We start from the raw sequence: 71,317 nt of genomic DNA, 5'->3' as shown, positions 1-71,317 counted from the left end.
CCAGTGCCTCAGCACCCTCACAGTAAAGAATTTCTTCCTTATATACAAGCTGAACTTCCCTTGTTTCAGTTTGAATCTGTTACTCCTTCTCCTATCACTACAGTCCCTAATGAGGAGTCCCTCTCCACCATCCTTATAGGCCCCTTCAGATACTGGAAGGCTGCTATGAGCTCTCCACGCAGCCTTCTCTTCTCCAGGCTGAACAGCCCCAACTTTCTCAGCCTGTCTTCATATGAAAGGTGCTCCAGCCCCTGATCATCCTCGTGGCCTCCTCTGGACTTGTTCCAGCAGCTCCATGTCCTTTTTATGTTGAGGACACCAGAACTGCACACAATGCTCCAAGTGAGATCATAGGAAGCAATTTAGAATTAAAGATAAGTAAATGGAAAAAATGGATTAAAAACTGGATAACAAAGTCTGTCTAAAGGGAATGAGTACAGAGGATTTAAAAGAAAAAAAAATTTGAAAATTAAAGTGCCTTTAGAAAACCCAAAGTTAATTCTAGGTTTGATCTCTCCATGGAAATAGATTTGCAATGGTTGCCTTTGTCTCTTCCTTGCAAGGAATTATAACACAAAACTATCTTGCTAAGTGATACTTACTGCAAAATATCCGAAAATGCTGTCAGTAAAGTCTTGCTTTTATACTCAATGCCATGCTTATCACAAATGGCTTTCACCAGAGGAGCTACTTTGCAGTAGTTGTGTCGAGGCATTGTGGGGAAAAGGCTGCAGAATTGAAGGAGAAGGAGTTAGTGTAAGATTTGGTTTGCATCATTCTCTGTTCTCTCTGTCCAAAGTAATTCCCTGCCCTCTCCTAGAAGGAGACCAAAGGGTCTCCTGAGATGGTTGAATGTGAGACTGCGTGGCCTTGCTGTCTTATAAGTGCCCACATCATTCCCACTCTTCTCCCCACAATCATACTCACTGGTGCTCAATTTGGAAGTTGAGGTGCCCAGTGAACCAGTCATTGAACAAAGATTGGTTCACGTTGCATGTTGCATGGAGCTGGGAGGAAAAGACACCAAAGAAATAGATGATTTAGACTTAATTTTTCTGCAAGTCCAATAACTGAACCCCAGCAATCATTACCCACCCCTATCTAACATAAAAAGCCAGTCTGAGCAGGTTATCATAGCCATGATTGCACTGAATAATTATATGAAGTGTAGATTTAGATGGGTTGTTAGCACATAGGTCAATGTAAAGAGCTCTTTGTTCAGAAAGAACAACTTGACTGTCATGCACACAACCCTAACTGTGATTCTTATAAGAGGTTCTCAAATCTTTCACTTGGCTGGAAAGAATGGAAAAAAAAGATGCCCAGCTGAGAAACAAGAACCATTCTTCTGGCCTCCTCCAACTAGTACAAGTGTAGTCAGATGCAAAAGTATGAGGGAAAGGTTTGTGTACTTAGTTTTTTATCTCACCAAATTTAGACACCTTTAATCTGAAATTTGCATCTGAACTCATCGCCTTACAGTCAATGGAGAACACCAGTCACCATTCATCTCATCTGCTTTCAGAGTAAGTTCAATCATGCTCTAGAAACGTCTCTTTCTCTCCAATGAATAGCATTATACTGCTGGAGGCAGCAAAGATGTGAGTAAAGTTATATTAACATACTCACTTTATCAGACCTAAAAAATTATCTTATCTGCACTACAGCAGTAACATGTAGGGTAAAAATTAAAGGAATACAGTCCCATTCTGCTTCTCTCTAGTTGGCCTAAAAAGGAGATTGTCTATTGGATCATCTTTTTTCATAATAGGAAGGGAAAAGCATGGTGAAAAAGATATGAAAACACTTCAGTGAAAAAGCATGATTTTTTAACTCTAGATGTCCTCTGTCAAAACTAAAGTTTTAAGTGTTTTTACTACTACAGAAATGCCTGTTTAACAAAGGGCAAGGACAAACCTCATTAACACAGCATTACAGCTATGAGAGTAACAACATTGCCTTTGTCCAGCAATTCAGAACTGCAGACCCTTCCAGAAAAAAGAGCTTCTCACCTGAGTAGATAACCAGTCTTCGTTCTTATCATAATCAATGTGCATTGGAATGTGATTCATCTGTGTCACCCAAGAAAACCAGACACTCTCCAGGCATCTGCACAGATAAACACAGAAACACCATAGCTCTAATCCCATTCAAATTTACCATTAAAACACCTTCCTGAATCTCATCTCTAGAGAAAGAGCACTTTTATGCAATTCAGGATTTCCTGTATCACCCGTTTGCATCCTACATTTTGGAGTTTCTTTTGATAAATACTCAATTTGTAGCTGCATGTGTCCCTGAGCAGCCACCAGCCCTCCCCTGAATATCACTGTTGCTTCTTAGCTGTCTATCAGAAAATAAATATAAGTTAATTGTAATGAGTACAATTATATTGCATTCATTTCCACTGAAACTCAATGTTGTTTCCAAATACGGGGACACTGGATATGTGGATGTGTTACCTGGACAGCCAGAAGAACATCACAAAAGTTTTAAATCCCATTAAAGGAATATACATGAGACTGATTCGGATGTAGAAAGTGACAGTCAATAGGAGGTCCTGTAAAACAAAACAAAACAAGATGAAAATAAGGCTTTGTTGATGAACCCCCTCTGCTCTCTCCTCTCCCCTTTACTTGAACTCCAGCATTAAAAATGTTCTTAGCTATTGATCTCTCATTTATCAAGGGGAGCCTCAACACCATCATTCTGTCTCAAGCTGACTGTATCCATGAAATATTCCCACATCACTCACTTTACCTTCACAGGTTAAAGACCCGCACACAGCCCTGTTTTGGGACTAGGTCTGATAGTCTTCTGTTAACTTTTATTCAGCTGTTAAAAGGCTGAATAGCTTCTAGAAAATTCTCCCCAGTCCCATTGACTGCATTCCTGCTGCAGCAAGCCTAGAATCAGCCTTTTCTGTGTTACCCCCCCCAATCACTTGAGGTGAAGGTTAATATAGCCACAGAGTGGAGGCAGTTTTTGAATGTTCTCTCTAGACATTGCAAGTAGTGCTTACCAACCAGTTTTTCTTCTTGATTGCAAAGGAGAATACAGACAACTGGAGGAAGGGTATATATGTAAGTGGTGTCAATACTGAAGAAAAGAATGAAAACAGAGTTTTGTCAATTCACAGCATCATAAATCTTACAGAATCATAGAATCATAGAATTGTATAATAGGGTTGGAAAGGACTTCAAGGTCATCCAGTTCCAACCCCCCTGCCATGGGCAGGGACACCTCACACTAAACCATGTCATCTAAGGCTCTGTCCAACCTTTCCTTGAACACCTCCAGGGATGGAGTATTTACAACTTCCATGGGCAACCCATTGCAGTGCCTCAGCACCCTCACAGTAAAGAATTTCTTCCTTATATCCAATCTAAACTTCCCCTGTTGAAGTTTGAACCCATTACCCCTTGTCCTGTCACTACAGTCCCTAATGATGAATCCCTCCCCAGCATCCTTATAGGCCCCCTTCAAATACTGGAAGTCTGCTCTGAGGTCTCCATGCAGCTTTCTCTTCTCCATGCTGAACTGCCCCAATTTAGTCAGCCTTTCTTCAGTACTTTTCTGTAAGAATATTCTTCTGTAAGAAGAAAGATTCTCTTTCTAGTGGAAATAAGAGTGCTATCTTCCATTTACACCAACTTTCACATGTCAGCATATTCTCTTCCTCTTTTCACTTCCCCAGTTCATTTCTTTCCCAGCCCTTTCAGCCATACACTTGATTCACCTGTATACGGTGCCTAGTGCCACATAATCCTAAGAGAGACATAAAGGGCAATAACTCCTCATGTGAAACTTCTTTGGTGTGAAGGAAACTTCTGGGAATTGTGACTTCAATGGCAGTATCATGAAAACCTTTACTTTGGGAAGGAGATGGATATCTTTTGAAGTTCCACAGCACTGCAAAGAAGTAAGGATGAAATACTCACAGATGAAATACATATGCTGATAATTGTAAGGCATTAACTTCTTCTTCTTTTTTCCAAGCTGAAAGATGAAAAGACATTGTGATGGGCCAGTTGGAGACCTGAGAGCCTTCATGAGGTATTTCTCATTCCTGTCTAATGAACAAATTGAGAACGACCTCTTAAATTCTCTAATACAACCCCACTTGAAAAGGAGGTACTGAAGTTCCAAAGCAAGAGATAGAAGCTGATTTCTTTTCAGCCTCTGTATCTAAATACAAATCTAATGTCAATGTTGGAACAGAGGCGTCTTTAATAGGGCTCCAAAACTCATGGCAGAATACAAAAATGCTCAAGAATCAATATTATACCTTACTCTATAGCTTCCTGATGTTAAAGTCTTTGATTCATCAAACATCCTCAGGCTCACCTCCACAGAGAGTGTCTTTCCGAAGCTGAAGGGGAGAGGGTGTATGTTGAGGTCAGGGTCTTTGCGGTAGCAGTTGGGTTTGGCATGGTGCTGGTTGTGTAGGTGATTCCACCAGATGGTTGGAAACCCCTTCACAAAAACATGAAGATCAGGGATTCAGACTAGAGCAGTATCAGCACTTACTGTTTATCCACCTCTTATTCACAGCTGCACTACACTTCCCTGTCAAGCAATATTGCCTAAATATAGGGCACACCCCCATTCATTGCTTAGCCCATGTTAACCCCAGAGAATATTCCCAACATGAAGCAACTACCTTCAGAAAATTTATCACCACAATCTGCAGAAGTTGATTCCATTTAGTCTTCCTAAAGACAGAGCGGTGCCCCAGATCATGTTGGAACCAGCCTATTTGGATCTGGAAGACAAAACAATCTGTAGGGAAGAAGAGCCACAGCAGCATTGCATACATTTGCATTGGAAGTCTCTGTAACTTCAGATTCTGAGCGCATCTTTCTCCTAGTCTGGGGAAGATACCCCACCTGCTCTCTTAGATGCTCAGTGCTGAGAACTTCCATCCAGGCTACTGTCCTAAAGCTGCTCAACATCATAGAATACCAGGTTAGAAGAGACCTCAAAGATCATCTGGTCCAACTTTTCAGATACCAAGTACTGATTTTATTGTAGCAGCTAAGGGAAAAGTAGCAAAATAGCATTACAATCAAGTTGACTGTTACAGCATGGAAGTCTTTTGCTTTTTACATTCAATTTTTCCTATGGAAATACAAGAATGCTCTCTGAGGAGTATCTGCCTTAGCAGATACTGGGCAAATAGAACAGACAGTTTAACAAAGATGAGATACTTCTCACTTTGTCCATAGATGTCTGAACTAACCTAAGGTTTCAGTGCCAATAAGAAAATCCTGCTTTCTTCCTTCCTTCACCCTCCAATGTTTCCCATCTAAGGGTCAGAAAGTCCCTATTCCCTCCTTCTACCCAGGAGAGCCAGTCAGGTCTGTAGCGTTGAATGCCTGCCAGCAGTTTACCTGAGCAGTGGCGAACAACACCATGCCAACCACGAAAGGCACAAAGGATATTCCAAAGTGCCAGACCACGAGCCAGGATGCAACTTCCAGTATCAGGAAGTGAAGTAAAATCAGGAAGAAAAAGGTGTAATTTGGCCTCAGAAGTCCCATCTTCTCAACTGAACAGCGCAGCTCACGGAAATCCTCTAAAAGTGCTTTCTGTGGGAAAAGTGAGCATTAATGCACTGACTACATGGAAAATGAAACATGGCAGACCCAAGAATCCCAAAGCAGACATGGAACTCACAGGAGATATTCTCTCAGAGGGTTCTCTGTATAAAAAAGAGCTTCTGATCAACAGATGTTGGTTTTGCTTTGACACTGGTAAACAAGTTACTGACAAGCTTTGATACTGACACATTGCAGTGGGAAGGACCAAGAAGAATCTGGGGCTCTGGGGCTTGTTCCTCACACCCAGGTGTGGGTTTAGTGATTCTGGGACAGCGCATGTTTCCATGCCTATGGGACTATGTCAGGCACACTGCTAGCTCTTTTGTTTTCCTTCTCCTCCCACACCAAACTCCAAGCCATTCCCACTGCTGGATTGTAGGACACTCACTTTTTGTTAGAGACACTCACTTTCCATTAGAGACACTCACATCTTTATTAGACTCACAGCTGGGTTCATCGGGCGCCAGCTCCCCAATCAGCAGTGATTTCAAGTATCTTTGCACCAGGGACTTATCATTATGAAGTGCTATAAAGACATCCTGAGAAAGATACAAAGGAAAGGGTTAAGAAAGGATATGAGACTAAACACAGATTCTGAGCTCCAGAGGAAGCTAATTCTCACCACATATATACAATTATGAGCTCTAGAGTAGTCAACAGCAGTTGGGAAAAAATCCTGGTTCCTGGCTTTAGGCAAATCCATGCCCCAGACACAGCGTCAACTACCAAACTCTCCACTGGTGTCCCACCATGTCCTCCTACCCTGACATTGGGAAAACCTTCCTCCTCTGCCCTTCCAGACCTTACCGTAGCATCTTGACCAGCATAGTGGCTTATAACTCGTCTGCCTCCAGGATGTCGTTTGGAAAACTCGCTCACATCATACACTTTCCTGTCAATCACCAGCCATTGCTCCTGTCCTTGCCCACGGCCATTGTGCATCTTGATCTCTTCCCAAGTGAAAAGCTGCTGAAAGGCTGAAACGGGTCGTGTCTCCCTTCCGGTGGAGCCAGTCTGTGGAGCCATCTGTGCTGGTGATGTGCAGTTGGTGCTGAGGTGCACTAGTCTAAGTTTTGCAGCACTGTGTCCAGGTTGAGAATGAACCATCTTAGCCTCCCCGTTATAAAGTCCCTCTCCTAGCCACTCCCTGTTCTTGCAGGATTGTTGGCTCCTCTTGCCCAAACGCACCCTTCCATAGCCGCCCTCCTCTTCCATGTTCACACTTGACACTTTGACACATATCTATGTGTGTTTTCAAATGGTACTTGGTACTTCCAAGAAGGTATATAGGTTCTTTCTGGAAGAAAATTGTCTTCAGAACATATGTTACTAGATTCAGTTTAGGAGTCAGTCAAATCATAGAATCCCAGATTGGTCTGGTGGAAAGCGACTTTAAAGCTCATCCAGTTCCAACCCCTGCCACAGGCAGGGACACCTTCCACTGGAGCAGCTGCTCCAAGCCCCTGTGTCCAACCTGGCCTTGAACACTGCCAGGGATGGGGTCAGACACAGCTTCTCTGGGCACCCTGTGCAGCTCCTCACCACCGTCACAGGGAAGAGCTTCTGCTTAAGAGCTCATCTCAATCTCCCCCTTTTTAGCTTGAAGACCTTACCTCTTGCTCTGGTATATAAGAGATGTCCCTACCTAAACACAAACAGTCAAATCATTACTTTCAAAGTTAACACACACTGTGGATACCAGCATCCTCCAAACCACTGCTGTTACTCAGCTGAAATGACTTTAGGAACACGAAGATACTTATCCTCCATATTAGCCTTATACATATGATCTCATGTCTGAATTTATTTACAACCAGGTCTCATCCAGAGGGTCCTGTAATACCCATTACATTAGAATCAAATCACACAAGTCCTTTCCCAGTTTGAAAGCAGAAGCTGTCTCTGTCTGTATTACCCAGGTCTCAAAACAAATGTCAAAGCCACCTTGAAACCCCCAGGTAGATATTGAAAGCCACAGTCTTGCTCATCCACAGAAACTGTTGAGGAATCAGCTGAATTGAATTTACAACATAGGCAATGTTCTGCAACAACTACCTACACACCTACCAAAATCCATGTCACTTGCATCTGGGAGCAAGTACATGTGCACGGAGCTATTCTACATCACCACTTTTGTGACAAAGAGTTTCCTTGCACAGACACTTGACATTGTTTCCCCAGATTTCCAGTATGCCAGTGATGTGACTGCTGAGCTCTAAGTTATTGCAACAATATTTTTATCCCCCATCGTGCAATTGTTTGCAATTTACACTTAAACCACTGGAGACAGACTGTCCCAAACCTGTATTCCAAGAAAATCTACTATTAAAGTACATTTCAGCTGCTTGTTTCTAGGAATAACTCATATTTCAGACAAATCCTTGAAGTTCTGAGTAATTTTGTGAGTCATACATATGCCACCTATGGTTCTTTTAGAATCAGTGAAAGGTTTTGGTTGGAAGGGACCTTAAAGATCATCATCTTTTGACCACCTTTTCTACAGAACCTAAATTTAGCACGAAGCCTGTCACGCATGCTGTGAGAACACCTACCAAGTGAAGCTCCTGGGCAAGACTAGATGAAGAACATTTACTTTACAAGGTGTACAGTCTCACCTAGGAGAACTCAGACATAGAAAGACAGACAGCTATGGGTTGTACTTGTCTCCAGAATTAGATGTCAACAGTGCAGAGAGTTTGTCAAGCATGACCTTGGAGATAAGCATCTACAGTTACAGCTGAAGTTACCTATGTAGGCATACCTGAGTCTCTGCCCTGCTCTGGTAGGTCTGTATCCATGCTGGAAGCACATCTTACCTTTATGGAGGGCATATGGATATTCTACTCTGTGGCGGGGAGATGACTTGCATCTGTCTGCTCCTCCTTCTGTTGGTAGAGCCTGTGTTCCTCCATAGATTTCATGGACCCTCATTCAAAACTCTCTCTTCCGTAACTTTGACCTATCTCTTTCCAAACGCAGCAAGGAAACTGAAATCATTGAGATTATTTTCTCTCTGGCAGAAAACTTTATTGGGAATCCATAATTCAGGAGAAGACAACATTCTGAAACATCCCCTCAATCATTGCAAGGGACAATCCCTTTTGCAGACAGCAAAGCATCATTTTGAAGACATGTTTTGGAAGAAGTGACAATACCCATCAACTACTTGCTTGATGAGAACATTGAAAGTCACCAGGTCAGTCAGGAGGAGAAAAGAACAGGATTTCCTGTTTTTAGGTATTGTGAATTAAAGAGACACTATCCTCTGTCTTAGATGGGGCTGTTCTTCTGGAATCTCATGTACTTTCAAGAAAGAGAAGTAAAACCAAAGGTAAAATCAAGGACAGAGAGACAAATTTGCAGTGGAGGCCCTCTTCTCTCACTACCTTGAGCACTTCAGTTTGCTCAGGTACTCAAAGTCTTGGTTGACTTCATTTCATAACTTAATCCAGCTATCAGTAGTAAGGTAATAGGTGGGGTTTTGTGTCCTCTGTGAAAGCAATCTTTATATCCTTTGCAAAAGAGAAAAAAACACTTGTGAAATGCTATCATTTGGGTGGTGGCAAACTTGGCTTCCACTCCCAGCTTTGGGTTGTTTTTTATGAGGAAACAATAAAAAACCAAGATGGAGTTATTATATATTAATTATAAAGAGGTGTAAAATTAGGTTATTGAATAAACATTGTGAACTGTCACATCTAAAACTCCCCAAGGAACAATAAGCTGCATTAAGCCACTGAATTACATGAATTTATATGTATATAAAGTTTTTGTACTCCTGAGTAAGTTACTAAAACCTCTACACAGAAGATGCTGCACCACTGCACAATGAAGCTTTAAAACTTGCTGTGATTTTCTATCGCAGTACTGATGGGACCTTCTCATATACACACACTATCTGTAATTATACACCCCAGATTCTTTTTAAATAGGGTCAGTATTAATCTCTTCAGGAATCAACATGTACTTTCCTATTTTCTGTATCTCATTTAAGATAATTCCTACGAATTTAAGCAATTCCTATCAAATACACCTGCCACGGAAAGGACTCAGTCAGAGATCAATATGATCAGACAAAAAGCCATTTATTGCAAAGCATTAACTCCTTATATACTGTTGCTTACATACACTTTCAGGGATTTTGCATATTATGATTGGTCTGGAAGTCCCTTAGTGACTACCATATAATTGGTTAAGCACAGGTGTGAGAACTCACCTTGAAAGCTTGCCAACAGTCCACAGTTCTCATAACTCGGTGAATTCCAGCTTCTTCTTGTCTTGATTACTTAAGCTTCCTTGGGCCTCTCATGGCCTTGCTGTATCTTTTGGGGTTATTCAGAGTTCATGTACCAAATATCCATTCTCCTGTGAGAACACTCTCTCCACATATACCCTTCACATTCTCCAACTTCCCGTAAGTGAGAACCCCAGGGGTTCTTCTGTGGCTTAAGATCTGTATTTAATGGATCTAAAATGATAATAACTGTTAAAAAGTCCTTCTCTCAGGCACACAGGTAGCATTATATATTGTTACAAAGAGGAAATAAGACACAGTGTGATTCAAGCTAAATGCCAATATAACAAGGAAAACAAACCCATTTTGGTTGGGGTTCGTTCTTTTTTTCAGAAGAGTCAGCATTATAATAGCATTTTATACATCCAGTGCAGTGCACCCACTGATTCATGAAACATAGAATGGTTTGGGTTGGAAAGGTTCTGAAGGTCATCCAGTTACAACACCTTGCCATGGGCAGGGACACCTCACACTACACCATGTTGCCCAAGGCTGTCCAGCCTGGCCTTGAACACTGCCAGGGATGGAACATTCACCACTTCTTTGGACAACCCTTTCCAGTGTCTCACCACAATCACAGTAAAGAACTTCTTCCTTATATCCAATCTAAACTTCCCCTGTTTCAGTTTGAACCCATCACTCCTTGTTCTGTCACTACAGTCCCTGATGAAGAGTCCCTCACCAGTATCCCTATACGCCCCCTTCAGATACTGGAAAGCTGCTCTGAGGTCTCCACGCAGCCTTCTCTTCTCCAAGCTGAACAGCCCCAACTTTATCAGCCTATCTCCATACGGGAGGTGCTCCAGTTCTCTGATTATACTTGTGGCCTCCTCTGGACTTGTTCCAACAGTTCCATGTCCTTATGTTGAGGACACCAGAACTGCACACAATACTCCAAGTGAGGTCTCACAAGAGCAGAGTACAGGGTCAGGATCACCTCCTTCGACCTGCTGGTCACGTTCCTCTTGATGCAGCCCAGGATATGGTTGGCTTTTTGGGCTGCAAGCACACACTGCCGGCTCACGTTCATTTTCTTGTCAACCAACATAGATACCCTTCTGAATGCTCTTGCTATCTGAAATCATGCATCCGCACAAGAATTCTACAAAAGGTGGCCATGCTTGAAAGGGACATTTTTTAATACAAGGCTTGTGCAACACCAATTAGGAATAATGTGGCGTAAGGAGGATTAAAACACCCACAGAGGTTCTATAGCCTACACACGCAGAGCACCTTCCATCACCTGTTCTTCCTCAGAGTCTTGTGTCATCTCCCAGCTGATGCAACATATGAGGCAGGGATCCTGTATCAACTTGCCTCCTGCACTGTTAAACCATCATTTAGTTCTCTGGCCTTCACCCCTACTTTCTACACAGTCTTTCCTCAGACACATATTGTGTCTTAGCAGGGCAACATATGCATTTTGAGATGTGCATCAACCTTAAACTTCTACATCTTCTCTTCTCCACAAGGTCAGTCATAGTCATAGAATCCCAGACTGGTTTGGATTTGAAAGCACCTTAAAGCTCATCCAGTTCCAACCCCCTGCCACAGGCAGGGGACACTTTCCACTAGAGCAGCTTGTTCCAAGCCCAGTCCAACCTGGCCTTGAGATGAAGCATTCACAACTTCCTTGGGCAGCCTGTGCCAGTGCCTCACAACTGTCACAGTAATGAATTTCTTCCTAATACCTAACCTAAATCTCCTCTGCTTGAGTTTAAACCCATTGCTCCTTGTCCTATTACTAGAGTCCCTGGTGATATTTTTCATTTATATAGCTGAAGACACTTTAGCAGTTCCTACTTGCTCCTCCATGACATTTCTCTATTATTTGCATTCCCAATCTGCCTCACAAATAGTTCCTTACCAATCTATAATGGTGTCCTGCATTTGTTTCTCCCTCCTAACTTAAGTCTCATAAAGTTCTTACAGTCTAAGACTCCTCCAGATCATGTCAGAGCTCCTTACTCTCACTGATTGAAATGATGAGCTTCTTTCATTTGTCAAACCTTGCCCTTAAACAAAAGCAGCAGCTTGATCCCAGTGTAGCTAAGCTGGGACACGTAGCTCTAATTTGCATGCACATACACTCCTGACTGCCAGTTCTTTTATCTCTGGTAGCAGATCATGTCCAATGTCAACCTATTTCCAGTTGCTCCATTCAGGTTTCCCATAAAGTATGCAGTGTCCTGGGGTAGCATGCCATGTTCAGTGAACATCAGTGTCCAGACTTCTTCATCCCTGGAGAAACTAAGGCTTTATTGCTACCTTAAAATCTGAGGTAGAACGGAGCAGATGTGTGGTTTTTTAGATTCTCATACAGTAAGTGTAGATGTGTTTTATGATAAGAAGTTCAGCCATCATCCACTTTAATCAAGAAGGCATCATGCTGGATCCCATTTTAACTCTGAGACTAGAACATCCATCTGTCAGGTAGTCATCTTCCCATGTACAGTTATCTCTACAAATGATCTGAGCTAGCATGAGTCTTATGCTTCAAAAGCCTGAGTAAGAGTTTTACCCAACTCAGATAGCCTTTGAGGACAGGCATACCTCTGGCAACCCTACTTTCCTTCCATATAATCATAGAATCATAGAATAGTTAGGGTTGGAAAGGACCTTAAGATCATCTAGTTCCAACCCCTGCTACAAGAAGTTCCAACTCCTCCTGCTCCTGGGTCAGACATCATTCTGGTTCTCTCAAACAGGTTATTCATTACCAGGTACAACAGGCTGAAGATATCTGGAGATACCTTCCAGTATCTGAAGGAGGCCTACAGGGATGCTGGGGAGGGACTATTCATTAGGTACTGTAGTGATAGGACAAGGGGTAACAGGTTAAAACTTCAACAGGGGAAATTTAGACTGGATATAAGGAAGAAATTCTTTACTGGGAGGGTGCTGAGACACTGGAATGGGTTGCCCAGAGAAGCTGAGAATGCTCCATCTCTGGAGGTGTTCAAGGCCAGGTTGGACAGAGCCCTGGGCAATATGGTTTACTGTGAGGTGTCCCTGCCCATGGCAGGGGGGTTAGAGCTGAATGATCTTAAGGTCATTTCCAACCCTAACTGTTCTATGATTCTATGGAGTGCACTATGGCTTCAGTTCATGAACAACGTGAACAAACTAAGACAGAAGCTAATCCTGATGAGTTCTATTGCTCAAATCTAACTTTGGGAATTTTGGAAATTCTTTTTTATTTTCAAGAAAAATAATTTTTCACATTATGCCTCCAGTCTTGCATCTGATGACACCAAGTTTAGAAATCTATCCCAGTCTATCCCTGCCTTGACATGTTCTGCCTCACAGCAGTTGAGGTGGTGACTGTGCTAAAGCGATGCTGTTCTTTCAGAAGAAAGGTTTTCTTCAAGAATTATTATTGTATATATGTAGACAACTCATAATTAATTCCTCTATCAGACAGAGAACATAATATGAACCAGATAATATTTGGCCTGGAATCTGAATTAGAATCCATCAGGCTTTTTCCTTTGTTTATTTCTCTATTTTGGTAACTTTGGAATACTTGCTCAAGACAGACATATTTCATAGAATTATAGAATGGTTTGGGTTGGAAAGGACCTCAAGATCACCCAGTTCCAATCCCCTGCCATGGGCAGGGATGTCTCACATTAGACCATGTCACCCAAGACTCCATCCAAACTGTCCCTGAACACTGTCAGGGATGGAGTGTTTACCACTTCTCTGGGCAACCTGTGCCAGTGCCTCACCACTCTCATGGTAAAGAACTTCTTCCTTATCTCCAATCTGAACTTCCCCTGTTTAAGTTTGAACCCATCACCCCTTGTCCTATCACTGCAGTCCCTAATGAATAGTCCCTCCCCAGCATCCTTATAAGCCCCTTTCAGATACCGGAAAGCTGCTCTGAGGTCTCCACACAGCCTTCTCTTCTCCAGGCTTAACAGGCCCAACTTTCTCAGTCTGGCTCCATATGGGAGCTACTCCAGCCCCTGATCATCCCTGTGGCCTCTTCTGGACTTGCTCCAACAGCTCCATGTCCTTCTTGTGTTGAGGACACCAGAACTGCACACAGTATCATAGAACCATAGAATAGTTAGGGTTGGAAATGTTGGGACAGTAGTTTCAAATGAAGTCACATGTTTCTGATCTTCCTCTTCAATGACAGGAGAAGAGGAAATAAAATAAATAGAACCTCAAAATGACCAAGACATAACCTGAACTCATTGCCAGAATCTTCATTCGCCTCTTACTTGGGCTACACCCGGCATTTATTACTTCATCTTGTTTCTTTTTCATAACTGATTGTGAGATGATCCTGGAAAGGAATTCAGACTCATTTGTTAGGACATTTGCATCTTTTTTTTGCCAGCAGAAGTTACTGTTCTGTCTGGCTGTGTATCTAAATGATTGCTTTAGAAGCACTCATGTTCATCCCAAAGGTCTGTTATGCAGGAGGTGACCTAATTATGATAATACTGCCCACAAGACTGTCCTGATCTCTTTCTGAGCCAAAGCAAACAACAGCTACAGTTTACCTTAAGATCTTCCAGTTCCAACCCCCTGCCATGGGCAGGAACACCTCACACTAAACCATGTCATCCAAGGCTCTGGCTAATCTGGCCTTGAACACTGCCAGGGATAGAGCATTCACCACTTCTTTGGGCAGCCTGTGCCAGGGACTCACCACCCTCACAGTAAAGAACTTCTTCCTTATACCTAACCTGAACTTCCCCTGTTTAAGCCTGAACCCATCACCCTTTGCCTCTTCTTTCATTGGGCTCAAGGAGCTCTCACAATTTTATTCTTCTACAATAAGGAACTTTCTTAAGCCTTTAGCTTTTCCTGTATCTCTGCCCTCTATCTTCAACAACAATTTTGTATTGCAGGCACCACACCTGAGTACATACAGGTCACAACATATGACCTTGATATATGACATACAAATATATGACATCCCTTTTAACTTGAATGATCCTGTGATTTCAAGGTCTTGAGGCAATGTTAAATACCTAGAAAGACACTGCCTTTGGCATCCATACAGGACATAGACCACCTTCAGTGGCTGCAGGAGTTTCTTATACACCAAGAAACATGTATTAGTGAAAACAGTCTTCCTCCCAGAGAACTGAGTGCTGACAGTAATGGTCATCTAAACAGTTTAATACAAAGCGAAGGATCTAATCTGAGCTAGATGTGTATGTTCTTCCTACAGAGCCTGAACAGCAGCAAGAATCTCCAGAAGCAATTCACTCTGTTTCTCTTAGGTTTTTAATTCAAAGAGCATCTGGAAAGGTTCCTTTTATTTCCAGTGACTGTGGAGGGAGCCAAATGCTTCAAGTAGGTTTTGGAGCACTGGACAAGTTACAAGTCTACCTATATCCAAAAACATCAAAAAGCCAAGCTAGTTCTTCTGACCAAAGATGAGGCAGAAAACTATGGATTTGTCAGACCTTTGGAAATGGCTTCCTCTATATATTGATTCCACTTCATCTTTCTTTGCATCTGAGGATCAAACATAAATCTGATATTCTAGAGACTCTTTTGTCCTTAAACAAGCATTTAAAACATTAAATTTGCACCATTAGATATTTTATTTATTGTGGTATATTTATAAGCTGATTTTCCTGAAAAATGCATTGTATCATTTGATCCTCCTCTACAACTGCTACTTCTCACAGAAGAAAACTCTTTTGCCTAAAGGACACCACCATTATCAGTCTTTCTTATAAGCAGTCATTGCTGCATTCTTTGTTATTGCTGTTTCAGAACTTCCCCCATAGAAATTCCTCCCCATTTTTTGAACACTTAATGTGAGTCTCTGGAGCATAGAACCACAGAATGGTTTGGCCTGAAAGGACCTCAAAATCACCCAGTTCCAAACCCCTGCCATGGGCAGGGACAGATGTAAATTACATAGAAACCATGTTCATGCCAATGAACTCTCTTTCAGTGTAATGCAATCCTCCATCTTTCCCCACCCATCAGTAGTGTTGCATTAATACATCAGTCTTCTATACCTGACCTGTTAAGAAACCTCTTTACATTCCTTATAAAAGAACCTATAGTGGGAAGCAACAAATCCATCCTGTTTCTCAGCTGCATCCATTATCTATACTGTATGGATCTATATTCACCTTAATTTCTCTATTTTCTAAATAAGGAGGAAATTGTGTCAATCACACAGTTCACCTCTTTGGAAACTCGGGATAATGGAAGAAAACACACACGTGGATTGGGCAAGGATTGCAAGATCATTAACAGCACATGAGCAGGTGTTAGGAAGGGGAAAAAAACAGCATTTTCCTCTTACAGTTGCCCATCACTCTTCACTTTTAACATCACCCAAATGTTTTTATAATTCCAGCTTCTCCAGTGCTGAAAATGTTCCTCCCTGAGTTGAGAAAAGTCATTTATTCTGGGCTGGAGCCGCCTCTTTGGGCAATGATGCTCCACTTAACTGGATAATCTTCAAAGCTTTATGAACCTCAGACTGCGTTTTTAAGACCCCATGAAAATGCCTGATGAATTCGTTCTCCTTTGATCATCTTTGGGACTTTTATCCTCTCCCAACATCCAAATCATGGAGAGGCTGAAGGCTAACAGGCTTCAGCTTGAGTGTAAATGTTCTGTCTCCATTCCTAAATAAGCTTTGCTACAGTGCCAGTTGTTTTTGGTTTTTTAACAATTATCCTATTCATTACATCTCTCATTACACCATGTAATTTAAACACTTCATTGCCTTACCTGCCACAACTGTGGTGTGTAAGTACAGGATATGTGAGCACAACCCACAAAACCTCAGAACTACCACCTTAGCAGACACTTGGCTTTGAACAGTGACCAACAGCAGAAGATGAATGGGTCTCACCTACCTCATGATCCGATCGACCACAGAGATCTTCAGAGAGAAGGAACTTCTGTGTTTATTAAATCTGTACTAAATATAGAACCATAGAATGGTTTGGGTTTGAAAGGACCTTAAGACCATCCAGTTCCAACCACTTGCCATGGGCAGGGACACCTCACACTAAACCATGTCACCCAAGGCTCTGTCCAACCTGGCCTTGAACACCTCCAGGGATGGAGCATTTACCACTTCTTTGGGCACCCTGTCCCAGGGCCTCATCACGCTTACAGTAAAGAACTTCCTTATTTCCAACCTGAACTTCCCCTGTTTCAATCTGAACCCATCACCCCTTGTCCTATCACTGCAGTCCCTGATGAAGAGCCCCTCTCCAGCATCCTTGTGGCCTCCTTCAGACACTGGAAGGCTGCTATGTGAAGTCTCCACGCAGCTTCTCTTCTTCAGGCTGAACAGCCCCAGCTGTCTCAGCCTGTCTTATCATGCTTTTCATTTCCTAGTGCTTAGGCTGAACTAAAATAAAGACTCAAAAGCAAAAGGCCCAACAAGCTATGCCTGCTTACAGGCAAAGGTTATTTTAATACAGTCTTACTTATTACAGAGGGTTGTGATGGGGATATAGCTTTGTTTAGTGAGTTGTAGGAGCTTCATTCTCGTATCAGCCAAAAGTCACCTTAAGCTATATATTCATTGCATATCTATTTCCTTTAAGTAAATAGAAAAATAGGATTAACAGCAAGGCTGAAGCCTTTAAACACACTTCAGCTCCCGGTGAGGCTGGATGTTCTCCTTCCCTTCCAACTCCTGACTGCCACCTTGTGGCTATTTCGATGTTCAGGTCCCATGTTTTAAGGCTGAACTGTGAAGCCAGCTGGCTTCCACCGACTGCCAGATTTGGGGCTGATGTTGCTCCAGAAACATGCATCTCGATGCACGTTCAGAGATCCAAGTTTAGGATTTGCCCTTGAATATTGTATTATATTCATTATTATCTATATTATATAGCATATTATAGATTCATTATTTGAATATTGTATTATATTCATATTCTAAAGGAAGAAGTTCTGTACTGTAAGGGTGCTGAGGCACTGGAATGGGTTGCCCAGGGAGGCGGTGAATGCTCCATCCCTGGCACTGCTCAAAGCCAGGCTGGACAGAGCCTTGGGTGGCATGGTTTAGTGTGAGGTGTCCCTGCCCACAGCAGGGGGTTGGAACTAGATGATCTTAAGGTCCTTTCCAACCCAAACCATCCTATGATTGTTATAATTTCAATATTAGAAGTCCCAGGATAATCTGCCACTACAAACAGCCCAGAGCACTCTCAGAAACTACAGAAGTTGGCATACAGCTTATTTCTCCTCTCAAGCTGTCATATACCTGGAGAACTTCTGGCACCCTCAGCATACACAGATCTGCCTATGTTGATTCAGGTCCCCTTTTGGTCTTATCCTTTAGGACTGTGGATTGGCTCATATGTTATTTTTCCTGGTTAGTCATGCAATTGGTTTATTGCATTGTGGATGCTTTCTCTTCATTGCAGCAAACACAAGTCTCTGAAGTCTTAGGCACCAAAGTGGAACTCAGACACATTATTCTCTTCCAAACTTCACTCTTAGATCATCCTAGTCGTGGAGGTACCTCAAATTTACTTGACTTTTCAAAATTAAACATCCAGATACTGAATGTTCTGACACTTGGCATTCAAACCAAAGCCACTTGCTGGGCAACACCAAGCACTTCAGCATTGCTAAAACTCATGGCCCACCTAAACTACAAGCAGTGTTTTTTCTACTTACCCTATTTGCCACAATCCATCTGGCAAGTACGTTCAAAGCTTCACAAACTGAGCTGAAGTCTTGCTGCCTCTGCTTAAAACACACTGGAAACCCTTCTACTTTTATAGTCACTTCATGGCTACAGCACTAGCATCCAGCAACCAAGCAGTTTAGACTATTCCCTCTTATCAAACAACTGAAAACCTGTTCTGACAAAGACAGCACACTCCTTGCCTGGTGAAACCATTCTATTTGCATGTCCAAATTAAAGGTTCTCCAAGACCCAGAAAGAAAGGACTAAACGTCATCTCAAAACTGGCAATTTTGGCCACAAGACAAGATGGAAGCATTCTTGCTACCAGGACAGTCTGCAAGGTTTTATCCAGAGCTGGGAAATGTGGTTTAGGAGATAGAATCTCTCTAGAGGGTTTTTGAAGATCTTCTTGTCTTCAGTGTTTTCTCTTGCCTAGCTTAGACAGCTCCCCACTTGCATAGCTTTCTCCATATACCTAAAGAGCCTAGCCTGTGGGACTGGAGCTCCCTATGGAGCTGAGATGTTTAATAGTTCTCCTGACTAGCATAACAAGTCTTGCTGCCCTTTGTGGATGAGGGTCAACACTCCAAGGTTAGAAGGAATGCTTGGCAGTCCACCGAAGTTTCACCTGAGTGCCGACTGCCTGTTGAATTTAAGACCTTACAGAACAGCTCCAAACATGAGGTTTACAACAGTTCTGTCTGTGGACAGGCATTTGTTCCATGTTTTAGATAGCACAGACATATTGCACTCTGATGACAGCAACAATTGGTAAGATAATGAATTTTATTATTAGATGTTTCCTCCATCAACAGTTCTAATAATAAGTGGGAAAGAAACAGAGCAGGAAAAAACCAAGGTAAAACAGTAATTAGGGCCCGTTTTCATTATGGTTTTAATCAGTTATCAATGATGTAATGATTATTTTATTATTTCTGGGACAATTTTATTCTGTGCTTAACACTCTTGGCCTGGAAAATGCATTTCTTCCATTCCCTCACACGCCATCCTCTTTTTAGATGTTGAAACCATGACAATCAGAAAAAGGTACCATATCTTCATCAAAATCAACCCATCCCTTCTGGAGTCTAAACCACCTATTACTGAGGCAACAGGGTGATGGAGCTGTTTTCACTAGTGCTATATCCTGGGTTGGCATTGCTAACATCGGTGTAGTAAATGAGAAGACACCAGGAAATGCAGTAAAGCTAATTCACATTCCAATAAATCACGCAGTACATTCCCTCTTGGGGTATGTTTCAGAATCATAGAACTAGTTAGGGTTGGAAAGGACCTTAAGATCATCCAGTTCCAACCCCCCTGCCATAGGCAGGGACACCACATAATAAACCATGTCACCCAAGACGCCGTCCAACCTGGTCTTGAACACTACCAGGGTTTTGATGGTACATAATCCAAAAGAGAAACACCAGCCATGCCTTGGCTTATTGTGTGCCTATGGGTATGCAGCCCACTGACTTCTGTGACTGAAAACCACATTTAAACACTACCCCAAGGCCCAACACTTTCACAACTTCATTAAATTTGCCTGCAGCTCATAGGAACATGTAGTGCTCCATGGGCCAGAGGTCATGAGTTCTCTCCACTTAATTCACTCATCAGTTCAGAGGTTCAAAAGAGTGAAGCTTCAGATGACCACACACTGACTACCCTTCCTCAGTCACCCTTGTAGAGACATGCCATATTTCTGTCTCTTCTGACTTCCAGTAAAGGGCTCAGTACCACTCAGAACTATGGCACTGTGGAAACCACTTGCAAAGACACCATGGAAGGTCCGCAATGGGCAAATAACCCAGAGGCTTTCACCACAGTAGGGATGTGGAGGGCAGCATTCCCACAGGATGATGCCTGTGGAATAATGTCCACTTTCCCATTTCTCTACCTCAGTTTGGGCTCTAATTAGCTCCTTTTCCTCATGCTTATTCCTAAAGAATTGCTGCCTGCACCTTCTCCTCCTCACCCATGCAAATACACATTGGTTTGGCCTCTCACATGCTCCCCACTGCCCCTTGGTTTCGGCGCTTCTATCGCCATCATTAAATTACATCCAGGTGTTTGAAAACAGTGTACCTACACATTTCCTTATGGCTTCCACACTTTACTGACTCCCATGTTCTTTGATTTTATCCTGTCTCAACTTTCCTACTACATTCATAATGAGAACCACCTCACAAAAGTCTATGTTAGATAAGAAACATCCCTCCTATACACTCAGCAAATGAAGTATCAGTGAACCAAAAGGAATCTGTTCCCAGTCCCAAAGCTGGCTCCAGCTTGGTGGAACATAACCTCCTCCATTCAGCTTTTCCCCCCTAATTCAGCACCAGAGAAGAGGAATGAAAGAAGCACAAGAAGAATTAAAACCACATTTTTTAAAATCATATTAATCACAGTCATCAATGGAATTAAGCAGTGCCACCTCCCCACCTCTGGCTTAGCCAGTTCTCTCTCCTCTGTTCAGTATCTTCATGGTGACCACCACAGGAAGCAACAAGGCAGGGAATTCCTCTGCAGGGATACACTGCTTCTTATTTATGTAGATAGGCATCAAGCCAGAGCTCCCCTGAATCTTTCAAAGAGCTGCCAAGAGAGAACCACATTTCCTTAGAAACAGGTAATGAAATACAGCATCCAGAGAACAGAGCCTTGCGGGAAGTACTCCCATCTTACAGATTAAGGAAAGGATTCACAGAACCATAGAATGGTTTGGGTTGGAAAGGACCTTTAAAAGTCATTTAGTCCAACCCTCCTGCAATGAGCAGGAACAACCAGATCAGGTTGCTCAGAGATCTCCACAGCAAGGCAATGTAGACAACAGCTCCTTGGAAAGATGAAGAACTAAAGCACTGGGGCTACAAAGACTGGAAGGCTGAAATTAGAATGAAAATAAAAGGAGTGAGCATGGCAGAAGAGAGGCAGATGACTTTCCAAAGGAGTAAGAAATATCTGGGAGGCAAGGAGGGGAACAAAGGAATAAAAGAATGAATGAGTGACAGTTCAAACTCATCTTTATGAAAACACCTCTTTATCCTGGCGCATACTCAGAGACAGGCACCAGACTTGGCATCCTACTGAGCCCTGACTCTTCAGAACTGAAGAAAAGGAGCTCTCCATTAGGGCATTCCTACTGACACCTTCCATCTGCTGCTACTGGAACCAGCACCATGGCTGAAGAGTTTTCCAGCCCTTTCATAGTCATACTGTCTACAGTTATTCACAGAACTTCAGTGATCCAAGCTGGCTACCCCTCCTCTTCCCATGTCCCTGACTTATTCACTCTGGAATACTGGAACACCCTTCCCTAGGGAATGCAGTGGGTTGATACATACTATACTATGTCTGCAAAGGCGGTGAGCAATGGCTTGCACTTGTATTCAATACCATGTTTGGCACACAGGGACTTCACCAGAGGAGCCACCTTCCAGTAATTGTGTCGAGGCATTGTTGGAAAAAGGCTGTGGGAAAATAATATGGTGATACAATGGCATCCATCATCACCCCACAAAATTCCTGTTCCTCTTCTGTGCGTCAGCCTGGAATTGCTTCAACCTCCTCTTGTGCCCAACAGCCATCAGCACTCTGCAGTGGTCCCTCTCATGTAACTGCAGTACCTGTACTTCCTGGGAGGCTGGTAATTCTCACTCTTGTGCCATGCTACTCATATCTGAAATAGTGTTGGTGCTAACTGGTGATCCAAAAATATTCTGATCCATCACTTGGAGTTCCCACTCCATCCCCGCATAAAGAGCACAGTATTTACCCACATTATCTTTTGTTCTTGTATTAGCTGATAGAGACACAGGACCCTTACAGGCTTTTCAGATCTAGTGGAACTAGCACTCCTTGAAATCCCCTCACATCCCCAACCCATGCTTCAACTCACTGGTGCTCGATTTGGAAGTTCAGATGTCCACTAAACCAGTCGTTGAATAGGGACTGATGAACATTGCAGGTTGCCTGGAGCTGAAAGAATACAGTTAACATTTAAGTCTCGTTTTGGGAATGTCCCTTCTCTTATACGTGCCAAAAAATGGTAAACAGGCACAAGTTCTTCATTATCACATGCCTTCTGGCTGAATACAGCAACTCCAAAAGCTATCTCCAGTCAGCAGGATATATTACTGTTAAGGACATAATATGGGAGAACAGCCTTGACCTCAGCAGTGAGATAAGCCATAACAACCCTGAGTTTCACCCTTCTCACTTAAAAACCCCTATGTAATGGCTTCAGAACTATAATAAAACAGAGTACAGAGATGTAGATCCTTCATGCATGGAAAGCTCTCTATCTGAAGAGCATTATAGCAACCCTAATTATTTTCCTTGAGGCTCCTGTGCTCAGCATTTAAAGCCTCCATCCTACCTCTGCACCTTCTTTCTTTGCACTAATCACTCACTTCACACGGTGAGGACAAGCTGCTCATGTTTTTCTCTCTCAGTTCCCATTACTTCTGTGATCTTGGGCATTACATACCTAGAACTATAAACTCTCACCTTTGAAGACACAGGTCTCTGGAAAGGTCTTACCTGGGTAGAGAACCAGTCCACATTCTTATCATAATCGATGTGCATCGGAATGTGATTCATTTGTGTAATCCAGACAAACCAGTTGCTCTCTATAAACCTGTGCATACAAACACACACAAAAACACTAGTGATCTCACACCTATGCTGTACCAAGTCAGTACAAAACACCTATACACATATAAGCTAGTCAATGCTTGAGAGGATGAACACCAGGAACCCCAAACATCTGATCAGCAGGTCAGACCTGCATACACATTTGAAAGACATGTGCTTGACAGACAACAACCTCTTTATGCTAAAAGGCATAAACAGAATAGAGACAACGAGCAGAAATAAGCAGGAGGCTGAAGAAAAGCTGACACAAAGGTTCAATATAAACCAGATAAAGAAAAATGAAGGAATTAGAAGTTGAATGATACCTGACTAACAGATGAAGCCCCAGGATACCTTTCACCCCCAGCAAGGGAAAGTAGGTGAGAAAGAATCGGATGTAGAAAGTCAGCATCCAGGCCAGGTCCTGTAGCACAGCGAACAGATAAAACTTCATTAAGAGGAAGACTTACTTGTTCCCTTTAAAACCTTCCATAACATCTTCTCCTGATAAGATTTCTCTCCCCCATCACAAAACAATCTGACATACAGCCACCACCCCCCTCCCCAGGCATCCCTGTGCTTGGGAATTATCCTGGTCAGGACAAATACTAGATAGGGCATGCTCTAAAGCATCATATTTTCCTCTGAATCTAAAGAGGATGCAAGGAGTGAGAAAACCAAAACACAACAATTAAAAGAATAAAGAGGTCTCATCCTTTTTTGTTCCTCTTTAAACATCTTGCAATCTCTTATTACCTTCATGGACATTTTCTCCTGACCATCCCACCTCCCAGGCAAGATGCCTTGTCTCTAACACCCACGCCTCAGAGAATAGATACCTTTTTCCTGCATTTTTTTACCAAAGTCTCTAAAACCCATGCTATTGCTTGAAGTCCTACATTTCCCCCTAACAAATTATCTCCCTAACAGCTCTGGAAGTCCTACTACACATCCCCTATTCCTCTTCACACTGAACTGTGGGGATTCTTGTGAGACCTCACTTGGAGCATTGTGTGCAGTTCTGGTGCCCTCAACATAAAAAGGACATGGAACTGTTGGAACAAGTCCAGAGGAGGCCACGAGGATGATCAAGGGACTGGAGCACCTCCTGTATGGAGACAGGCTGAGAAAGTTGGGGCTGTTCAGCCTGGAGAAGAGAAGGCTGCGTGGAGAGCTCATAGCAGCCTTCCAGTATCTGAAGGGGCCTATAGGGATGCTGGGGAGGGACTCTTCATTAGAGACTGTAGTGATAGGACAAGGGGTAACAGGTTGAAACTTAAACAGGAGAGGTTTAGATTAGATATAAGGAAAAAATTCTTTACTGTTAGGGTGGTGAGGCACTGGAATGGGTTGCCCAGGGAGGTTGTGAATGCTCCATCCCTGGCAGCGTTCAAGGCCAGGCTGGATGAAGCCTTGGGTGATATGGTTTAGTGTGAGGTGTCCCTTCCCATGGCAGGGGGGTTGGAATTAGATGATCTTAAGGTCCTTTCCAACCCTAACTATTCTATGATTCTATGATTCAGTTTTAGGCTACCTGAAAGCTAACTGATTTTTAATAGATCATTTTGCACTGAATCATCCTCCACCCCATCCCTGATTTCTGCTACTTTTCCTTTTTTTCTGTGCCTGTAAGTTTTTATTGTATTGGTTTGGGAAAATAAAGAAAAAGAATGGCCAATTTCTTGCACTGAAAAGTACCTATAAAACACGGAGAAAGCACCATTTGCAATGTGGAGCTAACTTACCACCCACTGTTTCCGCTGCACCACAAAGTAGAATATGTACCACTGGAAATAGAGAGGCACCAGTGCTGGGGGACCAACTAGAGTGGAGAAATGGATTGCAGACATTAACTGTGCCCTTTTATCCCAGTGAAACGGACTGGAAATGGAAGGGGTGGAGTGAAGGCTGTCCACAGAACTGTGAAAGGGTAGGGTTACTCACTGATGAAGAAATACTTGTGCTGGTGGTTATAAGGCATGAATTTCTTCTTTTGTACACCAAGCTGTTGAAATAAGCAAATTGGGCTGTGAAGACAGCTAAAGACTTCTGTGCATACACTTCTACCTATGCCTTTGAAGCAATGCATACTTGGATACTTCCTAAGCTTTAAAGATGTCCTATCCAACCATGCCACTGCCTTCATCATCCCCTGGAACTTCAGTCTGTGACGATCTTTTATCCCTGCCTCAGATGCACAAGAGGCTGGGTAGCCCCTTGCACCACAGACAGTAACATGCACTGGAAGCTCTTTCCCTACAGAGGGCACAGTTGTCTAACAAGGCTTAAATCGAAAACCACATGAAGCTCTGGGACCAGTTTGCAACCAATATAAAGCTTCATAAAAGAAGAAAAAGCTATGCTATTATTAATAAAGATAACCCATGACCATGTGTAGAACTCACACCTACTTGCAATTAATCTCTACAGCACAGAAATGAGCATCTAGACACTAAACTGTGTCCACAGGAGCAGGGGTGGATAAATTATCCTCCCTCTGAGATAGCTAATTTTTCAGTGCTCACTGTAGAAACATAGCAGATCATGTCACTGACCTCCTTGAGGAATTCCATTGCATCCCTGTACGTGTCCAAACAAACTCCAAAGAGCAGCCCACCCTTAATTTCAATGCAAATCAGAGCATTTAAGGCAGGTGACACCATGAATGCATGTAACCAGTTCTTTTAAGGACTGGCAAACACTGAAGCCATTCAGTTAACTTCAGAGCTGTACCAGAAATAGAGCTGGACTCCGCGCATGGGATCCAGTCTGATACCCACTGTCAGACTGAGACTAGTCCTTGCTTGTCATTCACTGCTTCATTTCCCAAAACACTACAATTAGTCAAGCTGATCTTGATAAAGAGAACTATTTGCAGTCTTATCTTCATACAGCTGCAAGTCTCTCATTAGAGAAGTATGAACTCGTAATTGTGACAAATATTTCATTCTTATTTTAAAAGCATAGCAAAAATAACTCCTATTTCAAAGAGTATAAAAATCTCAGAGGTATTGAAGAAGTATTAAGGGATATTAGGGACTAGTGGAAGGCAAAGCAATACCACATGAAAGAGAAGGGCAACTCCAACCATTTTCTGGAGGTACTTCTCATTTTACAAAAGCAGTTCTGATGATTTCTTTCAACCTTCAGAATAAATTTGGAAGATTTCAACCCATACCAAGGTTGTATTAGGGGAAAAGCCAAAAAAAAACCCCAGTTGCAACATTAAGTATGTTATGGAAGCTAGAGACGCACCAGGATCTTTTAATGTCTTGTTTTTCAAAGGCCATTCATGCCAAGCTGCACCTCAATTACAGAGACCAAGCCAACTGGTCACTAGCCCCAAGCTCTCTGCAGCTTTCCAAATTGGAATCGTAACCCTGTAACCCCCCAGCTTTCACCAGGTCTCACCTCTACAGAGAGTGTTTTTCCCAAAGCAAAAAATAAGGGGTGCATGTTAACATCAGGGTCCTTGCGGAAGCAGTTAGGTTTAGCGTGGTGTTGGAAGTGGAGATGGTTCCACCAGCTGGCTGGTGCGCCCTGTAGGAAGGGGCAAGAAGAGAGTGCTGTAAAGTTGTATCTTCTGCTCTTAGTCCTCCCTCCCCATTTGCATTTGCTTTCTTCTTATACTGAGATTAGTTTTGACTGCAGAGCATCCCAGGCCAGGCTTTAACAGTCCCCCTCAGCACTGAATGCCCACCTTCAGATGGCCGATCACGAACTTGTGCACCCAGTGATTCCATCTGGACTTGCTAAAGACTGAAAGGTGTCCAAAATCGTGCTGCAGCCAGCCAGCCTGGGCCTGGAATTCCAAACCAACAACAAAACAAACAGTGCTGCTGAGGGAAAAGAAGAGTCAGAAGGCTCTGCATCTGAAAAGGGCTTTCTCTTCTCCCGCTCCCACGCTCCTTGCAACATACCCCTGGATAGCGAGAGCATTTCCACTTCTAGGACCCAATCCAAACACTTCTCTTTTATTATATACCAGTGCAGTCCCAACTTTGCCTAATGACTTTTAGTCCCAGAGAGTTGTTTTCATGAGGAAGAGAAAATATCATGGAAAAACAACAAAATAGAAAGACATGGAGCTGAGAAACAGTGTTTATTCTCTCACAAAACTGCACTGAAATCAGCAACAAAGTCTCCTTTAAGACACAGTTTGCTGCTGTCTCCTCCCAGTACTTGTAATTCCAAGGGGATCAGCTAGCCACTGGAGAAATAGCTGGGGCTTTGAGAGCTGCTCTGCCTTCTCCTCTAACTCACACTAAGTTCCCATGGGAACACTGTGGCTTGGCCTTGACACAGTGCCTTGGAGTTCTGGGCACAAGGGACCTCAGAAGCCTAGCGTGGCTTTCATTGTATGAAGAAGGCTGGGAATAAGGAGGGCTTTGAAGGACTACAGGAAGGAAAAAGCAGGGTAAAGCCTGCTCTAATGAAGAAGCATCTTGTGGCACAGTAATTTTGCCCCTTCAGGGAGAAGCAGGATTTTAGGAAGTCCACAAAGATTTCTCCTGTGCTTATGTCAATGAGCACTGAAGTCTCAAAGGGTTGGCTTTTGCTCCTTCTGGGGCTTCTTTTTGCCTAGCTGCTTACCTGGACAGTGCCTAGAAGCACTGCAGAGAAGAGGAAAGGCACTGTGGATGCTCCAAAATACCAGATGGTGAGCCAGGCTGCAACATCCAATGCCAAGATGTGGCAGAGATACAGGATGAAAAACATGTGGTTGGGTTTGAGAAGTCCCATCTTCTCAACAGTTGCACGGAGTTCACGGAAGTCTTCTACCAGCTGTTTCTGTGGGGAGACCCAAGAGCATCCTGGTGGCCTGAAAATGCCTCAGGAACGCAGAGGAGCTCAGTTTGCCCTCTTCAAGGAGCTATTGTGGCAATAGGGAAAAGCTGAGGGTCACCTGAAGACAAATCTTCACTAACAGTACAAATAGTAATATAAAGAGGAAGCTTCATACCACCACATGAATCCAGGAAATACTACTGGTTTATGTACAGGGAATTCTGGCTGCCAGAAAGAGAAGTTAAATAGCACCATTTCAACTCAAACACTAAGTTTTTAAGCTACTTACATTCTTGCTGGGCTCAAAGCTGGGTTGATCTGGTGCCAGTTCCCCAATCAAGAGTGGACGCATGTACTTTCGTACTAGTGTCTTGTCAAGATGAAATGCTGTGAAAGGATCCTGAAATACAGATAGAGGGAAAGGGTGAGGAAAACAATCATTCCAGTGGCACCAAAGATACCCTGAACTCAGCAGAAAGCAACCAAACTAATGGAGCTGGCTGAACCAGGTTTTACTGTCACAAACCCTACTGGTTCCTTCACACCATAAATGATCTGCCCATGGCAGGGGGGTTGGAACTAGATGATCTTAAGGTCCTTTCCAACTCCAACTATTCTATGATTCTATGATCATATGAAGCTGAATTCTCTGTTACCATTTTCTAACTGGGTGCTGTTAAGTACATGTCACCAACAAATACAGGATCACACCCCTATTACTTCTGAATCTGAAAATCTCATATCCTGTTGAACTCCAGGATGTACCATCTCAATATCATATTCCTCTACTTCTGTTTTGTCTTTAGTTTCCATCTTAGCTCCCCTCAAGCCCCGTATCCTGAAATGGAAGCGTGACTAGGGAGAAGGGTGAGATGCTGGCAAGATTTTGGCACAAAAACTGGATCAGGTAGCTGCGCAGGGAAAAATAACAGGACAAGCAGGACACATAAAGGTGATGGTGACCCACACCAATCTCTCAAAAGCCCCATGTTGTTCCAAACACACTTCCTCAGCAATGTCCAATCTCTGGCACATCTTCCTAGAAAGGATTTGTTTTCTTGCTACCTGCATCCTCTTCCTCACCTGGTTCCTTTCACATTTCTGAAATGTCGCATGAAAAGGCCATTCTCATCCTTACCACTCAAAAGACCCTCTTAGGGAAATCAGTTACTTTTACCATTTAAATGTGATGTCAACCTCAACCAGGCAGCCAGGTGAAGAAAAAAAGCTCACTAGTGATTGTTATCACTATAGATTCTATCACTACATTTAGATTACAAATGCCCTGAGCACACATGGCAGTTTGACATCTGCTTCCTATTGAAACCTCCCTTTTGCATATTTCTCTCCCAGTGTCCAAACTAGCCTAATGGATGCTTTTCTTCCCTGAGGCAATATCTGCCCACTGTGCATCAGTCTGCAAGCTTCCTGCAGCATTATATATTACTATGTCACCATTGCATGATCGTAAAATAAATTGTCATTTTAAAAGATTTCTGGTCAAGAAAGAGGTCCAAAAGTGGCTGATGCTGCCAGCTCTGGGTCAGCCCTGTTGCATTTCTGATGTAGCATCCGCTCTGCTCAGGCTTACGTGAATAAAGGAGGGAAAGAGGAGAGGGAAGCTACATTTGCATTTTCTCAATGGAAGAGTGAAAAAAACTGGGGAGGAGTATGTGGGCAGATCAGAGGAGGATGGTACCACACGTTTAGACCAATCCTTTCCATGCAGGCTGTAAAACCTGGCAACGCATTCCCAACAGGAGGTTAGGGACCTGATGCACCTCCCAGAAAGCAGAACACCCCTGTGACATTTAGCAAACTAAAGGTGTGCTTTGGGCTGTGTTTTATTTCCTCCTTTTTTCGTCTTTAGTTTCTTTTGAGAAACCTAATTTTATTCATTTCCAAGACAAAACTATTTGAAAATTTGGAATTTTCTTGGCTCAGATTCCTCACTGGTCAGCAGTTCAATTGCACCCAGCAGTGACACAGACCATAACGCCTAAAGAATGCAGCTGGCTGCAATCCATCTAACTGTGTTCATTCAGGCCCGTGTGGTGGCCACTGTAGCCCATCCTGACCTCATGAAGTACGTTCAAATTCCCTTATTATCCTTGGCTTTAAATGTTACACAGCTAAGGAAAGCACTACATCTCAAGTTCCATCCTTTCTGGTCAGGGACAACACTGGACTGAAACACAGCACATCAAAACCAATGCAGAGGCAGCTTCACATCCCATACCTGCCTTTGGTTCCAGCTGGAGAAATGCACGTTCTTTGGTGAAAGACATAAGCAGACAAAGGAAGGAAATACACCGACAAATCAGCACTGCCAATTCCCGGGCCGCTTCCTCCCATTCGCAATACTCGCTGGTGTTCAGACAGGAATTATTTGTTTTAAAGGCTGAAATACGATTTTCAGTCACATTTTGCGCTAGTGCCATCTCTTGGAGACACTACGCTGGGCTTTTTAAGTTAAGGGGATACTGAACACGCTCTTACACTTGCAAACAGCTCCATCCTTGCACACCACAGTGTCACCATGAGTGACACCGTAAGTGACACCTCGGGTGTTTCTGCTCCGCCCTGGCCTGTGGCTGGACGTGTATAACACCGCAGTACTGTTATTTACTATAAGTATGCAAAAACTATTAAGATTCCCCTCTAGAAGACTGCAGACACCGTATTAGTGCACGGTTTAGTTACTCTCTTCAACAACGTTACCGTGTAAAGCCAGTCAGAAACGGCTCAGTATGGAGCTCCGCACACCGCAGCTATGGGTGGCTACTACGGACCATGCCCTGGTGGCCACTAACCAGCCGCTGGCCCTGCTCCACCACCGGATTTCAATCCCGACCCTCCGCCACGCGTGTCCCTTGCTGCCGGCAGCACGGCGGAGCCACTTCTGCCCCTTCCTCTTCCCCCTCCCTCCCCGGGATGCCCTGCAAGAGCCAGAGCACGGACACCCCGCGGCGATGCCCCCCCTCGCCCGGCCCTCACCGTAGCGTCCTGCCCGGCGTAATGGCTGATGACCCGGGAGCCCCCCGGGTGCCTCCGGCAGAAGCGGGTGATGTCGTACACCTTCCTCTCGATCACCAGCCACCGCTCCTGCGGCGCCTGCCCGCGGCCGTTCCGCTCCCCGATCTCCTCCCAGGTGAAGTGCCGCAAAGCCGGGGCCGCTGCGGGGTCCTCCATGCTTGTAGCGGCCTCGGCTCCCCTCGGGCCGGTTCGGCCCCGTCAACACCACCCGAATCCCCCCTCCGCCCTCACTCCCAACCTCCTCTTGAACGCCGGCCCGCTGGCCCGCCTCCCATTGGCCCCCCACGCCCTCAATCCCCGCCTCCCCCCGATTCACCCGCTCTCATTGGGCCACGCTCGCCTTGTGCCCGCCCCCCTGGCTGGGGTGGGCTGTGGCACGGCCGGGCCGACGGGGCAGCCCAGCGGTGCTGCGAAGTCGCAGCGACCGGAGATGGAAGCAATTGGGGGCTTGGTGATGGAAACCTCGGAAAAGGAGGAAACTTCGGCCCCTTGCAACAGGCGGCTGCCCGCCTGTCAGTCTGCAGCCTTCCAGTGTCCCATAAGGGTGCTGGAGACTGGATATCAGGGACTGGATAGGACAAGGGGGTGATGGGTTCAGACTGAAACAGAAGAGATTTAGGTTGGAGATAAGGAAGAATTTCTCCCCTGTGAGGGTGCTGGCATAGGGTGCTCTAGTGTGAGATGTCCCTGCCTATGGCAGGGGGGTTGGAACTGGGTGATCTTAAGGTCCTTTCCAACCCAAGCCATACTATAATTCTATAGTTACAGGCTGTAATACACCACTGATGTAGCTTTAGGCACTGGAGGGAATGATGAGCCAATCTGAGGGCATCATCTTCTCTTCCTCAAAAAGTAGCCCATTACAAGATGCATTCCTAAGGGTGTCTATGCTGATGCCAGGGCTGTTGCAATGCCTTCAGCTTCCAACCAAGGAAATGAGATAAATGCACCTTTATATACATTTACTGATTGTATCAAACGGGGCGGAGGAGTGCTGATGGTAAGAAAGATGGGCAGGCTGACAAGAACATCAAGTAGTTTAATACAAGAAATAAGAAGGTAGAATGTGGAAAAGGGACCAAAATATCAAGTAGCTGGTCCTTGATGACTTCATTGTTGGAAGGAACAGAGGCTTGGTGGTCAATGTTACATGGCAGGTGAAGACACAGCTATATCAGGAACCCAATATAGGATTTGGGGCAAGGAGAAAAGCCAGCAGCAGGGGAACAATGCATAGACTCTGCAGCACAATTCATGCTGAGTTTGCTTCTTTTTAGAGGAAGGGTGTCACCACAGGTATATCACATAATACACTTGCTTGATGGTGCTTTGCAGATGATTTTTCATATAACAGACTACTGAATAATCCTAGAAGAGTGAATGATGTTAAAATAGATCCATTCATGTGGAACTTCATCCATATATATTACAAATGTACATTAAAGTGCCTCCCTCCACATTCTGCTCCCTTCTTGCTTTCCCTAGTAGCCACAGCTTCTTCCTGAACTCTCATTACTGATTCCAAATGTCTTTGTTTTCATTCACACCTTCCGATTTGACCTAGTTACAGCAATTCTGGTTAAATGTAACCATAGAAACAAAGAACCACCACACTGCATCCCTTCTTGTTCTGAACATCACCTGATTGCTACATCACCTCTTTCTACCTTGGAATTCTATGCCTGCAAAACATCTTATATTTCCTTCCATGAATCCAATGAGGCTTCCCTGCTTCTACACACTTGCACTGTTGTCCATGAAAGAAAAGGTTCTCTCCCCATCTCAGCAAAAATAAAGTTGCTTTGTATGTTATGTTGACTGCTGACCATCTCACAAACACCACTATGGAAAACATTAGTATTTAGCATAATTTAAAATGTAACCATTATATTCAGAATGAGGCAGTAATAATTTCATTTTCTAGGATTTTTTTGTTATCTATCACACAAAAGAATAATTGTCCTAAATCTAATTGATATTCTCATTTTGACTTTTCATCATGAATACCGGGGGGACACTGGTCAGTTTTCTTTTTCTTATATGCCACATTGAAAACCACCAAACTTTATTTTCCTAAACAAGTTAAACCTTTGGAAACTTGCTTTAAGGGATCTTAACAATAGCTAAAAGCATCACTGAGTCTTGTCTGCAAGTCTTGTTCCAAGCAAGTACAGACAAGAACAAGCTGCAGTCTTGTTCTCCTCAGATACCTCATCGGATTTCAGCAGGACCAGAAGCTAGAACGGTTGTTAACACCTTATTAACAGATCTTCCCTTAAATTATGCAATAACCCTTGGGATTATCTTCAAAGCTTCTTTTGACTTAAGATCTGTGGCTCTGTTTTTTTTCCCCTCAGTAGATGATTCAGCCCAAGATGTGATGGAGGCTACTTGAACCACTGCTCTAAGCAGTGAAGGTTTTTGTGTCCTGCTCCAAGCTGCCAGTTGACAGCACTGGTTGGTTCTCCTGCACTTGCCATGTTCAGGATCTCACTGGGTCTCACAGAAGCAAGAATGAGATCTTTGTAATAAAGACAGCAGGGGAAACCCAGCTGCCATTATACACTCACTAGCATCCTGCCTCCAGCTGCCACTACTGGAATAAACAGAGTCAATCTTTGCTTTTCCAATGGCATTTCTCCTTTTCAGTGTTCTCACTCCTTGTTTGACCTCCACTACTCCCATCTCCATTTCTCCTTACTGCCAATCCAGCTCTGACCCAGCTTCCTAAGCTATCAAGGGTCACTGAAAAGCCAAGGGGAGATGTGAGATGCTTTTTGATTCAGTCTTCTGATCTAGCTGCAATTCATTCTTAACATCATAGATTACCTGGGATCACCAAAAGGCAATGAACATATACTAAAGCTCTTTATGTCACTACCATGATTTGCCTGTAACATGCATTAAAATACCTGAGTGACCTGGGAGATGAGGGATCACTAAGTCCATGGACATCTGGGGACCAAACCCAAACCCCTACAGAGAAATGGAGGAGATGGACTGAAAGGATGGCAGTCTTTATTTTACCTTCTTGAGCAGGGCGAATGAGTTAGAATAGTGGAGAAAGGAACCCATATAAAATAGGATATGTTCAAGGAAAACCAGCAAATACCGAAAACCAGTTTAAAATAGCAAAGTCTAAAAGAAGAATCAGTTCTTGGCTTTTGCCCAGCCTGAGAAAAGCTTAAGATGCAGGGTGCATGGGAATCACAGTGTGAAGATTTACAAGATGCAGACTGTCCCCAGTGCAATTAAAACAACACTGAGGAAGCAAATGCAGGAGGCGAACACCAATTTTAGCATCATAGTCCTTGCAGGGAAGAGCTGAAAACTCTTGGTGTCTCACTGTAACACTACTCCAGCATTAGGCTTAGGATCCACACATGCATTGGAAGGATTAGCATAACACCAAAAAAGGGGTAGATAACAAAAATATTTCCTTTCTTCTTGTCTGCTGTTGCATTCTTGGGAATGAGCTGTAATAATTGAATAATTTGGACTAAATGAGTTAGTGTTGCCCCTAAACTATTGGTTTGGATTACTAACACTTGATACTGACAATAAGGTTTGGGATATAAACCGTGTTTCTTCAGCCTCTATTAACTGCATGGAGTATTTGCTCTGATACTCGTCCCTAACAACTGACTGTTAACATTTAGCTGCAAAAAATATACATGATAGAGGGAAAGAATGAATATATTATAGTGTGGACAACCAGAGGAAGACTGCGGTTTGTGAGGAGTTTACATTCTGCCAGAAAAAGCAAGCAAGAATCACTATATGTAAGGGATGAGGTTGCTGAGATAAAAAGAAGTGTATTTTTTGTCCTCTAAAAGATGTAAATTCAGATTAGTAACTGAGGGAATAAAGCAGTAATTCTTTAGAGTTTTTAATGTTTGAAAGCAAAATCTGAGTAAAGAGAAAAGGAAAGAAGCTGGTGATAACAGGAGAACATCAGTAGAATGCACTTTTCATTATAAATGAGATTACACTGACAAGGCAGCATTAAGAACAGAGCACTTCTTATTGTCCTGATGGGTACTTGCAATGCCTGCTGCTTTCTATACTAAACAAGTGTGATTATGTACTCTGCTTCCTTGGCATCCAGACCAATATGTGCCTTGAGCCTGATAATCCCACACAGCCAACACAAGATCCACTACAGAATGTGAAACTCATTCTAGCGATGGAAGTACAATGGGAATTTCTGTTTGCTTGTTGGTTGTCTGCCTTGGGAAGTTAAGCCAGCTCTCAGCCACTCCCCTGTGACTAGAAAAAGTGTTGCCAGCTCAAGATCATAGACTATGTCTGAGTCAAAAACTATCAAACACATCCCTGATAGCATTTTTGTCTTTGTTTTAAATATGTCAGCTTCATTAGCCAGCTCTAGTACACATGATCATAAGCTATCTATCAGAGCAAAGGAAGAAATATTACCAGTACTGTACAGAATATATTAAAACATAATTATATCAAAAACTATGTTTTTCAATAGATGTATTTCTGATCATAGTTACACTCCAATGCAATTGAAATGTAAGGATTGAACAGTGACTCTAAGACATTCATGTTTCTTTTAACAGATTTGTAAAGGTCAGGGGGCTTTTAATGGTTTAATGTTCCATAAGATAAGAAACAGAAAATAATTCATGTACCAGGGTAAGCAACGTTTGATTGAAACGTGTTTCAGAAAAGCATGTAGCCTTGACTTGAACATAATCCTAGAATCATAAAATGGTTTGGGTTGGAAAGGACTTTAAGGTCATCCAGTTCCAACCCCCTGCCATGGGCAGGGATGTCTCACACTAGACCATGTTGCCCAAGGCTCTGCATTAATTTTAGCATTTATTCTGCTTAACTAGTGAAATTTTGAGTCTTACAGTTCAATTTGTCTGGGTTTGACTTAGAAAATATTTACTGGTTTTTGTTTTACAGGTCCCTCCTAGACTGAAACTAAATTGGTTCTGGTATTTCCTCTCTACACGAGTACTTCTTGTCCAGAAACAAGTGATTTCCTGATTTTTTTTTTCTGTATCCTAAAAGTTGCAGATAGACTCTGCACATGTGAATAAACAGTGGGAATCTGTTTACACAAATGACATTTTGTCCAGTAAGGAATCTCAAGGACCCAAATGACAATATAATGGTTTTACCAGGACTGATGTGGAAGCTCAGCAGCACTCCAAAGGTGGTGATTGTTAAGTTTGTATGAAACTATCACTCTGATATCTAATTATTTATTTCATATTTTAATACCTTAAAGCCTTGGTCACAGCCCTGTTTTACCAAGTGCTGTGTAAATATCTGCTCCTAAGTACCTTTCGTGCTTGCTGGCAGAAGAACAAAAGGCAATGAGGAGACAATAGGTGTCATATGTATTATGAAGAGACATTTAAACTCCAAACTGGAAGCACTGTCACTCAGAAACAGTATTATTAACAAGCCAGCCTTCTTGAGGGCTTCATATTGACCTGAAAACAATGTAGTTTAAGATGCCTAAATCATTTTGAAATGGAAGCACAATTCCCAAACTACTTTCCACATAGAAAGGAGATCAAGACATTTTATTGTAGCCTGGGAACCCAGTTTTAAATATTAACATGAGGGAAAAGGTCTTTCCCTTCTCTTGAAAAACGCAAATGGAGTTTTCCTTGTGGGCAAACTTATGTTTTGAGATGCTCAAAGAAGGTGCAGTTTCTTCTTTTGAAGAGCCATGATATTGTCATGGAACTGATAATTGGTTTTTCTTTCTTCAGAGAAATAATACTACACCCTGAAAACCCAAGCCAGTCTTCATCCAGTGAAATACACGATAGTTATTGCTTACCTTTGGGTAAATTAGTGCTCATTACTTCAGCACCTTGGGTGTCTTTCTGCTTGAATCAGCTTCCTCTGGCACAGAATCATATATCCTGATAATATGCAGAACTACATCATCCTTCATGCACCCATCTGCTCCATATGGTGATGAGCAAGAATGTTTCCTCCTCAGAGCCACAGAGATTGCATCTCAAATACTAGAAACCTGCTTCAGGGGAGAGATGGAAGGAAGAGTTTGTCTGCCCTTAAGGGATGGGGAAGAAGTTCACTTCTGTTAAAGTGATGATGCAATAGCATCCCTTCCTAACCACTGTGTTCCCCCACCTCCATGCTCTAGCATCCCTTGCTCCAGCCCAATGAGGATGTCATTTTGTTGTCTCCTACTAGGTTTGATTTTATTCACCCACCTCAACCCAAGTTCAGAGCTCCTCAGTCTTTCCTTCTAGTGATATGAAGGGAAAGTGGGAGTCCTTTCTCTGCTTAAGTATATTTTTCCTTGGTAGAGTAACTAAAGGTAGCTAAAAGACTAAAGATGCAGCTAAATCTGATCTTCACTCTATTTTTCTCCCAATATCCTCAGTTCCCACTTTCTTCTTTAGCCCATCTCTTTCCCCCTTCACATACCTACTGCACAACCCTCCCATGCACCCATTGCTCACTGCTCTCTCCTGCTGCTTTGTTTTCCCACCATGGAACCATTGGACCTTACCAAGTGGCCAGTGATGGATCTCATGCTTTTTAAACTGGAGAAAATGTATGATTTACCCTGCATCCATATGGATTACTGCAGAGCTGGTGCTGCCATCAGCCATCCTCTAGGTGTTAATGGATACTAATCCCTTCTGAAAGATGAAAAGAATCTTATGTGGTCTTACTAACTTGTATATAAAACTCAATAAAAGGGTAAGATGACAAACACAAAACCTGTGATTTCTACTATATTTTTAAACACTTTCCTCGGAGCCTCAGTTACCTTTACATTAATGAATCAATGCATTACACAATGTAAAGATACCAATTTGCCCATTCCACACTAACCAGGAAGATGTCTGCATCAAAAGCAGCATGACCAGCAGGTCAAAGGAGGTGATCCTGCCCCTCTACTCTGCTCTCAGGAGACCTCACCTGGAGCATTGTGTGCAGTTCTGGTGTCCTCAATGTAAGAAGGACATGGAACTGTTAGAACAAGTCCAGAGGAGGCCATGAGGATGATCAGGGGCTGGAGCACCTCCTGTATGGAGACAGGCTGAGAAAGTTGGGACTGTTCAGCCTGGAGAAGAGAAGCTGCTTGGAGATCTCATAGCAGCCTTCCAGTATCTGGAGGGGGCTATAGGGATGCTGAAGAGGTACTCTTCATTAGGGACTGTAGTGATAGGACAAGGGGTGATGGGCTCAAACTGAAACAGTGGCAGTTCAGGTTAGATATAAAGAAGTTCTTTATTGTGAGGGTGCTGAGGCACTGGAATGGGTTGCTCAAGGAAGTTGTGAATGCTCCATCCCTGTCAGCGTTCAAGGCCAGGTTGGACAGAGCCTTGGGTGCCATGGTTTAGTGTGAGGTGTCCCTGCCCATGGCAGGGGGGTTGGAAGGAGATGATCTTAAGGTCCTTTCCAACCCAAACTGTTCTATGATTCTATGATTCTGTGTCTTTCACTTACTCACTAGCTTATGTATTTCTACATTAATCTGGAAGGCACACATACCCCTTCTATGTGTGCCCCTACAAAAATAATTCCGCTTCACACTTCTCTATATCCCCTTTTCCACACTTTCTTTCCTGTTATGTTTCTCACCTTCTTTCCCTGCCATCTCTTGACTACCCAATGAAACTCTGGGCTTTTTTGTCCCTTACACAAGCTCTTTGTGCCATTAAAGCTACACCATGCAACAAATGCAGCCTTTCACCTACTTGGCCACAGAAGAGAGTCTGTTCTCCTCTCATTGCCTTGGCTGGTTTGTGCCCCCGGAGCCAAACAAAACCTAGACCAAGTGCTGCAGAAAGCCTTGAGAGCGTTACAGGCTGTGCTGCAAGAAGATGATAGCAGTGGCAGGGGTTTGATAAGCACCTTTTGGTGACTTGGCATTAAGCTTTTACACAGTTATCGATGTGAAATGTCCAGATGGGGAGTTCTGTGTGCAGATTTTACACCTATGTCCATCTACCATGAGCCAGTCCCAAAATAAACCCATCTCCATACTCATTTCTTAAGAGGGAGGACTTGCTCAGGCAAATAGGCTGTTCAAGCCCAGTGTTTCCACATGTAGCCAACCCTGTATAGATTATCCATGGCTAAAGTAACCAGCTCTGAAGTATGAACTTCCATGGACTGATTGATAAAGTTTGTTGTATACAAAATAGGTGCCAATTTCAATAACACTATTACATTGCTCTTGCGGAGCAGTCACCTGGTGGACTATGACCATCAGACAACACTGTGAGTTACCAATCACACATATCATTATCTCTACTAGTTAAAAGAAGTCATGGCTTTGAATCTAGCTGTGGACATTGAGGACACAACCTTTAATGAGGACATTGAACAAATAAAACTAGTTCATGAATTTGCAAATTCATTTTCTTCCCAAAAATGTGGCTTTGCAGTGGATCCTCCCGACTTTCATACAGTAAAATACCAGAAGTGAAGCTTGAAGAAATGCAGCCAAAAATAATCGATTATATGTTTTCTATGTTGTCCAGTGGCCCTTTCCATCTTCTTAAACATCTCTACTCAGTTTTGCAGTCTTTTTCTATATGGGATTATAAAGTCATACAGCTTATAGCTTGCAAAGGACCTCCAGAGCACCGCAACCCAACCAGGATAACCTCCTGGCACAAAGTAGAGCTATGGTCCCTCTCAGCATAGCCACAGAAACCAGAGAACCAGATGCCTTTAGCAGGAAAATCATCAGGATTCACCAGTTTGCAAATGTACATGATTTTACTTTGCAGGAGCAACAGAGCAAGAGATGTTGCTTTGTTCTGAACTGCTGCCAGAAGTGGAAATATAAAATTAAGCCACATTATCCAATAGATATGCTATAAATTACAGCTGGAAAAATGCCAATGATAAACCTCTATCTGCACTGATTCTCAGCCAGAGGTCTGCAGACTGCTTGGAGTCCATAAGCCACCGTGTAGGGGTTCCACAAAGATAACTGAGAAATATATCTACAGCACAGTTGCTTAAATTCACTGAACATGGGTCTCTCCCTAAGACAACTATGTATATATACATATATAGACCCACAGAATAGTTAGGGTTGGAAAGGACCTTAAGATCATTCAGCTCCAACCCCCTTGCCGTGGGCAGGGACACCTCACATTAAACCATGTCACCCAAGGCTCTGTCCAGCATGGCCTTGAACACTGCCAGGAATGGAGCATTCACAACTTCCATGGGCAACCCATTCCAGTGCCTCAGCACCCTTACAGTAAAGAACTTCTTCCTTATATCCAGTCTAAACTTCCCCTGTTGAAGTTTGAACCTGTTACCTCTTGTCCTATCACTACAGTCCTTAATGAGGAGCCCCTCCACAGCATCTTTATAGTCCCCCTTCAGATACTGGAAGGCTGCTATGAGGTCTCCATGCAGCCTTCTCTTCTCCAGGCTGAACAGCCCCAACTTTCTCAGCCTCTCTTCATACAGGAGGTGCTCCAGCCCCTGATCATCCTCGTGGCCTCCTCTGGACTTGTTCTAACAGTTCCATGTCCTTTTTATGTTGAGGACACCAGAAATGCACACAATGCTCCAGGTGAGGTCTCACAAGAGCAGAGTAGAGGGGCAAGATCACCTCCTTTGACCTGCTGGTCACGCTCCTTTTGATGCAGCCTAGGATACGGTTGCTTTTTGGGCTGGGAGTGCACACTGAAGCTGGCTCATGTTCATTTTCTCATAGACCAACACCCCCAAGTCCTTCTCCGCAGTGCTACTCTGAATATATTTAGCTGGATCCAGAATTCATGGCACACATGGGCCTCAAAGCTGTTTTAAGAAGGGGAAGAACAACAAAAAAAACCCCAACCCCAATGAAAAAACCCAAATAAATAAAACCAAACAGAAACAAAACACAACCACAGGCAAAACAAGGAGAGAAAATGAGAGAGAAGGAAAACCATCTTCCCAGTGGCCAGCCAGGAACAGAAGCAATGGGTCTTCCAGAAAACTGTTGTCTTCTGGATGTTCTCTACAGTGGAGTAGGGAATTCACAGAGCAGCTTTCCAGTAGTAACAATACAGTTTTTATCCAAACCCACTTAAACTCATTACTGAGATGATGCTAGCACTGGCTGGAGCACACTTCATAAGGGGCAGAAATTGCATGCTCCATGCACAGGTAACCTACACATGATATTGGATATGTAAGTTGTTTATCTATTGTATTATCCAGCATGTTCTGAAGTTATAAACTAAAAGCTATGAAGCAAAGGGTAAAAATACAGTGTGAGAAAGGATGTTTCTCTTACCCATGGTTATCAGCTTTCAGGAGAAACAAGGCAGAAAACCACATCCAAATGCATCTGCCCTGAGGAAAACTTGGTCCAGGTGTGTGGTTACAAGGGAAAAGCAGGCTACAGAGGGAACATGTTTAGCATTACAAAGGCTAAAGCATCCAACATGCTATGCAGAATCCCCTACAAGATTAAAATCCTAGAAGTCAAAGAACTCAGGACAAAAACTTTCCAGGTAAACTTTTCCCACATCACAAGCAATGAGCTTCAGGTCCACCTTAATGTAGTGTCTTGCTAACATTTATTGTTGTCCTTGTCGGAGGTCTATTTTGAACCAAGCTAAATAAAACTAGCAAGTCTTAGGAAAACATTCCTTTCATTTCTGGCTTTCCTCACCCCCGCGCCACAGGAAAGGACTGTTTATGGCTGGGGCTGGACAGAAGCACGGCAGCACCGGGACTGGAGGCACTTCTGGTTTCACTGAAGGAGGTGGTTTCTTATCCTATGCTGTCCTTCAGCAACAAGATATGATAGTGGGCTAGAAAGCAAATAAACAGTGTGAATTAAAACACTGGGTCCTTAACTATGTGAATTCCTTCCCTTGCATTTTCATTCCAGGTCGGAACATAGTGCTGTTGAAAGATGAGGTAAATAAAGGTCTGAGCTATCGGAAGGCAGTGTTGCTCCTATCCTAAGGTTTGGTCATACAACAGAATGCTGTTAGGGAATGCAGTCAGTACCCCAAAACGTTTTAACATCCTGTGTATTAAATTAGCTTAGACTCAGAGCCATTGCAGAAAGGATTAATAAAACCTCCGCTTATTAATGCAAAATGGTCACAAGAAAAGACACCTATGGCCAGGAGAGCTCTGGGTCACAACTGCCTTGCCCTGGAAAGCAACTACGGGTACCTTCAGGCATAAAAAAGGCAGCAGTGGAGATCCTGTGCCATTGTTTCTGCCCTTGCACCACAACACCTTGTGTAATTTACTGACAGAGATTGGTTTATAACAAAGATGCCCCAAGGCAAGGAAAAGATGGCACAGTCCCACCTGGTGATGAGAGCATCACCCTAAGCAGGAACTCTTGAGCTTCGCCTGCTATCAAGCTGCTCTCCCTGGGACAAAAGCAAGCTGTCAGGTCTGACAGCCATCCGGTGGGTAATTCAGCATGACAAAACAGAGCAAAACAGCTCTAATTCCAGGCGGAATAGCAAGAATCTGCTTCCTAAGGTCAATAGCAAGAGATGAGGTGACAGTTCTGGGAGTAAAAAAAAAAAAAGGGGGGGGGGGGGGGGGGGGGAGAAAAGGAGAAGAGGGAAACGGGAAAAAATACAAAGGGGAAAAGGAAAAAAGAATAAAGGGAAAAGGTAAAAGGGGAAAAGAAAATAAAAAGATAAGAATAAAAGGGGAAAAAGGGAAAATGGAAAAAAGGTGAAAAGGAGGGAAAGGGAAAAAGTGGAAAAAAGGGGGGAATGGGAAAAGAGAAAAGGGGAAAAAGGGGGAAAGGGAGAGGAAAAGAGGAAATGGGGAAAAGGGGGAAAAGGGTGAAAGGAAAAGAGAGGGAAAAGGGGAGAAAGGGAGGAAAAGTGAGAAAAAGTGGGGGGGGAAGAAAAGGGGAAAAAAGGGAAAAGGAAAAAAAAGGGGGAAAAGGAGGAAAACGGGAGTAAAAAGGGAAAAAAGAGGGGGAAGGGAGAGAGAGCTGAAAGGAAGAGGGGGGAAAAGAAGGAGAAGGGGGAAGTGGAAAAAAAGGGGAGAAAAAAAGGGAGAAAATTAAAAGAAAAAAAGGAGGAAAAAACCGGGAAAAGGGGGTTTGGGGGGGGTGGGATAGAGAAAGAAAAAAAAAAATCCAAACCAACAAACAAAAGCGGGGGAAGCTTTTCAAAGCAGGAGCCAAAATCCCGAGGCCAAGAAGCAGGGGAGGAGGAGGAGCATCAGCAGAGGGGTGCCCGCCCCCCCCCCCCAAGGCCAGCGGCCCTCCCCGGTGCGAACCCTTCGACAGATCGGGCCGGGCCAATGGCCGGGCCGGGCGCGGCGGCGAGAGCGGCGGGATTGGCGGTGGGGCTCTGCTGATCCCGGCGGAACCCCGACGGGACCGAGCGGGGAGGGGGGGGAGGCCGGGGGGGAATGCCGGGGGGGGTGGGAAGGGGCCGAGCTTCCCACTAAACGGGGCTATGTGCGAGAAGAAAGTGCATCAGTGCGGGAGGAGCAGCGTAGGGGGCACTTCCGAGCAGGCGGTGGAGCGGGGAGACGGCGGGGGCCGGGAAAGCGACAGACAAAGAGGAGGGAGGACATGAGCGAAGGGAGAGAGCAGGGGATCAGCTGAGTTAAACCACGCAGCAAACGCGTTCCTGCGGAGAGCCAGGGACAGGTTGCGTGTGTCCCCTCTACACCCTTTCTTTTTGGGCGAGAAGACAAAGCAGCAAGTGGCTCCATGGGGAAAGGTGGGGAGAAAGGAGGGGGGTCGGGGGAGCCGGAGGCGCAGCTCCGCTTCTACACCTGGGAGGAGATCCAGAAGCACAACCTGAGGACGGACAAGTGGCTGGTGATAGAGCGAAAGGTTTATAATATCACCAAGTGGGCAAAAAGACACCCGGGGGGTCAGCGAGTGATCAGCCACTGGGCCGGCGAAGATGCCACGGTAAGGACCCAACGCACGGACATTCCCGCGGCTGCACCCCGGCGCTCAGCAGCATCCCCCCTGCCAGGGCACCGCCTTCCCGGTGCTCCCCAAGGAGCGAGCCAGCCGCCTGCTTCTCTGCCCCCCCAACCTCTCTAACACTCGCTGTACACCCAGCTCATCTCCCTCGCTGCTTTTAGGAGCGCAAAGGTTGATCCAAATGGATGCAGCTCCTTGGCTTGAGCCATGGCGATTCGCAGCATCTGCAAGACCTGGGCGGTAGAGATTGCTCGGCTCTGCTTTAAGCCCCACTGTTTTGTCTTTGTCTCATGTTTGTGCTGTATCTGGAGCTCTAAATTCAGGAGAGGAGCATCCCAAATCTCCCTTTCTTCAGTGTGTAGTTTATGACATGCAGATGCACAGCAGCCAAGCACAAGAAAGGGTTAAGGAGAGGCCAGGCTGTGTTTCAAAGTTGTTTCTGTGAGGAGGGTGAGCTTGAGGTTTAAAACAAGGAGCTTTTTAGCTTTATTTTTTACCCCAGGAGAGAATCCTCTGGAGAATTTAGCCACAGGTTTCTACGGAAAAGGGCAAAAAAAAACCCCAAACCCCAGCCTTTTGCTAATGCTCTTCCTAGCTGAGTTCAGCCGCCTCTCACGTCTCAGCAGCTTCAAAACCCCAACAAACCCATCCAAACAAAACCTCTTGAAAAAGGAACAAATTGCCTCAGATTGTTATCTGCACCCTGTTCAGAAGTGCATCCGGGAACATCTTCTCTCCCCAGGGTGTTATTAGCCCCCAGTTAATAAAATGCTTACTGCCTGGGAGCTTTTCCAATACCTGTGTAAGGGCAGGAGAGGCCAAGCTGCAGCATTAACTGTTCATCCCCCACTGGTCTTAACACCTTAGCAAGGAGGAGGCTCTGTGTGTGGCAGAATTAATTGGCAAGATTTACTAACCTTTCCATCCATCCCCATTTGCCTGTCGTCTGTGGCTGTTTTCTATGCGTTTCCTTGAAGCATTCATTTCCATTCATTTCCTGATACGCCTTTTGGTATTCCTGTCCCCCTTCCAGTAAATCCTGTGAATGAATAGCTTTCTCCCTCAAAAAGATAGGCCAGGTTTTACTTTCAGCTGCTTAAATGCAGCTCTGCTGAAACCAGAGGAGTTTGACTCCTATCCCCAAGAATTTAACTCCAGTATCTCCACTTGAAACCAAAAATCATCTGCTATTGCATTTGTCTCCAGTCTTTACCAGGCAAGGATCTACTTACTGCTGGCCCCATCAGGGGATTCTACTTACTGCTGGCCCCATCAGGTCCACCTTCCCACTGTAGGTTGCATCCCACTATACTCAGAGCACACTCTATGAAGGCATAGTCTCAAGAATACTCTGAAATTGTTAATCACAGCTCTGTGCTAAAACCAAGTTGGCATCTGTTTTCCTGCTTCCCTGTGGTGAATAACAGTTTACTGCCAAAAAGAAGTCCCTCACTCAGGGTGAGAAAGCCTTGGCCTTGACCCTGTCAAGGCTTAACTAACAAGTTTCATTCTGTGTTGCAAGATATCACGACTGGAAGAGTTTAGGAGGAGGATAAAGCAATGATAAAAATTCAGCTGAACATGTTATGTTCCTGGTTTGTACGTGGCTCCCATCTTCCTCAGATTCTCCTCAGCATCACGTGCAGTTAGCACCTCTAGTCCAGCAAACATAGAACCACAGAATTGTTTGGTTTGGAAAGAACCTCAAAGCTCATCCAGTTCCAATCCCGTGCCATGAGCAGGGACACTTTTCACTAGAGCAGGTTGCTCCAAGCCATGTCCAGCCTGGCCTCAAACACTGCCAGGGATGGGGCAGCCACAGCTTCTATGGGCATCCTGTGCCAGCACCTCAGCATGTTCATATTGAAGAATTTCTTCCTAATATCTAAGCTCTTCAGGTTGAAGCTATTCCCCCTTGTCCTGTCCCTATATACCCTTGTAAAAAACCTCTCTCCAGCTTTCTCATAGGCTCCTTTTAGGTATTGGAAGGTAAAACCTCAGCATCTTGTCCATTTACCAGTCCTCTAGAGGATAGGGTGTATCCATCTACTACAAGCTGCTCACTGAAACACTCACTGACCTCTATACCTGTGCCTGGCCACTCTACCTTGCTTGGTGATACATGAGCTAATTCATCTCAGGATGCTCACAGGACAAGCTAACTGAGAAGCTTCCAGGATAGCTGTCATGTTCTGCATGCTCAGCTCAGGTTAGGGGTTTCCATGCTAGCTTATGCATGATTTTCCCCTGCAAATACTAACAACACTGAACATTCATTCATTTTTGGCCATACTTTAATGCTCTGAGACAGCATACTACTCTGGGAAAACCTGTCCTGGTATCACGTTGTGCACAGTTGCCTTCAGAAAATGAAGGCAAGAGTGTGCAAAGTCACCTTGGAGTCTCTCTGTCCCAGAGATCTTCAAGAATGTGAAAGAACATCCTTGTGCTGACTGCACTAAGCACTTCAAATGCTCATGTATAGTTCATACCTCAATAATACAAAGCTTATTAGCCAGTAGACCACAAAGTTGGGAGGTCAGGTGTAAATATTGTATGGCACTTCCCAGAGACTGTCTTATGCCTTCTGCTTTTTATCTCCTTTCGAACAGAACTGAGGACAATTCCAAAATTCAGATAGTATCTTATATTTGGGACCTATAAGTGAATGAGATGCATGAGATATAGCTAATAAAAAGCAATCCTGTGTGATGATGGTAAGAGTATAAAGGTGATGGTTTTCTCCTGCTTGGGGGCTATATTGGAAAAGCCCATTCTCTACGTATATCAATGACATATATGTGTATTACTTGTCAGTGAAGGTAAAACTTTCCTGCTGTCAGCATTTCCTTCATGGCATAGGCTTGTGATGGAAATGGAAGACAGTAATGTAGTTTTGAATAACAACTGTGTTTTGACATGTGCATTGGCATTTCTGACCAGTTCCAACCTTTACTTTTGATCCCATCCATAAGAAGTGAGGAATTGAGTTCAGAGGCAGAACTGCCCCTGGGAAAGTCATGTCAGAGCATTTATAAGCATGTTTAGGAAAGAGATGGGTACTGGCAGGGAGGCCCCAGGTAAACAAAAATACCTTCTAGGTGGTCAGGCAGAAGTTGCTGTTCTGAGTCAACCCCAATTTATACAACATGAATCAGTGAGATCTCCAGGCAATACCTGGTCAGACCTCCAAAGGCTTTTTCTTTAGTTTAAATAATATTGAATTAACATTCTTTAATGCTTCTTATGTGTTTGCCCTCTCCCTCTTTCCCCTTCTTGCCCTTTTTTTTGCCCCAAATTGCAAAAACTTGCAGCAGGTACAGTCAGCTCTTTCCAACTCATTCTGCTCACACATTTCTGTGGCATTTATGGGTCCAAGAGCTGAAAATGCTGTAGTAACTGAAGGACTAGTGAAAAAGGCTTAAGGCTGGTCTGCTACCAGTTTTAACTTTGTGCAAGTCAGGCCTTCAGTGTATTATCCCCTCTGTAGAAGGGAGAGGATGGTGTTCCTTAACCTCAGATGGGCTGTAGTGGTAGCATCAGAGAGGGGGAAGTATGCATAAATCATGGTAAAGCAAGTAGGTTCCTCTAAGTAGAGAAGGAATACGGTGACTTGGGACAAGTATTTCTTCGGATGTGGAAATTCCAGTTGTCTGCAGCTCTGGAAACAGCTTTGCTCATTCATTTTGTCACCAATAAGGTAACACCAGAAGCTAACCCAATGAAGTCAAAAAGCCTCACTTGTGCCAGGCTAAGTTTTACCAGTGATGCACTCCTCATGAGAGAACATGGACAAATTGATCCAAACCTTTCCCTGTGGCAACAGGGGAGACTTTGTCTATTAAATTGGTTCTGAAAGGAGATAGTTTGGGTACTGGCATGAGGAAAATCTGGTGCTTTACAGAAGAAGTGCACTTCAGTTTCATTTCTGGTATTTCAATTTGCCTCTCCCATTGAAATGACATTTCTCTCCTTCTTTCTTCCCCCAAACTCTGGCATTTTATGGCTTTTTTAATCTTTAAACCATTCCCCAGGGTTTTATTTCTCTCCTGCACCTGTAGTAGCTCTTCTCTCTCCTCACCGCCTGCCAATGCTGCAGCTCTAACTTCTCATGTATCATTTCTCTAACTTCAAGTTAAATGGCTGAGATCAGCTTTCACTCTCCCTCCTTATATGCCTCCCAGAGCAAAAGTTCTATGGTCAGGGAATTATGCCAAAGCTCAATCCAGAGTCTTGGAATGAGGTGAAAGTTCCTATTGATTTTGGTGGACTTTGGGACCAAGGTTGGTGGCTGGTATTTTTGAACACCAGAGCCAGAATGTTTATGGAGGTCAGCTCTCAGAAGGGTAAGGTGGAAACACTGAATACTGACCAGTTTGTGTTTAGAGCCAGAAATGAGATTTCAGTTGGTCTCTACAGTTGTTAGGCAATGAGACAAAGGTGGAAAGGCTGAAGCATGGTACTCCTTACTTCTGTTTTTGACTGATTTTGATGTACCAGTCTTAGCACTACGTGGAATTACATCTTTATACCTCTCCTAGGTGAATTTCCAGAGTTAACTCTGGTTCTGTGTAGTAAAGGACGTGGACAGAGTAATGGTTTCTGATCTTGGTCAACTTTCTGTTTCTACCACTGTATTTGGGACTAGAATTCAAGCCATGTGAAAGGAGGGTAGGCAAGATCTCACTACTAGCAGCAGATGTATCAAATAAATGCTTCCATCAGGCATCTGCAGGACATAGATAGACAAAAAACATGTGGAAAGGGGAAGCAGTACAAAAGAAGAAGATCCAGGCAAACTCATGAATGCCAGGATCCAAAAGACTCTACAACCAAAGCATATTAGAAGTCTTGAAAATATGTAAGGAAAATAATATTCCAGCTGTGTTTCCTGCTTTTCCAGCCTCAGGATTATATGGCACAGGATTTATTTCGCAAGTTTCCTCAACCTTGAGTTTCATCCCCCAATTAGATTCTGTTGCTGAAACATAACACATTATTTATGTCTCTTATCACATGTTGGAGGGGCTTCAATGAAATGTACCCAATATTCAAGGCATGCACTGAATAGAAGATATAGAAACAATCTTGCAAAAGATTCATGAGCCTCTTATAGGGACAAGCACAGTAGAAATGACAAGAAGTCTTACCTTGTATATTGATAACTGTAATCTCTTCAACCTGCTTAGCATTATTCACAGCATGAGTAAAGTTGCTTTATGGTGTAGATCTCTTTTTTGTATGTATGCAATGTGGTCCCAGCCACTGCAAAGCTTGATAACAAGCACTTTAAAGCAACTGCTTTAAAGCTTTGGTATACAAGAGAGTTTTGGGGTTGATTCCTTTCTAAGACATTTTACTTGGACTTGCATGGAGATGGATTTGCCTGTATATCTAGAATATGGTTCTAGAATAATGAAAAGTTAGGGTAAAATTTGGTTACTCATCTTAGAGAACAAAAGGAGAAAGTCAGTCTCCAAAATGAGGAGTCACCACTTTTTCCTTAGTGCCTCTGCAGGTCTGGCCAAGCCATCCAACAATACTTTATGTATCTGCAGTCATGTCCAGGTTTAGCCACCCCTCTCTTGAATGGCCTCCTCCAGGCAGCAGACTTTGAAAAGGTATTTATATCCTTGTGGGGATTTGCACAAATTCCTCTCTGCCTACTACCTTCTAAGGGAATTAACAGGATTTAGGTATTTAGTTGCTTAGAAAACATTTCTTGTGGTGCCTTTCACCATATGGCTATGTAGCATCCCAGGTCTCACCATTTGCTTGCTGATAGATAAGCAAATTCATCAGCCTTTAGAAGTACTGTGCTGACATTGATAACAGAGGTGGAAGCCACTCTGACACACCTCTTTCACAGTAACATAGTGGGAATGACTGCAGAGAAGGACACTGCTGGATATGGATGGGAATGGTGCAAGTAGGAAGCAACAGTTTTCTCCTGAATCTCACACAATTACTGCTATTCCCACTCCAGGATGCATTCCAGGCTTTTCACATCAATCCCACCTTGGTGCAGAAGTTTCTCAAGCCATTACTTATTGGAGAGCTTGCTCCAGGGGAACCTAGCCAGGATCGAGACAAAAATGTGAGTATTTGTTTCTGAGCTGGGGGTTCTGATGGGCATGTTCCCTATTTTGTTCCTTTTGGGATGTCCTCCAGGTGAGAGGCAGATTATAAAGCTCCAGAGAGGGAGAAAAGTGGTCCCTGACTGAACATCTCCATGTAGCAATGTGCACATCCCAGTATAGATTAAAAGCATGTGGAAGGGAGGTGACACATTCAGACTGCCTGTACAAGCCTTTCCTTTCCCTTTCTAGTAGCCCAGTCCAGGAGTTGAGGCTGGCTTGATCTCATACTGAAGGCAAATGGGAACTGAGATATGTGGACTGGGAAATGTGCATCACCTCTTGGTGTCCCTTCTGCTGTTCCCTCCCTGGTGACCAAGCTCTAAAACACCTATCACCACTTGTCTGTTATGGGGAAAGGAGAGGAGTAGGCAGGGAAATCTGAAAAGTCTTCCAAACAAGTTGCTCAGTACCTCAACAAGACTTGAATCTCTTCACTGTTCACTCTGCAGCTCCCTTGACAGACTAGCTCCCAGGAAAACACATATTTGAGACTCAGACTGGCTTATCCTGCTGAGATCAGTATGAGTAAAGCTCTAGAGGGCAGCCACATTTGTGTCATGCATGGCATGAGCAGTAGGCACCTATGGGTTAGGAGAAGCAATGTCTCATTTTAGTGGCTGTGCTTAAAGAGCAGCAACACAGCAAGTACCTTTTTTTCCCACTCAGCATCCTCAGGGCAGCTCTGTATCCCTCCCAGACAGTCTGTTCATCCATTATTCAGGCACAGAGCATGGCATGATTAGCTCTTGCCGCGAAACTCAATCCTGTCCCCTTGTTTGTGACTAGCCATGATTATGATGTATCTGTATCACTGACAATAGAAGAGACAATGCTGCATCAACCCAGGAATGCTCTTCTTGAATGATTGCCTACTACCTGACCCACATATTAAATAGATTATGGGTGCTCTGATATTGAGTGCTAATCATCAGAGCTCTGGAATGATGCATAAGTAATAGGACCACATTCGTTCTTTCTCCAGGCGTCTCTTTAGTACTTATAAAGCTCATTCAGATGAGAGTCATCAGCTGATGTAACTCTCAACACAGCCAGGTAGTGCTGCTGATTCACAGCAGAAGGCTTGAATTACTCTCTTAGCTCAAGGTGCAAAAGGTCAGGATACGGGCTCAGACCAGCCAGGATGTTTATTCATAGGGAATTGCTATGAAAAGCTAGAATACAGGTTGAATATGGAGGCAGGTTCTTCCTTACTTCTGGAGAAGCCAACCAACACAAAAAGCAGCCAGGATGCTTATCATGGAATTAAGCCTTAGACTTCCTTAGGCTCATTCAGATTTACTTATAAGCTTCACACTGTGTCTTCCATGTCTGTTTGCAGTCCCAGCTGGTGGAGGATTTCCGGACTCTGAGGAAGACGGCAGAAGACATGGACTTGTTCAGAGCAAATCCTTTGTTCTTCTCTCTTTACTTGGGCCATATTATTGTAATGGAAGTGTTGGCTTGGTTAATGGTTTCATACTTTGGTAATGGCTGGATCACAACCCTCATCCTCTCCTGCATCCTTACAACTTGCCAGGTGAGAAATAGTGGGCACTGAGCATATTGGCTCCTCAAATCATTCAGAAAAGGCCAGTTACTAGAGCAGAACATTCACATCAATGAAAACCATTCCCAACATACCTTCCACTGTGGTGCCAGTGGCTTCTGGCCACCCCTACCCACTGGTGATGGTGGCTCACACATTTTGGCCTTTCCTTCCACATGTTGGTGGACTTGGTAGGGTTAGGCTTATGGCTGGACACAACGAGCTTAAGGGTCTTTTCCAAACAATGATTCTATGATTCTGTGTTCTCCAGAATGAAAACTGAGATCTTCACCTTTTCACTTCAGTTAATTCCCTCTCTTCCTTACACTCAAAATCAGTCTTCTATCTCAATTTCCTTTTGTGCTTAACTCTGATTTCAAACACTTGATTTCCCTTCATCCTAGGCGCAGGCAGGGTGGCTGCAACATGATTTTGGACACCTCTCTGTCTTTAAGAAGTCTTCCTGGAACCACATCGTCCACAAGTTCGTCATTGGACACCTGAAGGTAAGGGATTTTATGGCTCCAGCACACTTTGGAAACAAGTGCAGTCACTTTGACTATGTTAAAGTAGGAAATGGCAGCTCTAAGTCTTTCTATAGATGCATAGTGGAGAAGTTAGTGACCACTGCACCTGGGGCTGTTATGCAACAAACATAAGGGATCCTAATCATAGCTATTACAGAGCACAGCAGATCCACAAGGTTCAGTGGAACTGCACCATTTTATAGCATTTGAGGACAAAGCTTTTTACATTGCATAAACCCCTGTTTTAACATCCTGTCATGTTTTCACCATGCACTCCACCATCCATTCAATATGCTTTCAGAATTACTGTCCTCAGCAAGATCCCTTCCAGGCTTTTCAGCATCTGCCTTCAGGAGGAGCTTATAGAGGGGGGGACACAGCTTTGCCCATTCTCTCAAACCCACTTCAACTTGTCTGGTTCCAGTAGAGGGAAACCAGTACAACAATTAGTAAGACAGCAAGAGGGTTTAATGGTGGATTTGGTGGTATAAGGTTAATGGTTGGACTTGATGATCTTAAAGGTCTTTTCCAACTTAAATGATTCTATGATTCCATGAATACTCATAACAACTAATAACAGCTATTAGTAACGACTTCACATGTGGGGAGGTATGGTTACATGCAACTCAGAGTGTATTTATTCCCCGTTCTTTCAATCTGATTGATCCCTAGTGAGGGTAAAGCAGCCCTCTGAATCCAGCAGTCACACAGCAGCTGACAGCTTGGCCACTTACTGCTTATTGCTGTCTCAAAAACAAGTAAGAGCTTGGCCATAATCTGAGTTGCACCACTGTAGTTTGTATTAACAAATGCGTAATCCTACCATTAGAGGAACTATAGTTTCCCATGGTCTTGTATCTGCCCAGGGTGCCTCTGCAAACTGGTGGAACCATCGTCACTTCCAACACCATGCCAAGCCCAACATATTCAAGAAAGACCCAGATGTGAACATGCTGCATATTCTTGTCCTTGGAGATACACAGCCTGTTGAGGTAAGTGAAAGGGGGTAAACCATGGAAAACCATTGTTCTGAAGGGCTTCAGAGAATGCTTGTGCAAAACCAGGAGCTGGTTTGTGGTGGTAGACATGACTTACAGTCAAGACTTACAGGAATGCTGGAAAGGGAAATGCTTCATCCAGGTATATTGTCTGTCTAATGAAATGTCTGATAGGAGTTTGCCATCACACCCTCCCAAACTTTGGGCTGAAGAGCAAGATTGACTGTATCATTCCCTATCCATTCCCTATACTGACCACAGGAGAAAGTGTTTTGGGGTAGCTTGAGAAAAGCAGTGAAGGTGGGATTGGAAAGAAAGTAGAAAGCCATCACAGACAACTTCATCCCATTGGCTTGAAATACCAACACGAGAGGAACATATTGTGTTCCTCAGTACTTCATCAACAACATTCCAAAACTGATCTTCCATTTCCACAGAAAATATCTTCCATATTAGTCAGCCCTGCTGTGCCCCCAACAATCTGTACAAGGTCCTCTCCACTGAAGCCTTTACCATGCAGTGAAGGGGATGTTGCTTGCATAAGCACTAACTTCTTCCTTTCTTACATTAACTACAAACTGACATGGTGCACATGGAGTAACAGGCTCTTTAAGCCTGTTGATTTTAACTCAATCTATCCTTCTAGAGCCAACATATTTGCTACCTACTCGATAAAAACCTACACAAAGCACTTAAACCATCTATCATCCATGGTCTTTTTTTTACAATAGAACAAAGATCTCTAGTTTTAAAAACAACAAACAAACCAAAGAACACAAATGCAGAAACATTTGCAGCAAAGACAATGCAGGGGAATACAACACAAAAAGTTAAGGGTTTCTCAGCCAGCTTTTGTACTATTGAGAAAGTAACTCCAGACACATGTAGGGGACACATACACACTGGTATATGGACATTTATAGAATCATAGAATAGTTAGGGATAGAAATGTCATGCACACACAGAAGATTCAGGAGGCAGAAGGGCTCTTCTATGTGGCTAAAATGAAAGCCTTCTCCTGGGGTGTAAAAAAGCCCACTACCAGGAAGATGTAAATCAGTATCACACTCTTAAATGTGTGGTTACAACTCATTGGTAAATCTTGTGTTTGATAACTGGGTTTAAAAGCAGACCGTGGTTGCAACGCTTAAAGGAAAATCTAAGGATGTAAACATTTATGACAATGAAAACTGGATCTTCCTCCTATAAAATATATTAAATGTTAGGCCAACATCAGTCTATCCCAATACTCCTTCATACTCGCATATAATCCTTTTCCAGATGATGCTAAAAAGACAGCCTTTCAGAGCCCAGACCAGAGTGAATGATGTGCCTGATGTATTGGTGCTATAAGACTTACCTTCATGGAGAAGTTGTTATGCTGGAAGTAAAGATGCAGGTTCAAAGCAATCCAGATTGTCCATGCATTAGCTCCTTGTGTGATCACTCCTGCAGCTCAAAACAGACACTTATGTATAGCTGCAGGTATTTCACTATAGAGATGAGGTTAGGAGACTGGGTGCTGAAAAGAAATGAGAACCTGCAAAAGTACAACAGAAATTACATTGACATTAAGCTAAAAGACTTTTAAAGGGGATTTCCACATATCACAATTACAAAGTTGATGTATTTAACTTTACAAAAACACATGGTAGTGGGAATTCAGGCAAAACTGTATGCTCAACAACTAAAGAAGTATTGCAGATAATCTTCTCTTTCATGTGTCATAATCCAAGCCTGAGCTTTCTCCTCTGTTCTGCAGTATGGTAAGAAGAAGCTGAAGTACCTGCCTTACAATCACCAGCACGAGTACTTCTTCCTCAGTGAGTATCTGCCCTGCACTCTTCCTTTTCCCCTGAATTCCAGTGGACCTTTCCAGCCTCTACTATGTTAGCAGAGCAACTCATAAAGTCTCAACTCATCCTCAGGACCACTCTACCTTGAGCAGGTCCCAAAATCAGTTCAGTGTATTCTTCAGTGATACCCAAGCACCTTGAACACTGCCAGCATGGCAATTCCCAGCTAAGACTGGGAAATAACTTCTGTGTGAGAGGATCCATGGGAAAAATGCATGTTACCATTGCTCTTCGATAAGTCAAGATGAATGGGTGTGCAGCAAAGCCTTTCTTCACAGAAAGGCAACCTTTCACTGCTCTCACCAGTGCTAGGCAGAACCAGAACTAGTCCCTAACGCTAGGAAACCCTAGGTTTCCCTAGACCCAGTCCTATATCACTGCTCACATCACACACATTTCCACCCCTCTGATGGCCAAAACCTTTCCTTTTGCTTTGCAGTCTTCCCACCCCTGCTCATCCCTGTGTATTTCCAAATCCAAATCATCTCGACCATGATCAAGCACAGGTTCTGGGCGGTGAGTGAAATGTGCCTTAGATCTTTGTGGGGTCTGGTTGGCTCATAAGAAATCACACTTGAGTAGGGAGGGAGGCCAATGGGCAGGAATCACACTTTGGTGCATCAATCAGCCAGTGTCCCTAACATCACCAACAAGGACATGTTACATGAGATAGATAAAGTGATACCTAATGTCTTCTCTCTTCCCCTAGGACCTAGTCTGGGCCATCAGCTACTACATACGCTACTTCATCACATACATCCCATTCTATGGCGTTCTGGGATCCCTGTTTCTCCTCACTTTTGTCAGGTAGGAGATAAAGGGCATCCCTGCTGCTCTCCCCTCCCTCCAGTGCCAAATGAACTGGCTCAGCTCTGCTGTACCCCACAGGCCTTTTAGGTTCTTTGCAGTCATTGACCTCACTGTGTGTTATCTTGCTATTCCCACTGCTTCACTTTCCTCTTATCATCTCCCAGTTCTACCTCCCTGCAGCAGAGCTGGTTCTGGTGCTCAGCATCTTTCCCTTCCTGCATCTTCTCCCTTGTGATGGTCCAGCCAGGATTCTCCCTTCTTTCCCTGTTCCCTGTTCTCACATGCTGCCTGATCCCAACACACATATGTGTTTTTTTCCACTTTGGTCAAATCTGGACCCTTCCAGAGTGCCTCGGGCCACTCTCTTTCTTCCCAGCTTACTGGGAAGGCTATTCAAGAGCCCTCCTGAGCACTGCATGTTCTTCCCATGTAAAAGAAATGCTCACTGCTTCTCCCAGTGTGGAAGACTGCATGGCCTGTACACTGGCTAGTACTAAGGGATGGCATTTAGTCCCACAGTCAGCACTAGTTTTAAGGGAAACATTTAATCACAGTGAAAAGCATTTTCTCAAGCCAAAATTTAAAATACCTTTTTTGAGTAAAAGAAATCACAACAAATGTACAAAACCCGTCACAATATTAGTACTTTTGCCTTCACAAGACTGAATGTCTGTAACTTCAGTTTTCACCGTTTCAAAACACTTTGGAACTAAGGAAAAGTGATTCAAGAGACACACATGAAACGCCCAGCCAACCTTTTCAGTCTGAAATCAAGCTGAAAAACTTACAACTGATCCATTAGTCCCAAAACTTCTATATTTTTATTAAGCTAAAAGTACAAGAGGCAAAATTGCAAATTCAGATCAAATGCTTTTTCAGAAACAAGCCTAAAGATTAGAACAAGGATGCTTCTGGACAGCTACTGTGTCAGCATACATTTAATTCTCAGCATAGAGAAACTGCTTTGAATAAAGCAAACAAAGAGCATTCCTGTAGACTATACAGATGCTAAAAATGCAATTATATACAATAAGCAATAAACAAGCTGCTCCAAGGTGGCACCCAGGCCAGGGCAAAGTTAAAGACTTAACACTATAGGTATTGAGAGAGCAAAGGGAACCTGGGAGCTCCAGTGTGCTGAGCTCAACACTCAGAAAGCTAACACCAGTGGGCAGGTGGATTTTGAAATGACTGTATATCCATCAAGCAACGGGAAAGATGAAAACAGTTCTTAGAATTCCAGGTTCTGGGGAACCCATCACAGAAGCAATTCACTCTGGTTTGCATATAGAGAGGTATCTACTTCAATACCTCAGAGAAATTCTCCCTGTTAAGGCCACTCTATTTACCTCTTATTCCCATCTGCAATATAAATTGTTCTGCTTTCTTGCCTGTTTGTTTGCAAGGTTTCTGGAGAGTCACTGGTTTGTGTGGGTCACGCAGATGAATCACATTCCAATGGAAATTGATTCCGAAAAGCACAGAGACTGGCTTAGCTCTCAGGTAACTGGGAAGGGAAAGGATACCCCTGATTCACCCCAAAATGGGTTAGAGATTCACACAGAGAGCAGATGAGAAGCTTAACATGAGCTGGCAGTGTGCGCTCCCAGCCCAGAAAGCCAGCAGTATCCTGGGCTGCATCAAAAGAAGCATGACCAGCAGGTCAAAGGAGGTGATCCTGCCCCTCTACTCTTGTGAGACCTCACTTGGAGCATTGTGTGCAGTTCTGGTGTCCTCAGCATAAAAAGGACATGGAACTGTTGGAACAAGTCCAGAGGAGGCCACGAGGATGATCAGGGGCTGGAGCAGCTCCTGTATGGAGACAGGCTGAGAAAGTTGGGGCTGTTCAGCCTGGAGAAGAGAAGGCTGCGTGGAGACCTCAGAGCAGCTTCCGGTATCTGAAGGGGGCTTATAGGAATGCTGGGGATTGACTCCTCATTAGGGACTGTAGTGATAGGACAAGGGGTAACGGGTTCAAACTTAAACAAGGGAAGTTCAGACTGGATAGAAGGAAGAAGTTCTTTACTGTGATTGCAGTGAGACACTGGAATGGGTTGTCCAAGGAAGCTGTGAATGCTCCATCCCTGGCAGTGTTCAAGGCCAGGTTGGACAGAACCTTGAGTGCCATTGTTTAGTGTGAGGTGTCCCTGCCCATGGCAGGGGGATTGGAACTGGATGATCTTAAGGTCCTTTCCAACCCTAACTATTCCATGATTCTGTGTGCTACCTTTATCACCAGGTACTAGTATATGGTCTCTGTCCATGTTGCATACCAGAAAGAGCCTGCAATACTGATCAAGCCATTGAAATCCAAAATTCTGTAATTAAATTGACAATCAAAATGTTACTTTAGATTTGAGGCAGTACCAGGTTCAAGAAGCATGACCTGGCTTTCAGCAGACACACATGAGCAAACAGAAGAGTCCCAACAAAAATCAAAGCTGAAGGGGAGCTCAATATATTCCTCAAGTCTATATTTCAGCAATAAGGATTGAAATGAAAACCAGCTGCTTTCTACCTCGTTTTAATGCCTCAGAGACAGATAAATCCACCCTGCCAAAAGGATACCTCTTATTTACAGTGCTCCAAATCCTATTCAGACCTAGAGGATGATGAGAACAACTTTGGCACTGGCAGTAGGAATTTGGTATAACTGAGTTGAGAGAAGAAATCACCTTTCTTAGCTAGAATAGAATTACTATTCCTAGTTGTTAACAGGGCCTTGAAGGTGAGCTTTCAAAGTCAGTTGCTCTCCCTTGTGCTAAATATGCTAAAACACACACAAAAAAAGGTGCTAAAAGCGCTATCTAGGAAAGCACCTACACTTTTGCTTTAAATTAAGCATGTGAATAGATTCATTGGAGGCTTGGGTATTCAGATGTTCACCTTAAGCTTTTGCTTAAGCACCTTATGCAACTGGAATTTGTAGGTAAAGAGGTTGTGAGAGATTTGGGCAGGTGGCTTATAAAAGAAAGAAGAATGGGGAAAGAAGGATACGGTATGTTTGTGACAGAAGGAGATAAGCTTCTTTGATATGGTTTTAAGACGCATCTTGGGAAGGGTGAGGAGCATGTATCTCCCATGGTTATGATATAGAAATCACAGCTTAACCACTCTGAGTAAAAGAGGATTTTAAGCAAGACTACCTAATTTTTACCACCATTAATAGCAAGAGTAGTTAAGATTTCCAGAATATTCAGACTTTGTACTTAATGCAAAGTGGGCAATAACTAGGTGGGATTTGGAAAGCAGCTTTCTGTGTCCATATACTTTCCTTCCCTGTTTTCCACCTTGGTACTGTTGTTAACCATCTGATTTTCAAAGGGCAGGGACTGAGATTTGTAAGTCTATACTTGGACTGCTAAATTACTTGTCACCAAATGTCCATAAAGTGGCTCCTGATATTGTCCCTTTTACCATGGTCAGCCCAGGAATTGTCTGTAAGCCCTGAAAGGAGGATTAAAGCTCCCCTTGCTGCAACCAGCTACCTCACAGCAGCACTCTTGTACACTCTGGTAGCTCAGTAGTGCAGTAAGACCCAGATCAGCCCCTGCCACAGGCAAAGAGGAGCTTGTTCTGATTTTAGGGTGAGACTTCACTACTCTTCACAGCTGCTTTCTTGCCTTACCAGATGGCAGCCACCTGCAATATTGAGCAGTCCTTCTTCAATGACTGGTTCACCGGACACCTGAATTTCCAAATTGAGCACCAGTGAGTATGGACCCAGGATCATTTGGCCACTACCAGGTTGTCACAACACAGGACATGAGGGTAGGGAAAGTCTGCTAAAGACACATTTGTGGGATGAGGCAGGTTCTTTGGAGACCTACTGTATGCCAAGAAAAGAGAGTCCAAGAATACTGGGGGTCATCGTCTGCTTCTACTACAGACATGGCATCTTTTCCTGCTACCAAATACGTCAGCTTTCACTTCCACGCTTTTAATTTGGGGTTTAAATGAGAGTCAGTGTTACATATCTACCAGTTACATTGGTATGGACTTAAATTCTAAGCTAACTGCTTGAATTTGAATATCCAACTTCCTCTCCCCTAAAGCACTTCAGTGTTTTACAGCATCTGGCATCTGTGTGGGAGTGCACATGCCCTGGATACCAGGGCCATAGGGACAGTCTGTTGCTAGTGACAACACTGAATGTAAAAGAACATAGAACAGCACGAGGCAAGGTGATCCCATCCTTCTTTACCTGCTTCTCTGCTTCATGAGCTTCCAGAGGTGGGAAAGGAGGTTACTGGGAATTCAGTAAGAAACATCTAGTACTTCCCAAAGGAAATGGGCAGAATCCCAGCAGCCTGAGGCTGTTAACTTGCTCCAGCTTCCCCTGTATTGCACTTGGAGTGTCCTCTCTTGCACAAACTGCCTTTCATTGTCTCTCTTGAGAACAGCTTTGTTCTGAGGCATGGCAAGAGAATCAAAGCATTCAGTTTTCACAAGCCTCCTTGAAACAGAGGACTGTAAAGCATGGGTATCTCTCTGTGCCTCTCTTGTCTGCTTAAGCATCTTAAGGAGAAGGCATTAGTCTCTTATGAGGAGGCAGCCAGAGGGCCCCATCCCTTGGGTTCGATCTCTTGCATCTTCTCAGGTTTGTTTTCTCTGTTCTCTGTTCCAGCCTGTTCCCAACAATGCCACGGCACAATTTCTGGAAGATAAAACCTTTGGTGCAGTCATTATGTGCCAAGTATGGAGTCCAGTATGAGGAGAAGCCTCTTGGAAAAGCATTTGTAGACATCGTTGGGTAAGGTCCTTTTAGTATCATCTGCAGCTTGTAATTCATTGTTCCATGGACATCCTGTATTTTCTAGAACAGAGAATTCGGGACACTATAGAACCTTCAGAAATGCCATGTCAATATGTTGTAATCTGATGTCATGAGGTTAATGATCTTCATATCATAGTCCAAGGAACAGCCACAGCAGTGTTGACCCACAGTAGAGATGACAGAGTTCCACTGACTTAGTGGGCTAACATCAGGTGACAACAGAAGGGAATCTGCTTCAGTAGGTGATGGGGGAAGAAACTGTCCCCCAGAGCAGCTTCTGCAGCCAAAGTACTATTACCAAAGTACCAAATACTTAGTGTTTAGATAAGTTCTAACCTGATCTAATAGGGACTCCTTGTAAATGCTCTTCAGATACCTGCTGATTCTTGCTTTTAGGACCTGGCAGCATATCTTCAGGCTGCAAAATGAGATGAATCAAAGGGGAATGAGTTTCATTACAGACCACACTGCTTCCCATCTGAGCCCTGTCGGCAGCAATGGTCTATTCCCTATAGGCATAGCTGAAGACTAATCTAATAGCCCTTGCCAGGCAGAATATGTGTTAATGTTTCTGTCTCAGTTACTCCAAGAGGAATAATTCATGATAGGGAACATGAGAAAGTATTCTGCAGTTCAGATCTCCACTTGCAAACCATTCTGAGCAAACACACATTAAAGCTGACTGACCCCACCATTTAGAAGAGCTGAAAACTGGTTCAAAACCTCCTTTGCTTTCCTCATCCAGTTAGCACAGGACAATGGATGCAACACTGGGACCCAGCAGGGTGATGTCCAGCATCCCTCCATATAGTGCACACATCCCTACAGGAGTTCTTACAAACCATCTCAGCAATTACTTGCCCTGATTGAAGGCTTTTGTCAGAGTGGAAATGTTCAAGGCCAGGTTGGATGGGGCTTGGAGGAACCTGCTCTAGTGCAAGGTGTCCCTGCCTATGGCAGCTGACTGGAGCTGGATGAGCTCTAAGGTCCCTTCCAACACAAACCATTCTATGATTCTATGACTTTTGAGAACAAATCAGCTCAGATCTGTCACATAATACTTGCAGTGCTGATGCAGATGGGAAATTCTGTATGAGAATTCCCAGGGAGAAGCAGGGAAACACCTTTCAGAGGTGCAACATGGTAAGCACAGGCAGTTCTGCTCTGCTGTTTATTCAGGGCCAGAGAGACTATGAATAACAGAGTGGGCATCAGGTGAAGCTCTTGCTTACTTTGGCTCTTCTTGCTGTAGTGGGGAAATACTTGGTGTCTTAAGGACTCATATTCAAGTTCAGTTACAGGCTTCTCTGTAGGGGAAAAAGGACAGAAGCAAGATTCACACACCAAAAAACCTGTCTTCATTTTCTTTCCACAGGTCCCTAAAGAAATCTGGAGATCTATGGCTGGATGCCTACCTCCATAAATGAACATGAATCTTAATGGGGAGGTGTGAGTGACAGGGAGGGACAGGGGTGTATGGGGGGGAATCACACACACGTCTTTTACTCTCAGATCTCAGTCTATATCTACGTGCACAGTTGGAGGGGAGTTTCCTGTCTTGGCAGCTGCTACTGGGGATGGGCTCAGGCAACCAGTTTAATCCAGACAGATCTAAAATGTGCTTCAGAGAAGGAAAAGTGATGCCAGTATTGCACAAAATGGAAGGTTGGGAGAGGATGGAGAGAAGAAGTATTTAAAAAAGGGGCATTAATATCCAACCTTCACCTTCTGTTCATAAAATTCATTCTAATTCTACCTAAACCACACAAGCCCCTGGTTCAGACACTCTTAATGAGTGTTGTTATGCTTCAGTCAGCATTTGCAATCCAAGGACACCCCAGTCAGCTTCTGCCTCTTTCCTCTTTCCCACTTCTGTGTATAAGAATTGCTCAGGCAAGAGTTTCATTTTGTCATCAAGGATCCATGCTCACCGTCACTACAGGGAGCTCAGGTGGGCTGTGATGCCCATCAGCCCTGCCCAGAGCCCAGCTTCCTCCTTTCTCTCTCTCCTTCCTTTCTCTAATCACTTTAGTAAAAGCTGTGATACTGACCCTGCACAACTAATGTCTAACCACCTCTCAGCAGGGTTAATATAGCTGTATTTTTACAACCAGCCCCTATTTCTGGGGGTCCATGGAAGATCTTGGGGCTTAAACAGCAAAATGTCTCTTTTAGGAGACATTGCCTCTTTAATGAGCACCAGCTCTGGCATAGCATTATGGTTGTCAGTAAATCTCACAAAAGACCAACATAAATCATAGAAGGAAAACCTCCTAATTGGGGGTGATGGCTCCAGTGTAACCACAAATGGTCTTTTCGCACCAGAGCAGTTCAGTGTGCTGCAGAACACCATGGTTCTGCCTGCCTGCACATGCCTGGCACAGCCCAAGCCTGTTTCTGCTTGTCAGAGGCCAGCAGTTTACCCCTCTCTTGGGAACAATCAGCCAAGGAAAGGAGTTCTCCCTTCAAAGGGAGTTGCTGCCCAGCCCTTTGACCTGGCCCTTCTGAAACCAGGACTGACCAGGCTGTGCTGGTGGTATGAAACCTTCTGGAGAGCCCTTTAACACACTGTCTAAAACTCTGTTTTCTGCCCTACCCCTAACTGCCAAAATCCACTCATGGCTTATCAGGAGATGTGGTTTAACAGCTTCCAGGTGCTTCTCTAACAGGAAACTTGATCCCAAGGAAATCAAGGGCTTTAGACTCAACTGTAATACAACAAAATACACATACCCATTAGCTCATGCTAAAGGGCCATGGTTTCAAAAGCAGTCTCCAGTTACAACAGCTGCCTCTTTGCTCACTCAAAACACACAATAGGGATACTCAAGTTAGGAGTTTGCACGCCTCATTGCTTTGCTCAGCTCTGAAACTGGATCTTCTCCATCAAACCCTTGAATGCTAACAGAGTCCCACAGAATCAGCAAGATGCTTCTTGAAGAGAGACGACTTGCAAAACTGGAGCCAGCCACTTCAAACAATAAGTGGATTCCCCCCCACCCTCTTTGGAGGATAAGATGAAATGATATCTTTACTTATAGATAGGAAACTCATAGGCAGGACTATGAGTTTCAGCTAACAAGTAATACTTAAGGTTTGTAGAGAGCATATTCTGGTGTTCTCACCCACCCCTAAGCTGGCAATACCTGAATATCACTAGGAATGGTTACTAGGAAAGCTACTGCCCCTGGGTGTCTGAAGCTCAAACAGACTTTGAGCAAATTATAGAATTGATTTCTAATATCATAAACAATAACATCCTTCTGGATGCTGTGATATCCCAGGCAGCTAGTAATAAGCTAGCCTGGAATTGTGGCTAACATGAAGACTGCCTTAATACATGCATCTCTTTCTGACTCCTTGAATGTATCTGTCTCTGCTCCAGCAAGGATGCCCACAAGCACACTGTAGCATCAGTGTGCAATCTTTTAAGTATTCAGTTTATTTTTCTGACAGTTCATACTTTTTCACCCCTCCAGTTCTTGTTTCTTAATACAGATGCCTCTTCCTCCTTAGCACTGTCTCCTCTTCTCTCTCTTACCTTTCTTCATGGGAAACTGCTTTTTATACCTAGAGAAACTGGTAACTATAGCCTGGGTAAAGAGTCCTGCTTTAGCAGCTTGGCTTTGTTGCTTGCCACTGACCAGTCTACTCCAAGGACTGGTTTTCTGCTATAAACCCAGAAGAACGCCCAGCACAACAGCCTGGCCTAATAGAAGACAGCAACTGCTACTGATGATGGCTGGAAAAACTTGAAACCTTGAAGGAGAGCAACCATGCTGCAAGGATCTGCAGAAGGAAAGACCAGCTCTTAAATGGGCATTTTTTCCCAAGACCTTAGCAGAAGGTTCCAAAGGGAAGAAAGGGGGGGACAGGAAAGATCTTGGTATTAACTTTCCCCCAGCTATTTGCTTCTTTCAGACTCTTGAAGAATTCCCTTTCCATGAAAAACGTTCAGTTGCTCAAATCCAGAAATAAAAGCTGTGCAATGTAATGGTCAGAACTGATTCCCAAGCGTCACGCGGTGTCCTTGCTATTGCAAGGGAAAAAGGTCTGTTCTGCAAAGAATGGGTCACCAACCCTTTGTAACTATCCATGTCTTTTTCTTACTCATTGAACTTCTATGTGCAGAAAGTTTGCCTGCTGAAAATGAAAGATGCTGGTTATTTTGCAGGCAAAGGCTCTCTGGCTCAGATAGTTTCTTCCCTTCCTCCAAAATATTCCAGCCTCTATCTTGGAATTTGAGCTGTTTCATGCATGCCTTGATGTGCAAGTCTCCATCCTTCAACTGCAGCAGGTCCAACAGATCCCTGACAAAGAGCCCTGACAGTCTAGAGCAATCTGTTGTATTGAAGTAGCACCAAAGTGACATTAGGCTTACAGGAGATGTTCCAGAAGTGTCAGTAAAAATGCAGACTTAGGTGGATATAAAGTTCCATGACCTTGCTTGGCTTTGTCTCCAATGTGGGCAATATACAGCAATCCATCACACATGAGGTTCCTTTACAGGTTATAGTTAGCCATCAAAATGGTTTGAACACAGCTATTTCAGTCCAGTTTTGCCCAGCTTTCTGAGGACCATAACTAACTAATTTCTCTGAAAATAACAAGGTGAAATCTTGTACTCCTTCTCTCTTAAGGTCATTCATTTGCACTGTAATGAGACATGAACAACAAACTAATAAGCTGGAAATCCTGTTGGGAGCCTGCCAGGTTTTATTTAACCAAATCATTGGCTACAGGAGCACTTGGCAGCTTAGAGAGGCCATGAGCTGGAAACAGAGCTTGTTTCAGGGCAGATAATAAAACAATAGGCAGGAAAGGACTGGCTTTGCTTCTTGTTAGTGGGGACTGGAGCAGAAGCTGGAGGGCCAGGACGGTCAAAGAGAGTTGGAAGAGAAAGGCATTAACTGAAGCAAGTGCAGTAAAGGCAAGAGAAGCTTTGGGAAGCATAGAAATAGGCATGTGTTTGGGGAAAATTACAGGGATGGAGAAATGTGAAGGGAACAGGCTGGGGAGGGATGCAGGATAGGGTGGGAGTAAAAATACCAAGGGGCTGGAGAGAGAAGAAAAAGCAACTTGAAATCAGGTGTCCCATATTCTTCCATTCATCACTAGTATCTGCCTGGATAACAGCTTATGCTAGAGACAGAGCACACCCTCAAAGGAGCTGGCAGAGGCTGGCAGCATCACTAGACACCTTGTTGTGAGCTGGATCTTGCACTGAGCTCACCCTCAATGAGAGTAACACACACAGTGCCCTTCAATAAAGTGTTTCAGTCCTCCACAGAGCACATGCTTCTCCTTGCACTCTGGCTGAGGTAGGTCAAAGCTGTGGCCTTGACTTTCAGCACTGGGTCTGTGTCAGCTTTGTGAGCTAGCTAGAAATCTAGCCCTGTGCTTCCAGGCAGAGGCACAATCAGAATGAGGGCACTCACACTGAATTTATTTCCTTTAAGTGTGGATTTGAGGAGTCTGAGATCCCAACTGCTTACTGAAACAGGGCTTGGGAGGCTCCGAGCACCAGCAGAGCCTCATCAGGACATATCTCCAGGCACCATCACTCCTTTCTACTGGGGCTGATCATGCCGTCTGGATTTTAGGTCATCATTAAGGGCAAAGACATCGTTTTCTTTCTGTAACAAGCTGCAATGTCCTAGCCATGGGCTCTTCTAGTAGATACTTTCCCAAGGAAGCCTTCCTAACTAAGCCCTAACATTTCAAATGTGTTCTATGAGATGTTAAAACATCAGCCCCACATTCCTTATAGGACAGCTCCTAATTATTTAATTCTTAAAAGGATGTAAATCAGTAACTCAAAAAGAACATTTTTTTTCTTGTGTATTCTACTGCTCAATAAAATCATAACTATTTGTTGACCATAAAATTATTTATGTGTTTTTTCCAGTCACATCCAGTCACTGCAGTGCTTTAAGAATCTGTTTCTTTTTGGAGCACCTTGTGCAATATAAACCCACTAGAATGTAGCATGGAGAAGCCAACTAAGCTAGCTAGGACATCTCTACAGTGTTTGTCATCATACAGACCTGCCCTGAGATCAATATACTATAATCAAATTCAGAATTCTTAAAGGGTCAAGGTAGGATTTGGCATAAAGAGTGATTCAAGTCTAAGTTTCAGCTTTAGTCTTATAATTGCTGTGTTACTCAGTTCAAAATCAAATCCCAGACCAAGAACTACAAGCACTCTATGGAAGCAATCCCTAGAAAAGGATTTGGGATCAGATTTGCTGATTGTGATTTCCCTTGGTTTCCTAACTAGGGGTTTTTACTGAGGAGCTGTCAGTTAGTGATTGTGGAAAGTCCTTTTTCTGCTTCACAGGCTGAAATTAATGATATTACTTTTATAACACTGACTTTTATAGCACAGATAGATTTCTTTATCAGCCTTTACACAGCCCAGGAACAATAGCACTGTTCACCCTCAACTTGCATGAACAAGCACCAAAGGAAATGAGATCTTCCCAGTAATAAAAAGATCTGCTCAACCATTCACACTCAGTCTCCAGGCCATTTGGGGAAGCAACTGAGAACAAAACTGATATGAAACCTTCCATGGAAACCTCTTACAATTTGTCTAAAACTCAATTTTCTGCCCATTTCTAGCTCTATCAGAGGTTTGGTAAGCAGCTTTTCTAACCAACACCTTGATCCAATGCTTCAGCTGGCTTTAGATCAATATCAGTGGGCTTCTGGTCAACATCACCAGTGGACTTCAGGTCAACAGCATCTATGAGCTTTAGGTCAACAGCACCAGAGGGCTTTAGGTCAGCCCAAAGGCTTTAACACAAGTGAGAGACTGTTAGTTCTTACAAACAAACCCATTTGAACATTATCACTGGGGGAGAGCACACAACAATGGAGAGAAGCTGTGAGTAGGAAGCATGGAGGCTCTCCCAGGTCACGAGACAGAATGATAGTAGGGGAAAGGCCAGGCTGTGCTTATCTGACATTTAAATCAATACTATGGTTTCCCAGAGTAGACATTTATTGCTTCATAGACAAACTCATCCTGCACCAAAAGCACTTGATGAGAAATCATAGAACTCAACAGAAAATGACCCTATCCTGCCCCGTTATGAGGTCTTCCATTTGATCCCAGACTAAATACATTCCCCTAATACAAACACAGGGAGCTCTTACACAAAACCAAGCTGTTATAAGTTGATATATCACCTGGCTTCCTTCCCTGGAAGTACAACTCTTCCCAGAACCTCCAAGCATCCCAAGTCATCATAGCTTGAAGGGGAGCAAGGAGCAACTTTCTATGGGCTAGCGGAAATGAAGCCTTTTCAGTTCCTTCCCTAACTTGAAATGAGCACATGGATGCTAGCAATGTAAGAAAGGAAATGGATATATGGTAAGGAATCTAAGGCATGAAATCAACATAAAATGCACCAAATATTCTTATATTAAATACTCATATGCCAGGCATTGAGCTGATAAGTTCCAACTCTATTTTAAGCTAATTAATGGCCTAAAAAATAGATATTTATGATTGGCAAGATCTATAAAAAAGCCTTCATCCATGAGCAATATTGATTTAAGAAACCCATCTGTTTTACTTACCCTGCAATGGCCCAATTCCAGTTGTCTTGGGAAACTGTACGTTTCGCAGCATACCTAATATGTGGCATCAACGTGATAAGAAACATATTCACAGTCATCATGCATGCAGTTTTTACCTAGATAATGCAAGAATATGTTGTCACAGAGCTCCCTCCTTGCAAGCTTGATTTTTAGCTCAGTATTTGTGCTATATTATCATATATGTTATTGAGCAGCTTCAAAAAATCAGTCTGAATTCCTCAAATACAATAGAGAACCATTTCCATAGTGCATCCTACTTATACTCTCCCTCTCTCCTGCAGTATCTACAGGGTAAGGCATGGGTGAAGGTGCAGCCTTTTGTAAGGCAAACATTCCATTCACATTTCCTGACACAGAACCATCATCTGTTTGAAAACATGGGTATAAGTAGTAGAAAGGGGATAATATGGAATTCCAGAATTCAAAAGCAAGCCAGGAGGTGAATCATTCTCCCACAGCAACCCTAGCACTGTCCTGGGATAGATCTATTAAAAACAGGGGTGGCAAGAAACACAGCACAACACTTCCAGCATCATGGAAATTTCACTGTTCAAGCATAGTAAGGTCTGAATCCAGGAAAGAAGATGTTAAGATCCTCCATGACCCCCAAATGCATCAGCTGGTTGACAATCTGCAGCCACTTTCTACTGAAAATATGTGTTTTTAAAAGCCCCACCATCCCCACGACAAGAATCCAGTGATTCAGCTGGAGGGAGTCACCATCAAAGCCAGGAGCTCAGCCAGGAATGTCAAACAAGACACATGAGGAGCATTTTATGGGATTCTTCCTATACCATTATCAAAAGGAAGACAAGAGGGGGGAAAGAAGAGATGGGAAGAAGAGAGAGGAAAGAACAGGGTATTACAGAGCCCATTCAGAAAGGTGGTAAGAAGCCTTTCAAAGAGCATGAAGTTTATGATGCTGCTCAACCTTTTGCTGATAGATGAGACAGGGAAGAGGAGATATTTATGAAAAGGTCTCTTTTGTGTGCAGAAGTTATAATATTCACATTTCATTTTCTGACAGAATTAGGACATGTGTGGGCTTTATTTCCTGAACACTGACTAGAAACAACATGAAAACCATTACTCCTATGAGAGCTACAAGATAAACTCATTTAGTTCCTGATTCAGAGTGAGGATTCTACTGAGTCTGAGCATAGTTATGCTACTGAGGGTACAGGGTAGGGGATTTATCTTTTCTCCAAAGGAATCTTTACTCCATGGATTATGGACTGGTCCATGAATAGCCTAAATTCACCTTGTTTCTTTGAGCAACAGCAGTGCACTCTAATAATCTGATTCATAGTAAAGGTTTAATCTACAACCAATCTTCTACAATCCCCGGAAAGATATAGAATAAGAGAATCATAGAATGGTTTGGGTTAGAAAGGACCTTAAGATCATCCAATTCCAAGCCCCCTGCCATGGGCAGGGACACCTCACACTAAACCATGGCACCCAAGGCTCTGTCCAATCTTTCCTTGAACACCTCCAGGGATGGAGCATTCACAACTTCCTTGGGCAACCCATTCCAGTGCCTCAGCACCCTCACAATAAAGAACTTCTTTATATCTAACCTGAACTGCCCGTTTCAGTTTGAGCCCATCACCCCTTGTCCTATCACTACAGTCCCTAATGAAGAGTCCCTCTTCAGCATCCCTATAGCCCCCTTCAGATACTGGAAGGCTGCTATGAGATCTCCAAGCAGCTTCTCTTCTCCAGGCTGAACAGCCCCAACTTTCTCAGCCTGTCTCCATAGAGGAGGTGCTCCAGCCCCTGATCACCCTGTGGCCTCTTCTGGACTTGCTCCAAGCAGCTCCATGTCCCTCTTATGTTGATGATACCAGAACCATACAAAGTACTGCAAGTGAGGTCTCACGAGAGAGGCATAAATCCATTTTGATGTGGGTTTCTGGGAAAATGCAGTGATAATAGTCCAAAAGTTCTCTCATCCACAAGAGCAGCTTCAATATATTCACCATCTACTTCTCTTGTCCCTATAAATATAATGTAAAGTGTCAGTATAATTATTATTGCCATATCAATTATATTAACAAATACCTGGTTGTGAGCAGTTAATTATCAGACAGTGCATTTTCTTCAATGAGTTCTCTTGATAAAGCCACTCCAGCTCACAGAAGAACATTCAGCCCTTTGCTAAGAACTAGGGTTAGCACTACTGGTGCTGAGCAGTGAAATGGACTACTGGCAATGGGAACAGGGACGGAAAGCCTGTTGACAAGCGAAACAGCTCCTAAAATGCATTCCAGCCAAAGCAAACCACAAACACCCATCTGTGACCAGCAAGATGAAATTCAGAAAAGCCCCATATCTGAGATCCTATCCTATGATGTGCAGGCCAACTTGTGATGTGCATGCAAAGTTAAGGTTGTTTCCTGCAATAACATGGTGAAAATGGATTGTGGATTATGGGTTATTAATGACAAATTGACTTTCATGGTAATGAGGGCTATGTGTTGACAGCTATATAAAATCAAACCATAAAATTAATATGTTCATACTTTTTACCTTCAGACAATGTTTTTTCTAGCCTCTGTGAGAGGAGGCAAACAGGCATTAGACTCAAAGCCTTCCCTAGCTGCTGAACAAGTACTGGACTACAGCTTTTCTCTCTATCAAAATGCCTTTCCTAGCACCCTAGGGAGACAAACCATCTGTCATGCTGCAGATTCAGACAGCACATGTTCCCAGCTCCAGCTGTCTGGTGGGAAGCCCAGTTTTGTTGGAGAAATGCTTGCAAGGAGCTTGCAATAACTTCTGCTGCTTTTCTTGATCAGAAGTAGCCAGTCAGTTTGGAGGAAAGTGGGGTTTTATAGCATGGGGCTACCTTCGAGCCACCAAAAGATGAAGGCATCCAGTACTCAGGATGCTTTCTAACCCCTGTGGAAGTTGCTTTGTTGCAATTGAGCTCCACTGCTGCAAATGATGACTGTTTTCCTAAATACCCTGGGTTTTGTAACAGGTCTTCCACCCACTCCTAACAACTGATGCTTGAATGTCAAGCACAGGCTATTCAAACAAGCCATAAAAGTTCAAGGCTCTCAGAAAATGAGAGGGAAAATGTCAATGGGAAGGACCCTCCCATGGAA

General features: G+C 43.6%; 3 protein-coding genes across 3 annotated transcripts in view; 1 reads left to right on the top strand and 2 right to left on the bottom strand.

Moving 5' to 3' along the window:
- LOC115947311 (acyl-CoA (8-3)-desaturase-like) overlaps positions 1-6,683 on the bottom strand; it is a 6,967-nt gene extending 284 nt beyond the window's left edge. The window contains exons 1-11 of the mRNA XM_034061918.1: positions 6,411-6,683; positions 6,032-6,142; positions 5,394-5,591; positions 4,664-4,765; positions 4,348-4,476; positions 3,942-3,999; positions 3,023-3,099; positions 2,463-2,560; positions 2,013-2,109; positions 928-1,007; positions 603-728 (exon numbers count right to left, since the gene is read on the bottom strand). Coding sequence (XP_033917809.1) covers positions 603-728; positions 928-1,007; positions 2,013-2,109; positions 2,463-2,560; positions 3,023-3,099; positions 3,942-3,999; positions 4,348-4,476; positions 4,664-4,765; positions 5,394-5,591; positions 6,032-6,142; positions 6,411-6,629 — 1,295 coding nt within the window. The 5' untranslated portion in view covers positions 6,630-6,683. The remainder of the gene's footprint in view (positions 1-602; positions 729-927; positions 1,008-2,012; positions 2,110-2,462; positions 2,561-3,022; positions 3,100-3,941; positions 4,000-4,347; positions 4,477-4,663; positions 4,766-5,393; positions 5,592-6,031; positions 6,143-6,410) is intronic.
- A 12,639-nt stretch (positions 6,684-19,322) lies between these two features.
- Positions 19,323-31,228, bottom strand: LOC101871876 (acyl-CoA (8-3)-desaturase). Its single transcript, XM_034061396.1, has 12 exons — positions 30,977-31,228; positions 28,269-28,379; positions 27,785-27,982; positions 26,892-26,993; positions 26,603-26,731; positions 25,136-25,196; positions 24,937-25,013; positions 23,518-23,615; positions 23,099-23,195; positions 22,455-22,534; positions 21,901-22,026; positions 19,323-21,151 (listed from the first exon to the last, which is right to left on the bottom strand). The coding sequence occupies exons 1-12, from the start codon at positions 31,169-31,171 to the stop codon at positions 21,100-21,102; spliced, it is 1,326 nt and encodes a 441-aa protein (XP_033917287.1). The 5' UTR covers positions 31,172-31,228; the 3' UTR covers positions 19,323-21,099.
- Positions 31,229-43,478: 12,250 nt separating this feature from the next.
- Positions 43,479-64,588, top strand: LOC101874266 (acyl-CoA 6-desaturase). The gene is made up of 12 exons (XM_031053581.2): positions 43,479-43,922; positions 49,927-50,037; positions 51,420-51,617; positions 52,031-52,132; positions 53,020-53,145; positions 54,914-54,974; positions 55,447-55,523; positions 55,717-55,814; positions 57,224-57,320; positions 59,449-59,528; positions 60,445-60,570; positions 61,970-64,588. Exons 1-12 carry the CDS (start codon positions 43,716-43,718, stop codon positions 62,019-62,021), a joined length of 1,335 nt encoding a protein of 444 aa, XP_030909441.2. The 5' UTR covers positions 43,479-43,715; the 3' UTR covers positions 62,022-64,588.
- The last annotated feature ends 6,729 nt before the right edge of the window (positions 64,589-71,317 follow it).

The sequence above is a fragment of the Melopsittacus undulatus genome, chromosome 4, assembly GCF_012275295.1.
Source record: "Melopsittacus undulatus isolate bMelUnd1 chromosome 4, bMelUnd1.mat.Z, whole genome shotgun sequence".
NCBI lineage: Eukaryota > Metazoa > Chordata > Aves > Psittaciformes > Psittaculidae > Melopsittacus > Melopsittacus undulatus.
This window is presented reverse-complemented; position numbering and strand designations above follow the sequence as displayed.

Coding starts and splice junctions, on each gene's coding strand:
- LOC101874266 (XM_031053581.2), top strand. CDS start 43,716: ATGGGGAAAGGTGGGGAGAAAGGAGGGGGGTCGGGGGAGCCGGAGGCG. Junction 50,038..51,419: donor GCCAGGATCGAGACAAAAAT/GTGAGTATTTGT, acceptor GTCTGTTTGCAG/TCCCAGCTGGTGGAGGATTT. Junction 53,146..54,913: donor GAGATACACAGCCTGTTGAG/GTAAGTGAAAGG, acceptor TCTGTTCTGCAG/TATGGTAAGAAGAAGCTGAA.
- LOC101871876 (XM_034061396.1), bottom strand. CDS start 31,171: ATGGAGGACCCCGCAGCGGCCCCGGCTTTGCGGCACTTCACCTGGGAG. Junction 27,983..28,268: donor GCTTTGAGCCCAGCAAGAAT/GTAAGTAGCTTA, acceptor GTCTCCCCACAG/AAACAGCTGGTAGAAGACTT. Junction 22,535..23,098: donor TGGACTGGTTCTCTACCCAG/GTAAGACCTTTC, acceptor GTATTCTTTCAG/CTCCAGGCAACCTGCAATGT.